Source organism: Nyctibius grandis, chromosome 3 (assembly GCF_013368605.1).
Source record: "Nyctibius grandis isolate bNycGra1 chromosome 3, bNycGra1.pri, whole genome shotgun sequence".
Taxonomy (NCBI): Eukaryota; Metazoa; Chordata; class Aves; order Nyctibiiformes; family Nyctibiidae; genus Nyctibius; species Nyctibius grandis.
The window spans coordinates 52,320,947-52,392,455 of record NC_090660.1 but is presented as its reverse complement, the minus strand read 5'-3'; the positions used below and the strand labels follow the sequence as shown (position 1 = coordinate 52,392,455).

General features: G+C 41.0%; 2 protein-coding genes across 4 annotated transcripts; one reads left to right on the top strand and one right to left on the bottom strand.

Moving 5' to 3' along the window:
* Window positions 1-13,577: 13,577 nt before the first annotated feature.
* FAM210A (family with sequence similarity 210 member A) lies at window positions 13,578-32,078 on the bottom strand. 2 transcript variants are annotated; one of them, XM_068396353.1, is made up of 5 exons: window positions 32,035-32,078; window positions 20,413-20,536; window positions 19,045-19,517; window positions 16,753-16,864; window positions 13,578-15,451 (listed from the first exon to the last, which is right to left on the bottom strand). In XM_068396353.1, the coding sequence occupies exons 3-5, from the start codon at window positions 19,491-19,493 to the stop codon at window positions 15,185-15,187; spliced, it is 828 nt and encodes a 275-aa protein (XP_068252454.1). In that variant the 5' UTR covers window positions 19,494-19,517; window positions 20,413-20,536; window positions 32,035-32,078; the 3' UTR covers window positions 13,578-15,184. The 2 variants fall into 2 exon arrangements, with proteins under 2 accessions (XP_068252454.1, XP_068252453.1); XM_068396352.1 differs by lacking the exon at window positions 32,035-32,078 and adding an exon at window positions 31,878-32,024.
* RNMT (RNA guanine-7 methyltransferase) lies at window positions 31,539-52,152 on the top strand. Of its 2 annotated transcripts, none has more exons than XM_068396351.1 (11): window positions 31,539-31,627; window positions 33,890-34,166; window positions 36,429-36,561; window positions 38,072-38,194; window positions 39,550-39,665; window positions 41,289-41,470; window positions 42,071-42,235; window positions 43,388-43,505; window positions 45,854-45,955; window positions 48,395-48,428; window positions 50,318-52,152. In XM_068396351.1, the coding sequence occupies exons 2-11, from the start codon at window positions 33,906-33,908 to the stop codon at window positions 50,353-50,355; spliced, it is 1,272 nt and encodes a 423-aa protein (XP_068252452.1). In that variant the 5' UTR covers window positions 31,539-31,627; window positions 33,890-33,905; the 3' UTR covers window positions 50,356-52,152. The 2 variants fall into 2 exon arrangements, with proteins under 2 accessions (XP_068252452.1, XP_068252451.1); XM_068396350.1 differs by lacking the exon at window positions 31,539-31,627 and adding an exon at window positions 32,215-32,260.
* Window positions 52,153-71,509: the final 19,357 nt, after the last annotated feature.

The following is a 71,509-nucleotide window of genomic DNA, read 5'->3' as shown; positions in this document are numbered from 1 at the left end:
ATGAAGTGCTTTGCCACGCTAGTAGGTACCACAGACACACAGTGGAGGAGTCTACTGGTGTTCCCTTGAAATCACAACTATTTGCATTAAATATATTTCAGGGTTGCTAATGCCGTTTTTGTAACCACTCATGACGTTTCTTCTGCTTTTGAAAGGGAAAGCCAAGTGTGACTTCGTATTGAGAAGTGTTGCAAACTCTCCTGGCTCTTCTGCCTTGCTTTCGTCTCTTCTGTTTTGAGACTGAACACAACCCCTGTATTGCTAGCATCACTTTCCTGCTATAAAAGTGCTTTTTAACCAACCTTTTTATGTTGGTTAACAATAAAGAAATGAATTTGTAACCTAGATATTTCCCCCGTCCCTCCAACAGCCGTGTGATTTACTGCCAGAGATGACTCTCTCATTTCTTTGCTATGTTGCTGCTGCTGTTTTAAATGGTTTGGTGTGTGAGCTTTCTGAAACAACGTGGTGTGTGTAGGATCTCGTGGGTGACGAAGCTGCCTCTTTTCTTCTTCCTTTCTCTCCTTGGTTTGTGCTTGTCTGTCCGCCATGGTAGGTTTATTAATAAAATTATATATGTCTGTACTAGATGTAATTTTGAGGAGGTTTGCATGTTGGTAGTTTGTAAGCAACTAAGGTGCCTCATGTTCAGGTCTGAGCAGATAGGAATCCCCTTGCACTCGAGAGGGCCTGATCCAAAGCCCCGTGAAGTTGGTAGGAAGACTATTGCCGACTTCAGGGGGCTTTGCATCAGGCCTTACGCTCCCACCTTTGTTGTGCCTCACTTAAAATGGTGCTTTTTCGGTTGTCTTTTTTCTTTTTTTTTTCTTTGTATGGTGCTGTGTATAACTTGAATATATTATGCACATATCCTACCCAATGGGTAGAACAAACAAACATACAAAAACAAATAGATGTTGTTAATACTGTAAGATAATGTATAGATGATACCAATTTTAACACAAAAAAAAATGGCATAGACTTTGTGAATGCCAACTTCTGTGCTTGGTCCTTTTTTGTAAGAAAATTTGCAAATGAATGCATACAAATGACAAAAAGTCTATGTATTTTATTTTCCTATTAAATATCAATATAATATCGTAAGGGAAAAAGTTTGAACAAATCCTTTTTGACTCGCCTGTGTATAGCGATTGGTTGGTTGATGCATCTTTGCTGTGAAGATATGTTCTTTTTTTTTTTTTAAATGTGTCACTTTAAGAAAAAGGAAAAACACAAGCAACAAAACCTCCGCAGCTTTAACCTTGCAACTAGATGCTTCTCGTATTGGTTGTTGCCTTGCTATTGCTGAGTTGGACCAGTATAGTTAATACTTCTCCAGCAGATGCATTATTTATTATTATCCTTGATTATTTTTTTTTAACTTAGAAATGGCCTAAACCTTTTGAATCTTTTTGTCTACAACCTAGATTTGAAGTGAAGCTCAGACAAGTGGGAACTGACCCAAACCATCCCTGCAAAACCAAAACTAGGCCAATGAGAGTTTTGTAGACAACAGCCAGCCCTTGCTCTGTGCCCACTGCAGGTACGTGATGCTGCCACTGCAAACTGCCTTAGGGCTCGGTGTGTAGCTGGGACTTGCTGTTATGGCCTGTGTAGCTGCAGGGGTGCGAGCCTTAAGGGTAGACCAGAAAAGCCGCAGCTGGTAGCGAGCTGAACGCAGGGTTTGAGCGTGAGATTTGAGTCGGCAGCACTGCTGCTGTGTTGGCCTCTGACAGCCATGGCTTAACCCAGGTTCGTATATAAGGTTATGGAGAAACACCTAAACCTGTTCAGACCCAACGTGGGAAGTGGTGTGGAAAGTAGTTCAACACTTTAACTTTCTGCCAGGCTCCCTCGGCAGTTTGGTTCTTCCCTGGCGTCCCCATGCATTTGGCTGTTCCGTCCCCATGCCCTGTGGAGCTCTTCAGTAAAGCAGATACCTCAGGAAAACTCAACATGAAGTTCTAGTGTAGAGACTTGCAGATGCTGTACTTATTTTTCTAAACTGTTTGTTCTAGCTATCCCAGAATGGTGGGTGATACAGAAGTTCTCGTCCGAGACAGACTAGTCCTCTGACAGATGGATCCCGACTAATCTTTCCTAGATACTCGTGTCTATATGTAGCTTTTTATACTTGTCAGGCTTTACCCACAGATGTAAGGTAGCAACGTGCTGGGAGACGTTTGAGATGGCGGTTTTGGTTTTTCAGATGACTAGCTACACGCTGTGCTAAAACTCAGGAGGCCTTATCTGAGGCCCAGCGAAGTCAATGGTGAGGCTTCCTCTGGTTTGAGTGGGCTTTCAGTCCGGTCCATCACGCTGAAGGATGGTGCCTTGGAGCACTGTCCTGCACGACTTCTCTGTTGACCTGAAACTTCAGCTACACGTTTGTCTGTAAATATCTTTTTAACAGCCCTCACAGGAGTCCTGTGTCTGAATGTTGATCATGGTTGTTCTGTTTGGTGTTTTTTTTGTTTTAAAGAAGTGTGTAAATTTTTTATGGCCAGTTCTGCATCATCAAGCCCTTACAGGTAGCTTGTGTCCCATCTTTTCTATATATTGAGCTGTTTGTCTGTAAGCACGTACCATAGGGAAAGTACGCGTATTTCATGACTGTAATTTCTTAACTCATTTATTGTTTGTCAGGGCATAGAGTAATTGTTTTGGAAGTATGCCTTGCCTGGCCACATTCATGTTTCTGTTTGCACTGCAGTACCACTTCTGGGTATGAAGGAAGAAAAACAAACAAAAAACCCCAGGCCTCGACTAGGAAGACCCTGTACAGAGCAAACCTCCAGCTGGAGGAATCTAGGGTAGGATTTATCATAACAAAACTTGCATATTGAGTGGACCAAACACGCGGATGTGTCCTTTTAGAGGCACTAATTTGCTTTGAAGCTGCAGTGGAAAAGGCAGACTCTCTCTTGAGTGTATTCACAGCTGTGTTCATGCTTTTCCGTTTACCACAAAGCACAGCAGGCAGCCAAGATTTTAAAAGAAGTATAAGCAGAAGTTATGAGAGCCCCAGGCATCATAGACCTGGACAGCAAAAATAATAATAATAATAAAAAAATCACTTTAATATTCTTTAACAAAGCTTTTCTACTTACAATACAAAGACTACATAAGCGTCGATAGGGGGTTTATCTTTGTATAGCTATCAAACTGCCCAGTGCTGCTGTGCTCAGAGCATTTCACAATGGTGTGTAACATCAGTCAGGCTGTTAGACTTAAAATTAACCATCAATGCCTGTTTTTAGAGTGTTGGACCCTTTCTTTGTTGTTTCTTGCTAGTTATTTTACAGTGTAAAATGCTTTATTGCTGTATGGATTTTTTTGTATTTCCAACATCGTGGCTTTCAAGATCACATTTTCAACACATCTCTTATTTTTGTCCATTTTGTTTCAAGGTATTCTGAAATATGTACAGCACTATCAACAATATTTAATCTTTCTTTTAAATTTTATTGTTGTAAAAACAAAGCTATTAAAACAGTAAGTCTCTTTACAACTGTATTGGAATTTCTCAATAGCTGTTCATGTGATGCTATGACAAACCTGGCTTGCTTTAATGTTTTTTTTAAATGGTATTTTCCTTTTAACACAATTAATTTGTTGCTTATTTTCCACCGTAACTCCCAGTTATATACAGGAAAAGATTTCAACTGTTGTGTATCTGACTCTCTTAATTGAGCAAATGGTGATGTCCTAGTTTTTAGACCTAAGGTCTGTTTATTGCAATACTTTTAAAGGAAGATGTTGCTCTAAGTGCTGTTGTTAGTTTTAAATACAGATTTTATGCTTGTTCTTAATATGCTGTGGTTAAACCATGGCACAAAATTATTAAAAATCATGAAATGCATTTGTCTCCTGTTCAATTTATTTTCTCTTTGGAGTGAAAAAAACAAAACAAAAAAGGTGAAACACGAGAGTGGCCTTCTGTAAAACAAGTACTTGTCTTTTTCCCTTGCTGCTGGCAACCAGGTAGCTGATCATTAAGGATTCAGAGCATGGACTCAGTCCTTGAAGCATATGGGAGGGCCCTGGAAAATGGATGTCTGATGAGGATTGTATCAGTGAACACAACCCTCAACCCTTGGTGATTGATACCAGGATGATTTCAGGTGTTTCTGCCCTACCTCTCTGCCATAGGATGGGCCGTAGCAGGAGACAGCTGTGTCGGAGCACCTGTCTGTCACCCACCATAGTTAATTAAGCCTAGGCACTTCATCGAAGCCACTCATGATTTCAGTTCCTTCAAGGTAACAACCTCACCTCAATCCCATTTAAAGCACTGGGTGTTGGTGACTGCCTCTGGCATGTTGGTGCTGAGTGACCGGTGGGGGGATAAGCAGTGGCCTCAAATCATTGAGTTGCAAAAATTGGTTAAAAAATTAATAGATAAGATTTGGCTCGGGGGAGGGGGAAGCACAACCTGGTTTAAGAAACCTGGGGGAAGAGAGGGATGATGCAGTTAGAAACTAGACAGGAGGGTCTCATGAAAGACACTTGTCTTTGGTAATACAGGTCTTTGCAAGGTAGATCAAACTATCCATGGCTGATGCCTGTCACTTTGCTATGCTAAAGCTTAACTAGGTTTAAAACTTTCCTAGCTTAAAAACTAGGAAAAGATTTTTTTTACAGAGCAGTTAATTTCTGTTTAAGTATAAAGCGATGCTTTATTTAGCATGATTATTAGTTGAAGATCATTCTCGTGTATTGTATTTTATACCTGTGCCTGTGCTTGCTGGAGCTTGATCTCTCTGTTGTTGAGAGGTGATGCTTAGAGGGAGGCAGTAATTCAAACCTAGGGCTTTCCTCGCAGGTCTTTTCAAGAAAAAGAGGTCTGCTGTGGGAGCCACCAGTCCCAGGCCCGTTTCTGACACCCTGCTTACGGAGCAGCCTTTATATTAACCTCAATTAGGAACCAGAGGGTGTTCCCCTTGTTGCTGTTCTTTTCAAGTTGCCTGTTCTTTAAATGTTACAATATTATTTTTGGTTCAAAAGTAACCATTTTCTTTTCCCATAACCACCCTGAGTTAGCTCTCCCTCATCTACAGCATTTTTAATTCTTCTTTAGTACTTAGAAAATCACTTGTTCCTTAGTCCTTAGAAGTGCTCCAAACCTCCAAGCTTTCTGCTCCTCCTCTGCTGTCTGAACCCTGAACTCCCTGGAAACTGCATTTTTTTTTTTGGAGCCTGCTTTGATCTTTTACTTAATCTGGTTTAATTGTATTTATATTTGTTTTATAATATGCCATTCTGTTTGATTGTGCTTTAATATCTCTACCAATGGTTGCAGCTCAGAACTCTGCTATAAATGGGATGTCTCATCTCAGTAGCGTTACTTTTCCCTGTTAAAAGATTAATACAGTGGCTGCTGCAGCCCTGTGAAACCTCTAGGTCTGGCTTCCAGGCTCCCAGCAGTATTGCGTCTCATTACAAAGACCCCAAACCCTCTTCTTCCAAAGACCACTCTATAATGAGACTTCACTACTTTGACAAAAATTAATTAGGCTTCTCTCATTATCGCTGTTTTGATCAGTTGTGCTTTAAATGAGTTCTAATTAAAATGCACATTTTAAAAACCTTACTGCTGAATCCCATTCTAATAGCTCGCTTCTACTGTGGCGATGCCCTGCTTTTGTGCAGTTTGCATTGTGCCACTTTTACAGAAGTCTAGCACCGATTAGGATAAAAACTTGCACAATTTTTTTTATTTTGCTTGTTTTCTCCATTTTTTTTTTCCAGACTGACTGCCAAATGCTCCCAAGATTAGAGCTGAGGTACCAAATTCTTTTGCGTGTGGTAAAACTGAAGAGCTGAGTGTCTCGGTATGCTGTCTAGTCAGTAACATTACCTGTCCCGAGAATGTTTCGAAACATAAGGGAGAAACTATGTGCTGTACTTGCTACTATTTAACCGCCTATTTCTGCTTACCTTAGGTGTTCCAAGTTACCCTGAATATATTATTTAAGTTGGCAGGACTGCATGATCTCTCTCTGTGATGTCCATCACACACTAAGCCAAAGGCAGCTTTGTTGGGATGCCGGTGGATGTACTAACTACAGCTAGAGGGGACGACGTTGAAGGCTTGCTCTCCTTAATAAAGGCAATAATATGTAAACCAGAAGATGCTTACTGTTGAAGATTTTGTACCCTTTAATGGTTTCCACTATGAAATGCTTTGCAGAATAGTAGCAGAAAGGTGCTAGTACTATTTCAAAGACGAGAAAACGTGCATTAAGAAGGACATGGCAGGTCTCAGTGCAGTCTGTGGCAGTGCTGGGGATAACCTTCCTGTCGCCACCGTTCTCAGTCCTTCCACCTGCGAGGCGAAGTTTCTCCCCTCTAACTTCTAACATGCATGTACCGCTGTCTTGTACAGAGCTGTTTTCCTGTGTTTGGCTGATGGTTGAAGGGGTTTAAGCAAGCAGCCAGAACATAGCCATCCCTCATCCACAGAAAGGGGGCATCTTTTTCATGGAGGCCAAAATGCCATCCTTGAGCTCCAGAAGCTCCCTTCAATGCCAACACCAGATCACTCCAGATTAATTTAACATTTGCAGACATTACAGTGATTACAGACAGTCAAGTTGAGTGGAAAATTCCGGTTTAATCCCACTCTGTGTGCCACAGACATGGGCTTAGACAGCTTGACCTACATTGAACCCTGGGTAGCAAGAAACTCTTAGGGGAAAAAGCGAAAAAGTAGTTTTCATCTCAAAGCAGTGAGAATGTTCCAGCTTATTCCATGACCCTGTGTCTATGCATACAGCTGTAATTGTGTTACAATGCTGTGAATATTTCGTAAGCTGAGCCAAGTTTGCCCTAGTTGGCTTTACTTGGTGAAGAAGCCATGTAAGTCAAATACAAAAGCCCGAATGTGCTTGCATAGCCGTTCAGCAGGGTTTATGGCAACAGCAAAATGTATAGGAGGTAGTTCTTGCCTAACAATGGGGTTAGGATTGTAAGTGCTATAAAATTTGCTTACAGCTGCAAACTTTATAGCTCTCAGGGAGAAAGCTGATGAGCTGGTGACTTTCACTAATGTTTTGTCAGGAAAAGCCCAACAGGTAAGGCTTGACGGACTGACTGCAAAGTTCCTTTGGCCCGCTGTGTTCTGCAGATCAAAGGTGCTGATAGCTACTGCGACTGTATTTGTTTTGGATAGTCGCTGGTGCAGTATTAGGTGTCACAGCTTCTCAGCGAGAGGTGCACTGGCGCACGTTAAAAGCCCTATGACTGAGTGATAACTGCATTAGCTACTCAACATGCAAGGCCTCTCACCTTTTAAAATTATGCTGTCTGTTCTGCTGATATTATACCTGTAGATAAGAAAATGTACGTGCTAGCTCTAGCCATATGCTAGGGGAAACACTTTCCTGTAAAATTATGCTCTGTCAGGAAAATGGTATCAGGTGCACTAAAATCGCCATCTGACAGTAACACAGAAGAAATAAAGTGCCTGTCTGAGGTAAAAGTGTACTCGAGTAGATTGTGCAGCTGTAGTTTAAGTGCTGCTTGTGCACTGGCAGTTTTACTTTATTTTTTTTAAAGCAGCTTGGCTGTATGCAGGTATGTACTGTGCAGAGATGTGAAAATTGCTTAAACAGAGGACTACTGCACAGCAATCCAGAAATATAAAACATACTGTTAGTGACATTAGGCAGAACTTGGAGTACTCCTTGTATAAAATTATAGTGTGTTATCTTTATTTTCATGGTTTTTCTAATCTAATCCAGGATAAAAATTAAACGCAGGTATTTGGCGAACCGAAGCAGTAGCCATCAGTCAGCCAAGGCTGAGAAATTTCCCTTCTCCCACTAGAAGTGTCTCCCTCTGCATTAAACCATGGCTGCCACAACTGGGAGGTGGCTGAACGCCATAGCTGTGTGCAGACACCTGCTTTTGGGGGAAAGGTGCTCTGAATCAGCTCTCACGCAGTGCCTGGATAAAGAGCAGCGTGAATGCGCTGGTGGGAAGTGCTGGTCAGTGCTTACCGCAGAGCCTGTTCAGCGTGAAGGGCAAGTACAGCGTCACTTCTCATCTCTTAACTTCTCTTGGATCCACATCCTTATGAGCTCTCTGGCAACTCTTTTGGCATTTATGGGCAAATCCATATGAAATAATTTTAAAAAGTGTGTGGTAAACTTGCAGCTTGTGTATTTAGAGCCTAATGGTGCATCTGCATTTTGTCTCCATCTGCTCTGAGACCCCATTAGGGAAGACATCAGTAGGCACAAGGGCCAGGTAAAGGCAGAGTTCACAAGAAGCTTGTGCTGTCTCTCCATGCCTGCTTTGCTGTGCAGAGACTGCCCAGACAGCCCTCTGAAGTTACCAGCACTGGATCCGTTCCACTACCAGCCACCCAGCAGTACAGTTTTGGTTCGGATTAGGTGTAGGATCACAACTGCATTTCCGATGGATTCAACACAGCATGTCCAATGGAAATGACATCAGTTTTATGACTTTATTCTGACTGCAAGAGAACACAAGATCCTTGATTCAGCATGAGATTAAAAGGAGGAGGACGCAGGCTATTTGATTCTGTAATGAGTCAGACTGCTAATGGAGTTGACTCAAAAACTGTAGCGTATTTAAGCAACATGAGATCATATTGCATCATACATGTTAGGAAGCCATGGCACATGTAATCTGGTACTAAGTATGCTAAACCTGGATTTAGCCCATTGGTGAACCAACATTATCGAAACAGTGTTTGGCAGCAGCCTAGCCATTCAGCTACCCCAGCCGCCTAACACAGCAACACTGCCACACAGCTCAAGAGTTACTCCTAGGAGATGCTGAAGCCCAGAGGCTGCAAATGAGATCTTGCCAGCAGCACCCATTGCTCTCTCCCTGAGCTCATCCATGTGCTGCTTTCTCAGAGCACTGGGAGACAGGGAGTTGCCCGAACCTCTGTTTTCCCATATAGAACTGTTCTCTGTGGTAATGGACAAGCTTTAGAGAAATGTGGGCTTCAGAGGTGGGCACTCTCATGACCACCGTTACCTGCTGTGGCTCTTGGTCGGAGAGCAGCATTCGCTGCTGCATCTGTGAGGAGCAAGTGCTCTCAGAGCACTCACGGAGCTGCCCCATGTCACGAAGATATCTCCCCTCTGCTGCCTGCAAAGTACTGAGCAGCTTTCAGTTATATCAGTTTTGCACAGAAAAAGTAACAGATTTGCAGACTAGTGGGTTTTTTTTTTTTTTAAAGCAGTACCTTTTAAAAAAATAAAAACTTTTTAAAAACAGTGCTGGAGATTTTAACTGAGGTAGGGTCTCCTCTGGTTGCAGGTTAGTCTCTTTCTGGCCACTTGGTCAGACCCAGAAGCAGCTAGAAATCTTTAATTATGTCTCTTTATGAAACTCTTCCTCTGTTGTATTATGTCTGGATTTTTTTTTTTTTTTTTTTCATTCCTAAACAAGCCTGTGTGGCCTCCCCTGTGTTCCCTTCTCTGTGATTGTCCAATCAATTCATCAAACTCAAGCCCAAATGTAATGCTACATGTTGCCCTGTGGGCTTATGAAATCAAGATGTATTCTTTCTACTTAAGAAGATCATCTTCATCAAAATAGCCAGATAATTGCCAGGGGATAATTGCTAGTTTTTATTTAGTAATTACTATTGTTGCTGGCAGTAAGTGATGAACAATGATGATGGCAGCACGATGCTCTAAGCTGACACCCTGAAGGGGACACAATCAGAAAAATGTGTTTCAACTTTGGCTCCAGCCCCATCTTGGGCCACTCTTTTGGCTCTGGCCTGTTAATGAGTCACAGCTTTGGCTCCAGCCCTGCTTGAGAGACTCGTGTGGCTCTAGCCCCTATTTGGGCTGCACCTTCAGCTCTGGCACTAATTGCAGCCGTGACTGGCTCTGGTCCTTGTTCAGGCTGTTATTTTGACTGGCCCCATTTTCGGCCATTGCTTCGCCTTCAGCCATTGCTCAGGCCATGATTTCCAGCCTCATCTTGGCCTGTGACTTCAGCTCCAGACTGATGCCAGGCCATGACTCTGGTGCCAGCCTTGTATCAGGCTATGACTTTGGTTCTGGCCCCATCTTGGGCCATGATTTGGACTCTGGGTCCTGCTCAGGTTGTAAATTCAGCTCTGGCCCAATATTGGGCTGCAATTTTAGCTCAGCTCCATCTTGGTATGCAACTTTTGCTCCTGTCTATTTCAGGCCAGTACTTGGGCTCCAGCCCAGTGTTGGTCCCAACTTTGGCTCTGGCTGAGCATCATGCTGTGAGTCCAGCTCCAGCCCCTATCTCAGGCCACGACTTCAACTCCAGGCTGATATTGGGCTGTGACTTCAGCTCTGGCTCCCGGCTGGACTGCTGTTTTGGCTCTGGTCCCATCCCAGGCTGTGACTTCAGCTCTGACCTCTGTTCAGGCTGTGAGTAAAGATCTGGAGCCATCTTGGGCCACTGCCATGGCTCCAGCCCCATCTTTGGCAATGATTTCAGCTCCAGTCCCCATCCTGAGCCACAGCTGTGATTCTGGCCCCATCTCAGGCTGCGAATTTGTCCCCGACCTTATATTGGCCCATGACTTCAGGTCCAACTCAGGCTCTCATGTCTACTCTTCAGCTCCAGACCCATCTTGGGCCTCTTGACTCAGATCTGGCCTTATACTGGGTCACTGCTTCAGCTCTGGTGCCTGATCGGTCTGTGACTTTGGCTAGGGCTTGACAGCAGGTCACAACTTTGGCTTCAGCCCCATGTCAGTCTGTGGCTTCATCTTCAATGGCATCTCCAGTCATGATTTTGGCTCTGGCCCAATATCGGGCTGTGACTTCAGCTTCTGCCCTGTCTTGGGCTGCTACTTGCCTCCAACTCAAATTTGTCTCTGGTCCATGTTCAGGCACCTACTGCAGCTCTGGCTGCTGTTTGGACAGCAGCGTAGGCTCTGGCCCCATCTCTGGCTATGGCTTTGGTTCCAGCACATCTTGGGTTACGACTTTGGCTCTGGCACTACCTCAGGCAGTGACTGCTGCTCTGGTCTGATACTGGGCTGTGATTTTTGCTCCAGTTCCTGTTTGGGCTCTTCTTTTGACTCGCGCCCCATTGTCAGCTGTGATTTTGGCTCTGGACATTGCTCGAGCTGCAATTTTGGCTCTGGCCCCATCTTGAGCCACAACTTAGGCTCCAGCACATATTGAGTTGTGATGTTGGCTTCAGCCCTGTGTTGGCTTGCAACTTTAGCTCCAGCCCCATCTCAGGATGTGATTTTTAGATCCGGCCCCTGCTTGGATCATGATATCTACTCCAGTCCCATCTTGGGGCCCCAGTTTTGGCACTGATTGATTGATTGCCTGCTCTGATCACAGCATGTACTCTGGATTCATTTTGGGCTGCAACTTCAGCTCTGGCCTCATTTTGGGCCCTGTTTTTGGCTCCAGCCTGGTTAGGCTGGCACTTCAGTGCTGTCTCAATTTCAGGTCCAGCCTCATCTCAGGTTAAAACTTCAGCTCCCTCTCAATTTCAGGTCCAGCCTCATCTCAGGTTACGACTTCAGCTCCATCCCCATCTGGGGCTGCAACTTCAGCTCTGGTGCCATTGTGGGCTGCTATTTTGGCTGCAATCAGGTATTGGGCTGTTACTTTGGCTGCAGTCCTCTGCACAGGAGGCTACTGCAGCTCTGGCTGCATCTTTAGCCCCATCTTGGTCCACTACTTCTGCTCCAGCTAGTTTTCAGGTTGCTACTTTGGCTCTGGCTCCATCCTGGGATGTGACTCTGGCTCTAGCGCCATCTCAGACTGTAACTTTGGCTTCAGGTCCTGCTTGGGCACTACTTCAGCTTCTGCTTGGGCTGCAACTTCATTTCCAGCTTCTGCTCTGGCAGGCACTCGGTGCCTTCATATATGTATCTATACTGGAGGCAGATAAGGTGCTGCTCTGCAGTGGTGTTATGTGTGAGGCAGGGAGCAGGCAGAAGTAGGGTAAGTCACCAAAGCAGCAATTTCTCTGCTGCCTGTGTGGTGGCAGGTGCCTTAGTCCTGATCTCACCATATTTCTGAAGGTTTTGCAAAGAGATGGAGGGACCCACCTCCCTCATAGGGCCTTAAGGACAGGTAAAGGGACAGCCCTTTCCCATAAGGATGCTGAGCTGCCAGGGAAGAAGGCAGTGCCTGCTAGCACTGACTGGATGATCCTGTGGGTAATGGAAGGTGCTCCTGGCCTTCTGCCTGGGCTTTTTACCTCACCAAGGACTCTTGGCACTCTGCTGGGGAGAGCTCAGGGAGCTCTGTTTGGCACTCCCTTGCTTTGGTCACTTTTGTTGGCTGCCTCAATGCCAGCTCCAGGTGCTGTAGCCAAACTGTTTGCTTTCCCAGGCCATGGCATCTGCTCCTCTGTTCCTTCTGTGCTGCCAAAGGCACCCACTGATGCTGCTCCACCTTGAGGGACACTGCTGCCACATGGGAGCATGCCAACTGTGCTGGCTTGGGCACCAGTAAGAGGAGGCCCTGTGTTGTCCCCAGGTGTCCCCTTGCTTGATGCAAATACCCAGCCTGTGAGCACAGTCCAGGTGCATTGCCTCACCCAAGGGGGATGGATGCTGGCTTCCAGCCACAGGGACCCATCAGTAATGAGAACTGCATTGTGGCAAGAGCTATGGAAATTAAGTTGTGAGATAAAAGGATGAAAGTCAACTTCATGCTATAGTTAAAATTGCAGTGTAGCTGGGTACGTGCTGGGCACCCAGTGAACTAATGTCATTCATTCGCTGGGTGGCCCAGGAACTCCCCAGCTGGCCTCTGCACTAACGAGGCAATGCATTGATTCCAGATGAGGCCAACTTGAGACAAGGTCACTAGTACAACCAAGCATTTGACTCATTGTCACAACAACTCTCCAGGTCAGATTTTCAGTATCTTGAAGACTTCCCCTCCTGCTTTGTGTAGATCTATCCACATAATTGTGTGCTTTGTTCACTGACATGCTGGGTGGAGGAGCAGCTGTCCCAGAAACTCCTCAAGGTTGTTCGTGCTGCAAAATTGACCAAACCATAGATAGATGAGGCACTTGCCAAGTCACTATGAGCTGTTCCTGCAGATGCAGAAATGGTCACAGAGGACAGTCTACTACACCTAGTTGAGAGAAGATCTGTTGTACTTAGCATGGGTAGTGGTGGATCATGTATACGCTGGAGTGGTCACATGCCAGCTGGACATTGGGAAGGGCAAGAGGATGGGGGTGCCAAAAGGGTGCATCTCTGTAATGAACAAGTTCTAACATGCCTGGGGGCTACAGACCCATCCTAGGACACCAAGGTGCCTCTGTGCAACCCCTGCCACGTGCAAAGAAAAGATGGCTCCTGTGAGCTGCACTGAGAGGTTCCCACATCTGGCCCCAGACTGAGAGGATGACCATGCACTATTACTGGGGCAGGCTTTGGGCTTGGCAGGGTGCTGCAGGGCATGGGCAATGCTGCCTGTGCAAACGGGAAACCAGAACAAATGCCAACATCAGAAGAATGTGGGCATGGGGACAGTACGGAAAAGTACCCTAAAATAGAAAAAAGAAAAGCCTCTGTTAACCCCAATCCTACAGTAGTGCTCATCTCAGCAGCATAAGAGTAAGCAGAATTATTTTTTAATAATATTTACCAGAAACATGGGACTTTACATCTTCAGGGCACTGAATATACAATGATTATTCCTCACAACATCCCTGTGAGGTAGGCATTAGATTGCAGTTACTATTTGACATGTGGACAGAGGCAGAGGAGTATGTATGTAATCAATCCTGCACAATTAAGTTCATGAAGTTCAACTCACTTAAACATGGAGAGGCCCTCGGTGCCTTGACCGAAAACATGAGTGGGGCAGAGCTGATACTTTATCAGCTATATTTTTACTCTAGTCAATTACCATGCTCAGGGTCCAACTCTTGCTTCCCCCCATCCCCCAGCAAAAAAACACCTTAGTTAAACAAGATACACCTGCCGAGAGATGCTACAAGTGAGGATCTGTTAGAAATAGGAAAAAAAACCACTTCAGTTTAGCCTAATTTGAATAAAACCATGAGAGAAGTTTGTCTGCCCAGTCAAATAGACCAGTTTCAACTTCAGTCCTTTATGACATCTCTGAAACAGCATTTCAGCCTTCAGCTATGAATAAGTATTTGCTTGACCTAAGAAAATCTAGGGGGGAAAAAGTTTGGTAGACTGTGATACTGTCTCAGAACTTATGCATATTTTAATTAAATTGTTCTACTGAAGTCTGAGGGATTCCTGAATAGGAGGAGGAACTTTTGGGTTTAACTCTTTGCATGTATTTAAAAAGCCCCTTAGTATAACAATTTCTCAAGTAAACTTCTCTTTCAGATTTTTTTTGTTCCAAAAATGAAATAGAACAGTTTTGTAAACTTTAACATAATAAAAAAATCCTAGTTTTTAATATACAATTATTGATTAATTTAATTTAATAACTTGCTACTGTAAATCAACTTTAGGAAACAAAGTATACTTGACAGTATGGCTACTGCGATTAACTCATCTTCCTACAGGTTTCAGTTGAGATTTCTGAAGATACACTGTCCAAGAAAGATTCATAGTCTCAACCTGTAGACTATCACAGCTCAGCTGAAGTCAATGTAGGCATCATAATTCATTCAGACTGAGTAGCTAATCCATTGATTCCTTCATGTGCAGCACCAGTGACAACGGTCTGTTTCCAAGGTGAAAGATGATCACAATTGAAGAGGCCTGGGTCCACATACTCCGAAAACCAAAATACGTTGCCTTTCCCAGTAGAGAAATCCTCATTCTCATTTAATGGAATATTCAGTCTAATGGAATAATGGCCCTGGACTATGATGGAAGAAGAATAAAGTAGTGGCTTTTGAAAGAAACCATCTTCATTTTGAGTGAGGGGAAATTAAAAAAAAAAAAAAAAAAGGCAAGAGTAACTGTTAACACTATTACCAATGGACACATGAACTTCTAATTTGAGATTCACTTTTCCTTCTTTAAATCAAGATTTTGTCACAACCTCTCCCCCAGGGAACTTGGTGAATATACAGAATTTTTAAATCCACAGGGCAACTGTAGTCTCCAGACAAGGGGGAAGAAAAGAAAAAAAAAAAAAGAAAAAAACTCAGAAGTGCACTTTGTATATCCTGCCTCACAAAGGGTTAAAGTGCTAAGTTTGATATATCCAAAAATTAAGCATATCTCTTAGTCCTTTAGTTTTTTAAATGAAACTTTATCTTTGGTTTCTTGTATCTTCTCTGTAATTTTATCTTTTGTTTCCTCCATCTTCTCTGTAATTTTATCTTTTGTTTCCTCCATCTTCTCTGTAATTTTATCCTTTGTTTCCTCCATCCTATCTTGGAGATATTCCTTTACTGGTGGTGGTGTGGACATGTAGCCACGCTTACGTAGATATTTAACAGTGATGGATGTTCCTCCCAAAGTCACAGTGTATCTGGCAGGAGTTGCAATCTTAAAGAAACCAAAGAACACACTGTATCAATAAAATAGGACAATATTATCTAGCAAAAGGTATTTTTAATATTGAGAATTTATTTTGGCCAGTGTCAGATACTAAAAAGATCTTCTATTTATAAGGAAATAAGCCAATTTACAGTGCATCCCCCAAAAATGCATACATTTTACTTAAATTATCCTTTTGACAAAATCAGCACAGGCATTAGACTTCCATTTAAAAAAAAAACCCTCCCCATGCAGCTTGTGGGACGAGCATTAGGCATCTCAGAATGTAATTCAGAACAGATAGTATATGAACACTGAGCCATATCAGCAAAGAGGAAATACTGTCAACAAGATATGCTTTAAATTCTAAAATTCACAAGAGTATAGGCATCTTTCAGTCCAAAACTAGGACCAACACACAGAAAACGAGAGCTAAAAGAGACCTGAAGAGATCACGTAATCCAAGACAACAAACCAGGTTTGTTGTTCCAGATAGACTAACCTGTTCTTTCAGAACTTCAAGGATAAAGTGTGCAGAATCTTCCCTTTGCAACCTATTCTAGTGCTTCCACATCTTGAAAGTTTCTTCCAACACTGCCAGATCTCCTAACTATAATAAAATTTTTATATTTAACCACATTTATTTATTGGTCTATCTTAGGCACAGGAATAATTGGCAAGAGTAGTCCTTTTACACTGTGTTTGGGAAAATAATCCCTTTAAATAACAGATAAGAAGCACATCACATTTGGAAACAAACCAGATGAGTGGCATTCGAAGCAAATACAGTACCTTTTTTCACATGGTCTGACATGTTTCAAGTTTCCCAAACACTGATTGTGCACATACAGAACAATAAAAAGAGACCCACACCTGAATGTAAGTAATTGATTCAAATGGACAAGGAAAGTACTTGACGATGGAGAACTAAGGTAGGAAGACAAAATAGTAAATCCTCTAGGATAAAAATAACTACTTTTATGTGGAAATCATGAGGTGTTTAGACTTTACCTCTTTATCCCTGATAATTACATCGGGGATACAGAGGAATAACTTAATTGTAATTAAATCTCTGAGAGCAGACAATAGTTCCGCAGCAAACAAATAAGTTATTTTAGACTCCTTAAAGGAACACAGAACCCATATCGACTCGCATGTGACTATTTTTACTACAAAAAAAAGAATCCTCAAGTATGTGTAACTATCAAAGAGAGAAAACGGCATTAATTCTTTCTACTGTAAACAAATAAGCCCTGTTTGTTTCACCAGGCAAGATTTAGAGCTTATTTACAAACTATAATTATACTTACTTTATACAATGCATAAGCAGTTAGTGCATTTCCACTCTGGGAATTTTTCAGGATGTTTACTATGCTGTCTGGTAAGCCAATCAACTCTAGGAATGGAACAACATTCACACCTCTATAAAAGAGAAAAAAATTGGCAACCTGAATTGGAATTTGAAACCTGAACAGTGATTTACAGTACCATTTCCGTACTTTACTATACAAACTTTGTAATTTGGTAGCAAAGTATTTTTTCATCTAAGCAATATACTTACAGGATTTGTATTTCTGTACATATAGGCAAATTAATGTTCTTTTCAGCATTCCAAGAGGTGACCGATTTATATTATCCCTGTTGGGCTGAGTAGCTACTAACTTACCTGTGCCCCAGTTTATTATGTTTGGAGGTAAGTAGATATAATAGTGGTAAGACAGCTACTCAGGCTCCGGTTGTGCAGATTCAACTTCATGTTCTGTTTTGCCTAAAATTACTTTTTTTTCTTTATAAAGTTTCAGACTAATCTGCAGCATGCCTAGAAGCACAGAATCTATACTTCAGTGTCCTCCATTCACTTTTAAATATATCAAACAAATGGAGTGTGGCAAAAGAAAAGGAAGCAAGACATTATATGGACAAGACTTCAGGAGTTTTGTGCCCGGTTGTTCTACCTTGTCAATCTAAGATGGCAAGATGGGTGGAGGGAGCTCCTATCACAATTTCTTTCTATGTCAAAACCAGGGAACCTAACATCAGCACCAAAGGAAAAACACAGCCTGTCTTTACATTACAGTAGAAAGCTACATGCAGTTATAGAAGACCAGACTTTCCAATATTTAGAGATGATGTACTATTAGTATCATTATCCATTTCTACCTAATATTTTAAGCATTCTTCTCTGCATGCGATCACTTTAGCATCAGCAACAATAACAGGCAGTAATTTACTAAGTTACTAGAACATGCAATCTGAAGGCCTATCCCCAGAGCAGAAAATGGAGACCTAGTAAGATCTGAAAGACAGCATTAACTGTGTTATTTCATAAACCGCCATTGTTTAATCTCGTGTCATGAGCAGTCATTCTGAAAGTTATTTTTCCACTTCAAGAAGGTGCTGCTCCTGTGGCATGACAAACTGAAGCTTTATTATAATTAGTTTCTAGTTAAATACTTCAGTTGTTTTCATCCATCAAATACCTATTTTAGCAGCTAACTTAAGTGTTTCAAGAAGAGTAATCTTCACTCAATCTGAAATGTCTGGATGTAACCATCAACCTGAATTCAACCAAAGCAAAATATTTTTATAGCTCAAGACCTTTATTCCTCTGACACGAGCTAAATTTAGAATGACATTTGGATCTATAGCTCCTAGAAAGGGCAATTATGCCAGCTGGTTAGAGTAACTAAAACAAACACTTGTGCGGTAAGGCATTCTGATGTCAAAACCCCATCCTTGCTGCCACAAACTGTCATTTTTTCATGCTATTGTTAAATATACAACACTAGCAATCCAGAAATAAACGTTTACTCCTATTTAGCAAACAATTTGCAGATAGATAACACCTCTTTCATCTGAACTAGCAGCTCATACCTGATATAGTAGGTTTTTTTCCTAATAAAAGCCATTTTCCAGAACAGTATCTGGCATATGCTATAGCTGAAACTAAAATTAGAATACTTAATTTATCTTTATTAGCCATACAAATATTTAATGTCCAGTAAAAAAATCTGGCCTAGAGTAGCAATTTTTTCAGTGGAAGGTGGGAAAGACAAGAAACAGAAATAAAAAAGGAAAATATACACATGGCTTGCGAGGAGCTCAGAGTGAGGTCAACGACATGAAAGTCCAATGATGAGGGAGGACTGGGAATGAAGGTGGGAGGAAGTGATGAAATACCCCTGAAGTCCAACTGCAAAAAAAGAAAAGGTCTATAAAGATCTCACCTACCAATTTGTAATCAGGATTACAAATCCTGTGATTCTGTGAATGAAATCCCTATCTTTACCTTGTGAGAGGTTACTAATAATTTCAATGATGTTTACATCCATATTTTGGGTAGATGAGCATTCCTTCAAATGTTAGCAACCTAGCTGGTACACAGCAATAACTGCATGATAACAGTACGTACGTGACACTTGCATGAATCCTATATACTTTTGATATTAATCTTATGCTTCAGTTAAAAATGTAGCCTCATTTCCCTATTACATATAGAGGCACTTTTTAACACGTAGTAATAATTTATATATCCTTTCACCTGTGAAAATCAGTCCCAATTCAACAGCAGTATTGGGCACTGCAACAAAATACCAACTTACTTCATGGCTGCATAGTAAAAGGATCCAAACCATACAGTGGAAGTCAGAAGATGCACTGGAATCATGACTTTTCCATACTGTTTAAAAGTTTTCTTGAATCTCTGCATGAGACTAATTGATTTGTCTTGTAATGGATCAGGATCTGAAGAACCTGACTCTACAGGGCTCTGCTTGGGTTTATCAGTGGCTGAAGTCAAAGGATTTCTCTCTTCTGGTACTTTGTGAGGAGTGTCTGCTGGCTGTGATGAAAAAGCACTTTTCTTTGAGGCAAAGCATGCTGCACCTGCATGAAGACATCGTTTAGGAGGCTCCAGTGCCAAAATCAGTTTACATCCAACATTAGACAACACTGATTGTCCTTTTAAGCACTGAAAGATACTAGTGCGAGGAAAAACCAAACATGTCCCGTGCGCCAGCTGAGATGCAGTATGTAATAGACTCCGTTGCATTTTGATGAAGTGGGGCTGAGGTTTCTATAGAGGAAACAAGAAAAAAAAAAAGTAACCAAATTGCATTTCAATAATCTGATTTCTATTTGCTCCAATGCCACTTGAAATTCTCAAATTTTAAATTGCTTTCATTCTTAGTTTTGGTATAATTTTTCACATTCTATACTATTTTGAATTAAGAGTAAAAGTTCTTACAGTAAACCCCCCCCAATTATTATTATTATTCATAATTAATCAATAATCAATAACCTTAATAGTAACAAATCTAACCATAACAGCCTGCCAGTATACATCTGTTAGGAAGGGGGATGGTACTGTTGAATGTCATCTATTAACAGGAACAAAGCTGAACTGCAATTTCAGAAATATTAAAACGCAAAGAGTATTTCAAAACTCTGGATAAACCCAGTTAACTTTATGATTTTGCATACCTAACAGTTACTCCTGAAAGTTCGAAAGAACCATTGAAAGATTCCCCACAAAAGAAAGGAATTTTGTTTGGCATGTATAGCATGTATAGACATCAAGAAGTAATTCCCCCCCCCCCCCCAAATGCATGTTTTGAACTAGTGAATGAAATACTAACTCTCTCCTTTCCTTTATACAATGACTGTAAGTTACAGAACTAATTTTCCTTCCCTCCAAAAAGTGCCACTAATTCCTTTTATGTAACAAATGCCAATTAAGTCAGTTATATTACAACTTTTGAATCTTTCTGGTACTTTTACATTTTTAATTATCATAACAATTCTTGATCCAAACTAGAAATCATTCAAGTCTTCATGTCTGCTTCCCCTTTACCTATAGCCTTAGATATATTTCAATCAGGTATTTCCACAGTGAATTTGTCCAGGCTGCTGAAAATGATCAATACTTCATAACGTAGGTAGAAGTTTAAAAAAAATGAAGCCATACATACCCTTTATGACTTTCCAGATATGCAACAAGAAAAGTATGGTAAGGTTTGTATTTTCAAAAAGTTGCAACTCTTCCACTAGCTCCCCACCTTTCAAATATATGTCTTGAACATATTGATGTCTCTGCTAAAGTAGAAAAAAGGTGCATTTAGAGAAATAGCAACAACAGCAAACTAATATTATGAAGATTTTTGGTCAGCCTGAAACCTTGCTTACTGAAGAAGTTATTGGTATAAATTTCCCTTTAGATACTGACACACTAATGGGAGATTTTTTTCTGCGTAACTTAGAAGTTCCTCAACTGTGAATTACTGTTTCCTTCCAAGAGAGAAAAGTTTCGTAACCCTAATGCATCTGTTGGAACATTCCTGCCTATATGTTTTCTAGGTATTTCTATGTTATTGTTGTGCTTGAATTAATTGCAAATACTAGAATTACAATGTTTGATGTGGGGAAAAGATTGGAGGAATGGTTTCAAACTCCCTGGGAACCTCTACTTTGCATGTGAAGCACAGACACCCACTTTTGTTGAACTCATACTAACAGGAGGTATCGCATCAACAGCGGAAAAGGGAACTCTTGTCTCTATGTAAGCTAGCAGTTACTCACTCCTGTTCAGTTATGAACTCAGTGGGAGCCAAGAAGTACTGCTGCTTATAGAGCAGCAAGTCATCTCCAGGTACGGCCTCTCAACGAGTCAGTCTTCTGTAAGAATTCACTGGAAGTAGCAACTGCTTGTGGTATCTCTGGTTGAGAGAAGTGGAGATACTTGCTGACTTCTTACATCCAAATGCAATTGCTTCTCAAAACAACAAGTAGTTAAAACACTCAGCAAAACTCAAGTGTTAAGATGGCACTCTGTCACAGACCAACCACCTTACTGATTTACAGAAATTATAACAATAAACTAGAAGACAACAACTACATTGCTTGCCTATTGCCACTTATACTCCTTTCCAGAAGGATAACACTCTCCACAGAGGACTGTTTTCCCCTCTCACTAATAGAACACAACACTGAGCATCTGCCCTAAGTAGATTTTCACAATATCCAGCCAGCAGACTCAGCAAAGGATATCTATCCATCTTTGGGAATTCGTGAGCTCTTGAGTCAGACCTCTGCTGTTCATCTGGTTTTAGTGGATGGTACCCTATTGAAAAACACCTGTTCCAAACAAGCTTTGAAAACTGCCACCATACAGCACGGGGGAAACCATGCTCAGCACTCTGATTTTTGTTCATTAATGTTATTAACAGGACTCTGCATTCCAACAGCCTTGGAAGGAGATCATTTTTCTGTACAGAAGCAAGAAGAAACTTAACAAGTATTTCTGAATTTTCCCATTCAATATAGTAGTATTTCTCAGAACACCACTTCTAGGTTTTGCTGTCCAGCACCTACTGGCAGCACAGAAGTAACGTCGTACCACACTTCTGATTCATTGCAATGGATGCAGAACATTGGGGTATGAAATGGCTTCCAGGGGATGAGAATTCTCCTTAATGTTGAAGCAGCAATCGGTCACCACTCTGTGTTCAACACTCATCAGTCAGTAGCTTAGTTGTGATTAGTAAATGAGTTTCAAGGCCTCTGCTCACAGAGTTAGGTGCACTGTATAAGACTTAAAAATAGAATGTCACTGATGGCTTTAAAGCAGGGGAACTACCAGGGCCATTGACAAGACTTGCCACACCACTTTTTTTGTTCCTATATCCTCATATGGACTTGGAACTCCTTCACTCAAGGGTTTTTCTCCATCACGCAAGACCTGGCTGGTCAAAGGGAAGGTTCTCTAACCATCTAGGGTAGATCCTGAAAAGGTCCTGAACATTGTAAGCACAGATGATAGCATGGTTCTAGCTAATATTCTGTGAAACAGCTTACTTTTTGCTTCTCCACTTTAAAAAAGCTTTTTGCTAAATGCTTGATATATAACAAAAGGCTTAGATATGATAGTGATTATATTTGAGACAATAAAAGAAAACAGGTTTCTCAAAACAAGGCTGGAATTTTCCTTATGATCCTACTGTCTTTTATAGGTACGTGCTTTATTTTACTAAATGAGGGGAGTATTATAATGGTTACAGCAGGATGTAGGGAAGACAAATGAATAAAATAACAGATTGATATAGCATACTCTTCATAAATTGATTTTAAAGAAATTAATATTATTAAAGGGGTGATGGGTACAGCTGCTGAATTGTAATATTTTAATTACTTGGCTCAACGTTGCAAACACATCTTAAACAGGACAGACAGCTCAAAGTGCACAATAAATGTGGTTGGGGGTCCAAAGAAATACGAAACTGTAATTGTTTCATCCTTCTAAAACACGAGATGAATAGAGAGAAATCTGTCCTTTAAGTTGCAATTAGTGAAAAGAAGTTCCTAGTACCCTGTGCACTCAACAGGCAGTGGGAGAAAGTGCATCAGCCTACGGATTTGAGACACAGTTTTATTCTCCGAGTATAATACTTTTCTTAAGGAAACTACTGGAGCTATATAAGCTATACAATTGCCCCTGTAGCTTTAGGTTGTTAAAACCACTCAGATTCTAAAGAAGTCAGGACAGTAACCTAAACGTTATCCACAACTGCACCTAATGACTTTTCAAAAATTGTTTCTTCATTTTATTGTATTTCATTTTTTTTCACGCTGTTGCACATTTTTTTTTTGTGCTGTTTCTGCAAAGGCAACAGAAAAGAACAGATGTTAGAAGCTTCAGGTACCAAGGTGGAAAAGCAGCTGGTCCGTGGCATGAGAATTTTGTGGGAAGAGGGGGAGCAGAAGGTGTTTTAAAGCATCTTAGATTTCTACATTAGCTTTCTTGTAAAAATGCCACAAGAAAAAAAAATAAATATGGAGATGTCTCAGGACAAATGCAGCTGTTCTCTGGTGTAAGAATCCCACATGTTCAGTGACTGAATAGATGCTAGTAGGGCAAACTACGAAATGACATACAAACACTTCTGGGATAAGGTCTCCTCTTCAGTGCTGTCATATTCTGGCTATTTAGTAGTATCTCCAGCTGGCTGTAAAGTGAGCTGAAGAGATCTTGGCTGTTTGGACATCCATTTAGTTCCTGAAGGCACGTCTATCTCATGGCAAGCTATTAACAAGCCCTCTGACATAAAGTGAGTGCTCTAGTGGCCTCTTGAGGAAAAGTATAGATCAGCTTATCATTACAGTGTTAGAGGTTTTGTTTAGCGAACTTTTGTAGTTCTGTTATAATTCAGATCAGCTTTGACATAAACCTGATGTACTGCAGGAGTGCCCTATCTCTCGCATTTGCTCTGCTAAATCTTTGCCTTCCAGTGACTACTAGGAAGTAGAGATTAGACGTTTTGTTCCTGAGGACAACAAATGTTCAAGATCTTTTAATGTCACACAGTTGGTCTATGTGATTACCACAAATTCATGGGTTTGGATGTGTGCTAACATTTTATGCAAAAAAGAAACGGGACCACTGGAAAACACAGAAGTAACAAGCCAGGCCAATACAGGTACAGCAAAAGCTGCTGTGGATATCTGCTGTTGGAAAGAGAAATCATGCCAGAGATGCTGTCAGATGAAACTTTCACCAGGATGATTTGGATAAAAACAGTTACCCTGTTACAATTAACTGTTTTTGAGCTACCAGAGAAATTAAAATACAAGAATGGGGTGGATATAGGATGGCAAAACTTTAGTGTAAGTTCTTTTGTAAAAGAGGTCAGAAAGCATCCGAGGGAAGTGTGGGTATAGTATACATAGACTGCGCTGGTTTATTTTCTCAGTTCTACCAGAAACAATCTGGACACAATATGTAAATATGGATGAATTTAAAGCATTTTTACTTGTTCTGTTACTGTTCAAAAAAAAGAACATTAATTATACCACAGGAGAGTTCCCAATGAATTTCCATGAGCTTTTTCCACTCCCAAGGCACCTTTCTATAAAACCAGACAATTAATTTACATTCTCGTCATTTTTAGTGTAAAATCAAGCAAACTTTGAGGGTTGTGTGTTGTATATACAGAAGAATTTTGAAGGACACAAACCAAGTTTTCAGAAATCCTTTCCAGCTCACCTTTCAGATTGCATAAAAAGCAAATGTACAGAGATGTCATCCAAACAGCTCAGTTTTTATTAAACTCCACTGTATTGCTTACATTTTTACTAAATATAACTTAAAAAAACCAACTTGCTTTCAGATTTAAATTGTTCTTTTCAAGAACTTATTGAAAGTATATTTTAAAAAAAGCATCTTGCCAAACTAATAAACCAAAATAAGAAAAACACAACTGAACAGAAAACATATATGGGCTGCCTAAAAAGCCAGGAACACATTTTAAAATCATTGTAGTAATAGTGCAATGCATGCAAAGCATCATTGTCTTTCCTAAACTCAATGTAAAATATAACTATAAACCTCTTAGTAACTGCAATGGTTCAGCATATCATGCAGTCACTATCCATGGATGGGAAAATGGCAGTGTATAGGGACTTTTAATTCTTTGTATTAGTACTTTTAGAGTGTATGAATGGCATTTAGAATTTGTATTTTGACCTTTACTACTTTTGAAGTGTCCCTGATACAATCTGTTATTCATTCTAAACTAAGAAACTTGGTTATAATTTGAAGTTTGGGCATCACTAGCTGTCTAATTTTGTCTACCATTTAGGGCTGTCTAAAAAATATAACACCAAATTTTAGGTTAAAGGGACTAAAGCAAAATAAGTCATGGTGAAATTTATTAAAATCTTGGTAAAAAATAATTGCATTAAAACAAATGAAAAAGTAAACTCTTGTAGACAAATTACCCTAAAACATTAGCCCTATCCCAGGTCCACCACATCTAATCTCTAATATCCTCTCTTAGTAAATACTATGCTATAATTTTTAAATTGATCATATTACTACAGTTCAAAACTGATATAACTGGAGACAAGCCAACAAGTTTTTTACCCTTATTTTATCTGAACTACTCTTGTTCTTGCTAAACCAAACTTAGTGAAGTCAAGAAAGTAGAATACACCCTCACAGGGTCCTTACACACACAGCAATCTTCACTACTACAATCTTCTGATACTTAAGTATTAGAAAGCACAACAAAAAGTAGCTTTAGGAAGAATAACAGTTCTTGTAGACATTCGTGAAGTCTGAACATCGGACTTAGAAGGCAAATAAAGCAGGAGAACCTAATGCAATGCCTGTGTGTTGAGTTATAGATCTGGAATGCTAAACAGGAGGCTTAACAGCTGATCTGCATCCAGTCACTGTGACAGTGGTATCCTCATTTTCCTCTGTGTTGGAAGGCATTAGATCTTAAGCTTGCACACAGCTAAGCATTATATAAAAGTGTGAATGTTCTCTCTCGAATTCTTCTAAAAGAAAGTATCACAATCATTTGTAGTGCTTTCTGCTCTTCAGAACTACGTTTTTAATAACTGGTGCTGTTCCATCTTTTAGCTCCATTTTCCTGCTTTGCAGCACTGAACAGCTACGCTGGGTTCCTTCCTTCAGAAGTTTCATTCCGCCCTCTACTGAAGTTTTACAGAAGTACACCTCTTCTACTAATCATACAATAGGTCTCTACTCTCCACGATTCCTTCCAACAGGTGTAAATTTGCTGGATTACCTTCTATGTTGGTTCCAGAGCCCCCCAAAACAACAGGCACATGTCTAAGGAAGGGCAAAAACCTGCCTTTTAAAGTGCTATCTGATTTGATTTTTTGTCCATTTGTCACTCTATAGACACGTCTGCAATAAGCAAGTTAGAGATGTTATGCTTTTAGACATTAACTAAGCTTAAAAATAGCCACATCTATGCTAAAAAGGTTAAATAAGTATTTTGTTAGTTCAAAGCAGAGATTGTACTCATCTGCTTATTATTTTGCCCTTCTGCACATTACCTTTCACTTTAAGCTAATGATCAAAATAAGATCTAATTCCCTCTCCTTTCTATTCCACTCGTATGTAATAACTTTCCCAAGCAACCCCTAACAGCCTCTTTCATCCTTGTATCTCCCCATGTATCATTAGTTCATTCTCCTCAAAACACTTGTGTTTTTCTGTCAGAGGGTTTTCAGCCAGAGGGCCGTTAACATGGAGGTGTGGGGGTGCCTGTGTGGTGGTGCGGTTTACAAAGCTATGGGAAGTTTCTACTAAACAACTAAAAGGGGCTGCAAAAGGTAATTCACATAAGCAAGCCTCATGTCAGCAGTTTCCTGCATATGGCTTTGAACTCCCTCAGAAAAAAAAAACACAAATGAACCGGTGAGAGGTTAGATGCTAAAACACAAACAAATAAATACACAGATCAGTTTTCTACACCTCAACGAAAGACTGTTTGAGAATCTCTTAGGATCTCCGCTCTCAATAGTTCATGAACTTTTAATTGGCAGATTCCTCGCCCCTTTCAACTTTCACTGAGCATCTCAAGAGTTCTGACTCTACATTTTAACACATGCTGGAAAGCATTAGAAACATGACTATTAGTTCTACGTTCAGGGTTCAGATATTTTATGAAGTTCTGCTACCTCTCTTTAGAATTCAGAGCTGCTGTTCACATCTCTTTTCACTAACAGAGCCATCAATAACAGTCAAAAGGTTGTGAACTCCAGCTTGCTCGAGACTTCTTGATACTCATAATTTGCATTCTAGTAGCCAAGCTCATTTTTTAATTCATAATCTTTCTGGCCACTCAGGACTTCACTGACATACAAAATTTAGATTATGATATTTAATTTAAACAGCTCTTGGAGTCATAATCAAATATTTATTACTGAAAAGTCTAATGGAACAACTGAAGACACACTGCCGATACCATGACTTTCACTAAAACAAATGGTGCTAACCCAAATAAGGTTCAGCCTTTTTGACCACACCATAGAATAAGAGCTTAGGTATTCAAATACTTTCTCTTGACTAATTATAAAAGGCATTTATTAGGAATACACTTAAACTTAGATCTTAGCATCAACTTCGTACAGCCTTCTGCCTCATCTTGCATTGTGACTACCAAAACTGTTTCTTTTCTAGCCTTGATAAATGCCATTTTTGCCACCTTGCACCTTCACAAGTCGTCTCATTATTCTGTGTCTCTTCCCTCTGTAACCCAACCGTAATCAACAGTATTGGCTGTAATAATATTTCAAATGCAAATTGCACGATGTAACAATTTTACAAAACACTTAAACAACCACCCCCATCAAGTAATAAGTCTTTTAGACATCAAATTCACCCAAAGTGCTTCTAAGACTTTCAAAAAACATGCTCAAGGAAAAACCCTGAAGCCTTACAAGTAGAAACAAAGTAGGAATAAATGTAAACTAGCCCCAAACTGGGGGGGGGGGGGGGGCGGGGGGAAACAAACAACAAACCACAGCTTTAATAAGAACGGAATTCACAGTGGAAGTATTAGGTTCAAGATTTTTTTTCTTTTATTCTCTCACAACATTCATTTCACATTTTCAAACACTGAAAAGCTGTCATTTTTCCCAGTAAAAAATAAAGAACGTTCATCTTGCAGCAGAATTACTGTTGGCAGACATTCACTTCCAGTATAAATCTTTCTTAAATATTCAAAGTAAGTGTTGAATTCTCTGTTGTGAATTCAAATCTGTCCATATGGGGAAATATGTGTAGTATCAATCAGGGTATCTTGATAAATTATGTGTGAAGAGGCTGATCATAACATTTACAGAACACATACGCGCTCAAAACCACCCTCTTAATCTAATTTTTAGTAAATGCTATTCCCATCTCTACAAATGAATGTGAACTGTTCTTGTGAAAGAATTATTATTTTCATTAAGGTCTTGATAGCCGAGTGGATAAACTTTCTTGCCCACTATTCAATTTAATGGCTTACACCGCATCTTTTGGATGGTGTATCATAGAGGACATGATAGCTATGTTGCCAGCCATGCAAACAACAAAAGGACACCATCTACAAGTGTCCGAAAGAGCATCAGACTCACAGAGCTGTGTCTTTACACCAGAAGGAACCCGATGGGACTTTAGAAATAGGACCCTAATTAATGCTTCCACTCACAGTCTGAAGTAGTAGATTTACTACATTGCTGTATTCAGATTGAAAAAGGAATCCTGTGACTGCAACACTGCAACCTTTGAAAGCACACTGCATTCTATGAGATGTGATCAACAAAGCCCAAGGCTTGTGTTTCAACATAGAAACATCCCTCTGTCAGAAAGTACTATCCTATGGCCTGAGACAGCAGGAAGCAAAAGATGCCATCTAATTTTAACATCAGCAAAATCAGCTTTTAAATCCACAAAATATTAAGAGCAAATACTTAACTGACTGGCACATGTTGGGGCTAAGCACTACCATTACAGTTAAAAGGTAAGTGCCCTCATGTTTTCCTCAACTCTTCCACCAGCCACTTTTGGAAGAGACTGACAGAACTGCTGTAAAGCCACTCACATTTTTATTTAGAACCAAAAAAATCCACCCATTTGAAAAAACTACTGCTGTATTTTATAATTTGTTCATGAGCACCTGACCGTGTTAACCCCCATTCCCTTCCCTCAACCCACTCTGCAAGGACAGACTACTACACAAGTTCTAGAGAGCTGCAGGGAATCATCTGCTACAATGTTCTACAAAGCCACAATCACAGCCACGCAACTTCTTGTTTTGTTTATGTAAGAACTGTTACACATGGTCAAGGTCAGTTTTTGGACAAGATCAAATAGTAGAACCATGGAATTAAAATTTACAGCCCAGCTAAGTGGCACTTTCATTTTCTGATGTGCACAAACACCTAGTTTTACTATTCAGATGTCTTTGCTTAGAGGGAGCAGTGTCGTGCCTGGAAACATAACAATAAATGTTCATTTTTTGGCGAATCATACAATGGGTAGCTAGTTTGAAGATGATGCAGGGGTAGCTAGTTTGAAGATGATGCAGGGGTAGCTAGTTTGAAGATGATGCAGGGAGAACTGAGTGATGGAAGGCACTGGGGTAGAAAGGATTGGAGCTGTTTAGAGGAAACACAAAGTTAATGAGAACACAGACAATTACTATTTGCATTGCAGAAGTCTAGACATCAACCAGGATAAAGCTCGATTGTATAATCCCAGTGCCTTAAAGGAGAAATGACTTCTGTCCTTATCTGCTTACTTAACTAAAAGAGACCAAACATGGGAGGACTGACATAACTAGGCACACCAATCTGGCCTACTAACACCTGGTTAAACCATAGTTTTCCTGACAGTTTGAAGCGATACATTCTTGACTTAACATGAACAAAGTATACTGGACTTAGCACACCTGTACTGGTACCTTCAAGACCAACTGAATTTAGGAAGCTATCATCACAATAGATCATAAGGATTTTTTAACTGAACAGTAACTTTCTAGTCTTACCGTAATTTTATTATAATGACAGGGACATGAAGAATAATCTGTTTTTTAGAGGAATCATGATCCAAGACTTAAAAATTAAGGAAAAGTCCTGTAATTTGAGCAATATTCTTTTTTTTTGTTATTGTTGTTATTGCCATACTAGACAATCCATTTGTCTCAAGTCAAAGAATCTACTAGAGGTACACACACAGAGTCATTAAGAATCCCTGATTATGAGATAGATCCTTGATCTAAAGTGATGGAAATAGGTAGTTATCTATCAGACTATCAAGGTAAAATCCTTATGATCTATTGTGATGATACCTTACTGCCCAGGAAGACTTCAATCATGTTTTGGGCCCAGGCCTCAGTTCTTCTAATGGTTTTACGCCATTCTTAATACTGAAATGTTGCTGAATGATGTTGAATTTGCTTCAGCATCTAATTGTCAAAATAAGTTCAGCTTCAACTATCTGGGTTCACAGTGTATCAACACCAACGAGAACTATGTTGTATCTTCTTCTCAATCTGCAAAACTGATTGCAAGGAATGTTATGGATTCAGCTAACAGTTTTACATCTTAAAAATCAGTACTCTTTCTGCTCTTGTAATTGAATTTGTTGTGGCCTTATCTTCAAGGCCAGTCAGAACTAGCTAAAGATGCAGAAATGTGACCATGCAAACTGAGGGCTGTTATCTGAGATAAGGGGGCCAGTCATACCCCTTTTACCTCAAACAGTCCTTGAACAGAAAAGGACATAAACACGTGCTGTCAGCCCCATAGCAGGAGATGGATGATGAGGACACATTATCCTCTGTGCATGCATTTCCCACACAGAAGCAGCTGCAAGTCATATAAGCTAACTGCCCAGGCGACAAGACACATTCCAAATTAGGAACCTGTTCCCTACGTCTCTCTAAAGTAGCAAAACTTTAGCAAATCATTTTATGTTTATACTTGTAACAGCAATAACATGGTGGGCTTTAGGTAAATTGAGGAACACTTTTGGTGTTCCTCCACCTTTGGAGCCTGCTTAAGAATTAGTTTTGGTAAGGAATTCTAGGATGCTTCATGTATTACTGTCCAAATTAATGTTTCCTCTTTTGGGTCAGCTTGTAGAAGCAATTTCAGAAAGGGATGTAAACGAGGCTGAACACATAGTTTGTAATATCTGACATAAATCCACGTTTGACTCAAAAGTATAAAATGACTTACGTGATCTAACAGCCTTATCAAAAACTCTTAGGACTTCTCACAGTCTGACTCCCTGGATAACTCCCATAGTTAATTACCAGAAGCAGATTACTAACAAGAACCGTAACTACACAACTTTGCCAATAGGGTTGTGTCTTGTTCAGCCAGCCGCTGCCTCCTATGGATTCAGAGGCCTCCAAAGCTAGTCCTTACAAAACGTAAGAGAAAAAGGTGCTGAAAACTCAAGATAAGCAAGAAAACACAATTCTACCAGTGAACAGGTAAGAGAAGCAAAAATCAGATTCCTCTGTTTTGAGATTCTCCCACTGAGGGAAGATAGCCCTTTGCTCTTATTTGTCACGTGCCACAAGTGAGCCACCAAAACCCGTGCAAAACAGTTATTAAACAGGAAAATATTTGCACAGCCACTTTAAGTAGTCTAAGAAGTCCAGACACGCACAGAATCAGTTGTCTCGGGGGAGAAACATCCTCAGGACCATAACCTGACTACGGCCCCCTTAACGGTACAACCGTCAGAGACTCGCGGCCGACATTTTTCACGCCAGACGGAACGGCCGCGGAGTTCGCAAAAGCAGCCCCGCGGAAGGCAGGGAGCTCCGAGCAGGCATTCGGCCCCGCCGCCTCCGAGCAGACCGGCGGCCGCAGGTCTGTCAGCCCAATCCCCCGGGACTGCGACAGTAAAAGCAGCCGGGGCTGAGGACACCCGTGCGCGGCGGGGGAACCTGCCCCACGGCCGCAGGTCCTGCCGCTCCCCACCAGCCACCGCCCCCTGCGCGCCAGCGGCCACGCTCCCTCCCCCCGCCGCCCGTCTAGGGGGGCTCCGGGAGGCGCCCGCACCCTCCTCCGCCCGCTCCCGGGGGGCAGCCCCTCCCCGCCGGCCACACCAAGCGGGTACCTTGTGGCCGAGCCACCGCTCCTTCTCACGGGCCCCGAGCCATGGAGACGCACCGGGCAGCGTTTGACCAACAGCCGCTGCCGCGCGCACCGCTCCCGCCCGCCCCCCCCGCGCGCGCGGCAGGGCAACGTGCAGCAACGCCCGTCCCCACCATCACCTTGAGGCCTGGGGGGGGGGGGGGCCCGACTGCGCAGGCGCCTACCCCGCCGCGCGGCCTCCTGGGGGCCGTGGTCCTCTCCCCTGGCCCGGGCGCGGAGCCCCGTCACGTTTTACGCGTGCGCAGCGCGGCGTTGCCCTCCTCCCCCGGACGTGACGCCAGCACTCTTGCCGCAGCGCTGCAGTAGCGTCACTTCCGCAAACAGGATGGCGGAGCGCTGGGCTCGGTGAGTGAGTGCTGCGCGCCCTCCCGGGCGGACCGGCGGCGGGTGCGCGAGGCGCGGGGCGGGGCGGGGCCGGGCCGGGCCGGGCGGCCGGCGCGGGGCGCACGAGGCGGTGGCAGCGGCGCGGGGCCCTCCCCGCCGCGTGTGGGAGGCGGGGCCCGGGGCCCTCGGCCTCGCGGGTCGGGGGGGAGGGGGGAGCGGCGCGCGCGGGAGGCTGCGCTGCGCCACCGGCCGTCGCCAATCGGCTGCGGCCGCGCCGGGACTCCTGGGTTGCGCCGCGCGCTTCGTCCGGGCCTCGGCGGGCCCTCGGAAACCGCCTCGGGCGGCGGAGGCAGAGGCAGCAGCGCCTGCCCGCGGGAGGGTCCGTGCCTGCCGCCGTCGGGACGCGCTCTCTCCCTCCCTCCGCGTAGCCCCCATGACGCAGCTGAAAGCCTTCAGGGCCCAGGCCGTGAACGGGGGGGCTGGGGGGTGGCGATGCAGTGTCTGTCGCCGCTTTGCGCTTGCTGTGGGCCGCGGGCGCAGTCCCGTCCCGTCCCCGGGCGCTTTGCGTTCTCCAGCTTTCCTTCCGAAGGAGCCGCCCCCTGGGCACTTGGTTGCCATCCCTGGCTCTGAAATTTTGATCGTTTCTGAATTTTGGCCTTAAAAGCATCTGGTAGGCTGCTTGGGGTGAAGATAAGAAGGGGTGCGCTTCTTCGGAAGCGTGAGTTAGATGCGGCACCGTAGTGGAAATATTATTTCCATAAGTCGTACTCTGAGGCCGTCTGTTTTGAGGAAACCTGTTCTGGGCTCTCTGTACAGTGGTCTGCTCAATGAATATGTTTTGGCCCTCATTAGGAGACTTAAGCCTGGATACAGTGGCATGTTATGTGTTTTGTTAGGCTGAAATAGGTCACTGTTTTAGAACAGGAGTTGCCAAATTATCCTGTCCTGTGCCTTATTAAAAAGTAGGTGCCCTGCTTCCTGATGATGGTGTAGAGAAGGCTGGGATGTGCTGGAGACTGAGCTTTATAGCAGTGATTTGCTGTCCTACAGAATCTATAGGTATTTGTGAAGTGGAGACACAGAAATGCAGTTACAGGCGGAGAACCCTAGTATTAGTGAAGCTTGAGGCATAGTGGATATCCTTGGCAGACTTGAAAAATCCACAACTGATAGGAAAATTTGCGCTTAAAAACCACCTTGTATTTTTGTTTGAGGGCATCCATGTGAAAACATACCAGACCAAATAATGAATTTACTAATTTGAGGGACTCTGCCAGCTTGTGGTTGTAAACATAAAGTGATTTGTAGGTTACTTTTAATGGGGAGGGAAAAAGGGAGATTACAGGCTCAAAAACAGTGATACTTTGCAGTTGAATGAATAGAGAGCTAAGAAAGACTCAGACATGAAGAGTGAAGCTTTATCTTAATTTTGTCTTATTATAATGAGAGTACTTTAAAATTCCACATATTTTACTGTGCTATCTTTATTAAATAACTAGTCAAATTTGAAGTCTATATGTTGTCTAGGGTGAAGGCATGTTATTTTTTTTTATGATGCCAGTATTATGATTGAAAGCCATGACCATAACCATGAGTAAGTGAAATTCAACACTGAAAATAGTTGGTGGGTTGTTTTTTTCCCCTCTATAGATTTCCATTCTGATCAATGGACAAGAAGACTAACCTGTCAAAAATGGCTGATTTAACCAAGACAGAAGAACAGGAAGTAGAGAAGAGTTTGGATGAAGAAGTGGAGAAAACACCTTGTACTTCAGAGGTAGATTCAAGTATTGGTTGGGAAGATGATAGTTCAACTTCAGGTACGGTGCACTCCACTGAAAATGAAAAAGAAGTTGATAGTGGTAATCAGGACGGCAGAGCAAAAAGGACGAATTTAGATCCTGAAGATGAACCTCCTAAGAAAGTAGTGAGTATCATTTATTTTGAGCTATGTTCAAATACTTGTTTCAAAGCTCAAGAAAAGATTGAAAATATTTATGGTAAACATATACGAACCAGCATGAAACACCAAACATCAAAGTGTGTGGGTAGCTTCCTAGCAAAATAACAGGTGCAGAAGTTACGTTGGGTGTAGTGGAAGAGAAAGAGGGCTAGTAATTAGAATGTTAAGGAAACTGATCTCAGCACATGCTTAGTCTAATTCTAAGATTACTGTTCCATCACCTATGTGGTAGCAGTCTGGTAGCATAGTGCAGGATTTACTGGCCTTAGTCCAAGTCATGTATTTTTGAGTTGGTGTGTTTTGTATGTTGTTATCCTGTGTGTTAGCGTAGTTATCCATGCACGGGAGGTTCTTCCGTAAGATAATTTTGTCCTTTCATTTCCTCAATAAAGTATTGTAAAATTTAGAAAACTTTACAAACTGCATCCTCTGTGATATAATTTCAGTATGATTTGTTAGCAAAGTGAAGTGCTGAAAGGTTTACAGATGCTTTTGTTTTTTTAAAGACTGCAAGAGCAGCAGAAAATATTCGTCCTTTTAACTGGGAAGGTGAAAAGGGTAATGCTTTATATGACGCTGTCCTTTATTATGTATGAGCATGTAGAAACTGATGCTGTAGCATCCAGTCTAATTTTGATCTTTTGGGATACTTAAGTATAGCTTGAAAATGTCTTTGACGCAATATTTTGTTTCTCTGTTCAGAATTTTTCCAGGATGTTAATTTATGGCTAAGCAATCTGGTAAAATAAAGGAGGCCCTTTGTTGTGGTAAAAACATTATTAACCCTTTCATCTTTTTAATAAGGTAGTTCTAGGATAAGGTTTAGATGAACAAGAAATACGTTGTTTTTGGGTAGCTTAAGGGTGTAGAGAGGTGATTGCATTGAACACAGCTGCCAGGATCTAGATGTTATTGCTGATAGCTCTTTGCAACTGTGCTCGCAGTAGCTGAGATGCGTTAATAGAGTGTATGAATTTGTCCCGCACTCTTGTCAAAGTCAGCCGCTCTAGCTTAAGTAACCTTCAGTGCCCATTCAGGGATCTGTTTGTGCTTACCCTAAAAAAGACTAGAAATGATCAAAATATTTGTTAGTATCAGTCAGCCAAGTGTGGTAGTAAACAGGTGATGGGGTCATAGCGATTCCAGACAAGTATGTTTGTGTTCATTCTGCAGGTTACCAAAATTATATGAAACACTGAAGAATTCATGTCATATATTAAAGTCAGTCAAACCTTCTTTTCCCTTGAGGAATTACTGTTTGCATAAGATATCGGGATGTTGACTTTTGTAGTCAACTGTTGGGAGTGCTTTTAATTGCTGTGTGAACTCCTACTGGCTGGGGCTTTGTTTCTCCCATGTTTGTGGGTTTTAACTGAGAATCCTCTGTTCTAGTTTGTACTGTTATTTCAAACACTTTTGTGCCTCACAGAATTTGTGTTGGTTCTCCATGTTCTGTTACTTCGTATTTTATTTATAATTTATTTGAACTTCATGTATATAATTGAAGATTATTTTCAAGGTGAAGAAATGTTAGGAGCATAATATCTGCATGTAGACTGCTTCTCTGTGTCAGAAATCTCTTGGACTATTTACAGTTAAGGCTAAACCAGAGACATTTCTACAGCTTACTGTTAAGCGTTAAATGGGATACTGTTGTCAAGTCATTACTCTCTTTCCCTTACCATGGTCTGTTTAAAGCTCTGGCAGTGTGATTACCCACTTAGGGCTTTATGTGACATCAGCTAGTTGTCATTTTCGTTAAATTGGCAGTTTATACACTTCTGTTAGCTGTAAACACTGAATTTCTGAAACAGGATGTTTGAAGAAGCTTAAAGCTGAAATAATACTCCTTGAGAAGGAATATCCTCTTGTCAATCCCAGGCTTAAGGGGAATGAAACTGACTCTTAGAGAGTGGTGAGTATTGGAGAACTGAAGGTTAAGTATTTATGTGAAGGAAAGGTGCTGGGCATCATCCATCAGAAATTACTTGGACCAACTGAAAACAGGATTAAATTTTGAAAGGAGTTGTCTCTCTGATAATTGAAGTACTGATGTAAGTACCAGGACATGTAGGAAACGTTTTTCTATATATTATAATGGTGCTTTTCATAGTATTACTTGTTTACTTTCTTAAATCCTTAGAGTGAACACATGTCCTTTGATTAAATGAAAAAGTAATAAAAAGAATTCACTGCTTGAGTCTCTTCCTTCCCTCATTTCTACAGCGTGAGGCAGGTCATGGGCAAGCTGTAGCTGCACATTATAATGAACTTCAAGAAGTTGGACTGGAAAAACGTAGCCAATCTCGTATATTCTACCTCCGAAACTTTAATAATTGGACAAAGAGTGTCCTCATTGGTAAGGTTCCTTAATTGATTGCTTAGACTTTAATGAAATGTAACCAATTTTTGTATCAAAATGTAAATTTTTTTCTGCTTTATGGTGTTGATTGTGGCACTTTGTCTCTTAATACATAGTAAGATTTTCAAGTGCAATAAAATATCTATATTTATTTTTATTTTAAATCTTTGTGATAGTGTTTTATATTATTGGAGTGCCAAATATATGCTAAAGTTTTAAAGATCAACTGACCTGAAAAATAGAAAAAGTTCAGACTGGAAACTGTTCTTCCTCATGACATTTTTCAAGAGAAAGGTACAACTTTAAATCATAAAGAATCTATCTGTTCTTTGTAGATTGAGCTGTTCTTGTTACTTAAATCTATCTCAAATAATTCCATAGCCATTTTCCCAAAGCAGTCTGTCCTTAGATCTAGATTAAGCAATTCTGTAGGAAACTTGAACACATAAATATTTTCTGTATTACCCATAGTCAATGGTTTAAAAAGATGAAAAACTAGAGGATGTAGTTCTTTAAGAATCAGCAGCTTTTTATAAAAGGCAAAGTCTGCTGTCCCACAAATTAATTCCAAAGTGAGGAAACAAAACCATCAGATATCTGTAAATGAAGAAAAGAATTACCGATACAGCATCACAGATTAATGAAGAGGGATCTATGCCAGAAGATGTTGGCACCATTTGTCTTAGCATGCTGCTTTTTGTTGTGTTGTATCAGAGCAGCTAGAAGCAATTTTTCGGTTTATATGAAGCCATTCTTGGAGCCTGTGTTGAAGCCTTTCAGTCATGATGAATTTCAGTAGTATGGCATTATAACAGTTGCATCCAAACATATTTCAGGTCTCTTACTGTGAAGAAAAGTTGTTATCATGCTGGTATGTTTTGCATAATATGCCAGCATCAGTCAGAGCAGAGATAATCTAGACAGAGTGGTGATAGAAGAGAAAATGAAATTGGTATATGTAGGATAAAAAGACAGCGAACGAGTAGCTAGTGTTGTTGCAGGGCCTAGGAGAGACTGAGCGGAGAACATTATGCACATTTGTAATGTGATCGCAAGGAAAGGTTGTGGCTGATGCATTTAATTGACTTTTACTCTTTTGCAAAAGGCTTTCCTATACTCTCAAATAACATCTGCCTTCATTATAATGGTAATGAAAGGGTACCCTGTTTCCCCACTTACACACAGGGTGGTTGTTTAGTGATGTGCAGTTTTGCCTTTGTCTGCCAGGGAAACAGTTCAGAGCTCCAGTCACATTACATGCAAAACACATTAAGCACAGGAAAATATTCATTATCTTCTCCATAGTTTTACAAGTTTGTGGTTCCTTTCATCATTAGTGGTTTCCAGAAAGAGAGATTTAAGTCTGTAATGTTAAGAAGACTTACAGGCAAAGTAAGTTCTGAGATGTTTTAAAATTCCCAAATCTTTTTGGTCCTTTAGGGATCTCTGTACAATATAAGTGAATGACAGAGACCTCTGTATGCATTCTCTCTTTGTATTTTTCTAGGTGAATTTATAGACCGGGTACGACGGAAAAAGAATGATGTAACTGTTTTGGATCTAGGATGTGGCAAAGGTGGAGACTTACTGAAATGGAAGAAAGGAAGAATTAAAAAACTTGTCTGTACTGGTAAGAAGACACAATAACTTTCCAGGGAAAATACACCAGTGTTTTATGGGAAAAACAAGTGCATTTCCAGTCTTTTATTATTTCTTTTTTTAGTAAGCCCAAGAATGTAATGATATACCTTTTGTCAAAAAGTCTTCTCTCATCTTTTAACCTGAAGACATCAACTTGATTGCCAGGATAAATAAAAGAACCATTGATACTCTGTGTAATGAGCTTTCAGTTCAACTCATAACTAAGAACTACTATCCTTAAAGAAACACACAGTACCACAGATTGTCTTAGGCAAAGTGTAACACTGGGGAAAAGACTGACATTTTTTATTTGATGTATTTTCTCCCATGTCTAATCTCTTGTAGTGTTTTTAACTGTTTTGAAAATACACACATAAGAGTTGCATTTAAAAAATCAAACAAACCCCGCAGTGGTTTGACAAAAAAGGGTCTTGGATGTTACAGTCAGCCAAAGATTTTCAGACTCAGAAAGTGGAAGGGCTGAAAGCTGATTAAATAGTTTTTCATTTAAATAGTTTGCTTAGATGTTGGGAAGGAGATGCCATCTTCCATTCTCCCAAAAAGCACACCAAGGATAATCAGAGGAAGCATTACTTAACTTCAGATTTAACAGATACTAAAATTTCATAAAATTGCTTTAGTGGGAATTATTCTGGGTATCCTACATTTTACAGTTCTGTCTTGCCTTTCTTTTTCAATTGGCAGTCTTCAAATACAGTTAATGAATTTACTTACAAAGTTCTTATGTAGATTTATTGCATATTGTTAGTTTTAGTATTATTCAGTGAAACTCTATGCCTGAGAGAGGAACAGTCTTAAAAAGAAAATAAAAAAAATTCCCGTGATGCAATATATCAGCATATATCACAAATAATTGCATTTCAACATCTTGTGTATTTGTAAGAAGATGAAGAGCTTTCAGTACTGTTGGAGAAACTCTGGGAGCTGAACTGTTTTAGCTGATGCATACTGGACCCTTAATGCTAACAGCACTTAGTACCAATCACCTAGTATCCATCACTTGAAATTTTGGAGGCTTGCTTTGCACTTTTGAGGATGGGAGCTTTCTAAAATTTTCAGATTACAGCTTTTTTCTGAAGTAAAGCCTGAAAATGACAGAGTTATAATCCCAAACACCTGCAAATTAAATTCTTTCTGTGCAAATTGGGAATAAAAGTGTTTGTTCCCATCAAAGTGTAACTACTTAACTTTTATCCCTGCCGTAGTGGATCTGCTATGTTCCAGTAATCATTCCAGTTTTCTTGTCTGGGGAGCAGTTTACACACTTTTTTTTTGTTGTTGTTTTGTTTTTGTTTAAATTTCTCTCTCTGTGTATATATATAGATATTGCTGACATTTCTGTGCAACAGTGCAAGCAGCGATATGAAGACATGAAAGCCCGATGTCGTTACAATGAACATATTTTTGATGCAGAATTTATACAAGCAGATAGTACCAAGGTATAGTTCCTATGCTTTATAATGTTTTGGAGATTTAACGTTCTCGTGTTAAGCAAGTATAGGAAGTAATGCTAGTGCTATAATATTTAGGACATGTATATTTCTAATATCAGATTGTTGTAGTATCAGGAGAATCAACCATACAGGTTACTGAGACATAGTTAAATGTGTTTCGTTACTGTTTCACAGTGTAACATTGTTGAAGCTTAGGAGACTGTCTTGTAACCAGCACTGCTTTTGCTTCCTGGAAATGCAGGCTGAGAGTGCCCTGCTGATGCAGGCTGAGAGACAGAGCCTACCTGGTCTCAGCCTATCCGTGGAAAGGCTGAAACTGTTCTTCCCAGCCTTGCAGGAAGGGTTGTTGACTTGAGTTCTTGGTTGCCTCCCCTTCTGAGGATTACAGTCTGTTGGAGGTTCCAGGTCATCTCTTGGCTCAAAATTACAGTCAGGGTAGAGAAGAGACAGCCTTGGCCAGGGAAGTTTTCACATTGCTATTACAGCTCAGTCTTGTATGCACATGTATTTTCTGTTGCACACTCTCTTCTGTCTGTCCATGCACACAAAAGTTCATCTCCCTGTCGTCTCTCATTCATCTCTGTCATCTATGTTGTATATAATGCAAAATCTCCTCACAGTTTATCCAGTTCCGCTCACCTCTTGTTTGTCAGTTTCCTGTATATCTCTTTGTCAATATATGGAGGGGGGAGTAAATGAACAGAGAAAATTGCTATGGTATGTGAAGTGTGCATTTTTGTCTTGCCACAACAGAATGTTGACGGCATGCGGCATGAACTGGTAGAGACTGTGAGTGAGTGGGTGGATGGGAAGTCTGGGAGAACTGTTAAATATGAAATATTTTAAGTACGGAATGCATGTCGTGGGCCTTGGGGAGAACTTGTGTGCTCCTCTGTTGTTTGTGATGGCTACTAGTATTGATTGTATAAAAGGAGCCCGATGAAGAAGAGTTAGAGAACTGATGAGTACAGGGTCAAACCATGGCAAGCTTTAACCTGACAAATTCCAAGGGCTCCAAGTTCTTCAGAGTTACTGGTTACTTGGTCTGGGGTGGGGAGGAGTATGTTGGTACACATGTACGTGCGTGTGTGAGATTACAGACAAATGCAGCTTGGTGGACAGGCAAATTGCCATGTTTAAAACAACCCCTCCTCCTATGAATTATACGTTCGATGGGTCAGTTCTCATTAGTAAACTGAAAATTCATTTTATTATAATAATTGTTTCCAGCTAAATAGTGGCCGGTTATAAACCCTCAGCAGTAAAACATCTCTGGAAACTATTAGGTAACTAACCGTGGGTTTTGGCCTTTCAGATGTAGTGGTGTTACTTGACAACACGAAAAGAATTTGAGGACATGGTGACTTTGAAATGTGTATGTGTAGTTTTGTTGTTCCCAAATGTTGCGTATGATTTTCTGTGTAGCAGAGGACTTTTTCTTACTCTTACCTTTTTCATCTTGTTCTTGCTGAACTTGTGAAGGATAGGGGGCCAAAAGGAAAAACTTCAAAGAATTATGGGAGTAGCGTATATGTTGGAACATTTAAGTGAATCATGCTTGTTTCTGTAGCTTTTGTTTCAAATATTTTTCTTTTTAATCTATTTCAGGATCTCTTGTCTTCCAAGTACAGTGATCCAGATATGTGCTTTGACATTTGCAGCTGTCAATTTGTTTACCATTACTCATTTGAGACATATGAGCAGGCTGACATGATGCTTAAAAACGCTTGTGGGAACCTCTCTCCTGGAGGGTATTTCGTTGGCACAACTCCAGATAGCTTTGAACTTGTGTAAGTACTTTTATATTCTATTATTCTTTCAAAAGTCTGTGAAGCATTGTTAAGTGGTAGTTGTTCTTACAGTGCTCTGCTATGTTTGTGCGAACAAAAGCAAGTTTTTTGCAACAATTTTGGATTCTAGTCAGGAAAATCTCACTTAAGAACTTGACTCAAACAGGTAAATCTGCACTAATCCTTGTCTGTTGCACCCATGGCTCTTCTGGTACGCAGTATAGGTCTTCATACATAAACACTTTGTAGAGACTTAAATAGTGGCGAGATAGCCACAGCCTGGGAAGTAACTGTCGGGGTTTTGCTGTGGTTGTTCTGAGAAGCCTGACTTGTCCATGTAGACTGGACTAAAGGTTAATTTTCTAGGTCCGTTTAGTCCATGGTATATTGTGTAAGAATGATAAATGTTAAAACCTAGTATGCTGCTTCTCTTCGTTTCACTGTTTCATTGCCTTATTAGATAAGGGAGGTGGGAAACTACAGAGATCGTTGAATGCTGTAGTACTGGGAGAAACAGTTTCAGACCTCTTACGCATAGTTTTCTCTGCCTGTTAAATTAAAAACTGATCAATTAATGTTTGTTTATATCTCATTTTATAGAAAGCGCCTTGAAGCTTCAGAAACAAATTCATTTGGTAATGAGGTGTACAGTGTAAAATTTGAAAAGAAGGGAGAATATCCCTTGTTTGGCTGCAAGTATGATTTCCACTTGGAAGAAGTGGTTGATGTCCCTGAGTTCTTGGTTTACTTTCCATTGCTGGAAGAGTAAGTTAAGTTTTGAATTCATTGTACAATGAAAGCTGTGAAACATAATAAGCATTTGTTTAGCTTGTATGTCATTGCATAATACTTGCATAAAATTATATTTTGGCTTTCTTACTGTATTTTTCAGTTCTTCATTTTTTATTGTTGCTCCAAATGAAGAGGTTTCTTGCATTTCCATCCGCAATTGTAATCTGTCCATTGCACTTAGTTGAAGGTGCACTGGTCAGAAGCTGTGAAGACTTAAACTAGGTCTCACACGAGAATATCTGTATCTGATATGTTGTTGGATGTGTCATCAAACCTGTAGTGCTGTCAACTTTTTCTTTTTTAATCTTAACTTTTTGGGGGGTTTCATTCTACCTTTAGTCCTTCAGCAAGCCATCTTGTGTATCCACTTCATCGTGGTGTCTCTTTCTTGTCTTCTCCAACTCTCTTTGGATGTTGTAGGATTTTTCCTATGACTTATTTTTAATTCCTATGAATTTTCTTCATCTGTGAGCATACATTTTGTTGTTACCTCTGTGTGAATACAGATTTGCCTTTCCCAGCCTGTCTCCTGAGGTACAGACAAATGTTTCCATGTTGGGGTTTTTCCTGCCATTCAAGCTCAGCATGGCTGTTAAACAATATTAAGCTTTCCATTCAAACCTGTGTATTTTCACACACTTCATCTATAGTTCCCTCTGAAAAATATCAGCACCTGTCACTGACACCTGTAACTTCAGTTCTGTATGACCACAGTGTCTACGTATAATTAAGGTGTAAGGCACTAAGTCTAGTAGAAAGAGGTTCTCTAAATATATCCACAACAGCTCACATGGCAGGGTGTTGATACTGCAGGGAACGTAGTGTAGTCTATCTGGAAGTTCAAATGGAACTTACTAACTTCTGTGTGTTGGGAGAAGAGACGTTTTTCTATTGAAATGTTTGTGATGACTTCTGTGTAGAGTTTTGTTGTCCTAATTCAAAAAAGCACAGTTTGTGGTGGTAGTGCAGTTTGTTTAATCTAAATGTCTTTACTAAAAAAAAAAATGAATTCTTGAAAGTGTAATCCTAGTGAATACCATAAGATGTCACTGTGGCTTAAAATGGTTCGTTTGAAAATAAAATACAATAATTTTGCAGCTTCCCTAATTAAGCTTATTTTTACAGAATGGCAAAGAAGCATGGTATGAAACTAGTCTACAAAAAGACATTTCGGGAATTCTATGAAGAAAAAATCAAGAATGAGGAGCATAAAATGCTGTTAAGGAGAATGCAGGCATTGGAGGTAAATATGGAGTTAACTTGTTTCATTTGAATAGTATTTTACATCTTGTTAGCTATTTGTGCAATAACCGAAATTCCTGTTTTGAACATTGTGCAATGAATTAAGGGCTACCAATAGAAGAACTAAACTCCTGTGGCTGAAAGTGTGACTGTGGTGAGTTAACCTTCACTGGCTGCCAGACACCCCCAACCTGCTCTCTGACTTCCTCTTCCCAACAGGATAGGGGAAGAAAATAAGGAAAAAGCTTGTGGGTCAAGATAAAGACAGAGAGATTGCTTAGCAATTACCGTCATGGGCAGAACAGGCTAAACTTGGAGAAGGTTAATTTAATTTAGTACAAAAAAAAAAAAAAAAAGAGTAGAATAGTGACAAACAAAGACAAAACTAAACACACCTCTGTCCCACCCACTCCTTGTTCCCAGCCTCAACTTCACTCCTTCACTCCTGACCATTCCACCTCCTCTCCCTGCCTCACAACGCAGAGGGATGGGGAATGGGGGTTGTGGTCAGTCCATGACACTTTGTCTCTGCCGCTCCTTCCTCCTCACACTTTTCCCCTGCTCCAGCTTGGGTCCCTCCCATGGAATACAGTTATTCACAAATTGTTCCAGTGTGCATCTTCTCCATGGGATACAGTCCTTCAGGAACAGACTGCTCCAGTGTGGGTTCGTTCCTCACAGGATTGCAGTTCCTGCCAGAAAACCTGCTTCTGGTTGGGCTTCTCTCCATGGGCCATGGCTCCTGCCAGGAGCCTGTTCCCTTGTGGGCTCTCCACAGGCTGCAGCTTCCTTCAGGGTATGTCTACCTGCTGCAGCGTGGGGTCCTCCATGGGCTGCAGTGTGGATATCTCTCCACTGTGGTCCTCCATGGGCTGCAGGGGGACAACCTGCGTCACCATGGTCTTCTCCAAGGGCTGCAGGGGAGTCTCCACTCCGGTGCCTGGAGCACATGCTCCCCCTCCTTCTCTGGCCATGGTGTCTGCATGGTAGTTTCACATTTTTCCTCACTCCTCTCTCACAGTTGTTGTGTGGGTTTTTTTTCACTTTCTTAAATATGCTTTCCCAGAGGCACCCCACTTGTGGCTGAGGGGCTCAGCTGTGCCCTGCGGTGGCTGTGTTGAAGCTGGTGGAACTGGTGGTGTCCGGCATGGGACAGCCCTGGCCTTTCCTCACAGAGGTCACCTCTGTAGACCCCTGCTGCCATCACCTGGGCACCAGGACGCAATAGAGCGATTCAGTTTTGTAATAAAATTTCAATTTTCAGGCAAGTTTTCATTTTATTAAGTAGTAAGCAGAAGCACAAGAATCCTGCCTGGTGCCAGATAGTGGTAACTGTAATACATTTCTTCCTCAGCAGAGAGAGACAGAAAGCTGGATCTTTGTGCAAGGAATATCGATTGAAAAGACAAAGTAATCTTTGTAGGAAGAAAAGGACAGGCTGTGTTTGTAGCAAAAATGGTACTTACATGCAACCAAGCTTATGTTTTTGCCCAATGATTCTGCTTTTTTATCCTCAAGCTCTTATCCTGGATGACTTTAGCATCTTCAGAGAAGCTTTTCAGTGCTGTCTCTTGAGGCTTTGGTTTTACTCACAGTTCTCTGTGCTTCCCTCCTCCCTCAAACAGTAGAATTTTTCAGCATAAAACTATCAAGTGAAGTATCTGGTGACTTATTAAACTGAGTCACATGGGCTGCAAGTGGACTTGACTGTCCTTGTTGACTCTGAAAGGGACAGCACTTTGTATGGGCTCATATTGCCAGTAGTAAGGTGACACAGCCTTTGACATATCAGCTTCATTCTTAGAAAAGTGAGAGTTGTCTTAAGGTAGTGGCTACGCAATTGAGGACTGCATTGTTAAGTATAGGCCGTTATGCAGTAACTGGGATCCTTAATAAGTGTATATGAGTTTTGAAGAATCAATTGTATACTCCTGTTACAGCTCCTGTGTGTTACTGAAGCATTTTAAGCATTCTTCTTGAAATCTTACAGTTGCTCATTGTACTTCTGCTTAAGAGATGCTGGTTTGTTCAATTGCTGTTCTAAAAGAGAGTCTATCTAGGTAATACTTATAATGAGCTGTACATGGAGAATCATTTTTATAGTTATTCTGTTTTGGAGACATAAGGATAAAAGTTAATTTGTAAATCCTGGGTGTTGGATTTTCTGTGAAGTAGTGAATATCAGACCTGATATTGTAGGTGCTATAAAGGAGAGAACTAAATTTAAGATCCTCTTAATAATTACTGACCTCCATTCTGGGCTATGTTGTGACAAACCTTGAATGATGTGATTAATGTATCTTACTACACAATTAATATTTGTTTCGTATTTTTTTCTATGTTCTCCAGCCATATTCTACATTTGGTGAGTCCAGGCTTGTTTCTGATAAACCTGATGATTATGAGCACGCGAAAGAGTTCATCAAAGATGGCAAGGCAAAGTTACCATTGGTAAGTTCCTTCTTGCTTCACTACAGCAAATGGTGTCTCAAATTGAGGTCCCGATCTTTCAGACATGTGGTGCCTTCTTCATTTCCACTGCAATGAAATTGGTATGAATGTCTCTGTGCATGTGAAAAAATCATAGAGCCACAGGGCTGAGGAGTTCATCTAATCTATACCCCATACTTGAAGAATCAAATTCACTTAATCTGGTAGCAATTAAGAAATTTGTAACAATGCGAAAGGGAAAGGATATTTTGCCATCTTCCTTGGCAGCTGTTCTAACATAACGCTTCTTAAGTTGAAGAATTTTCTTGCGGTTCTGGATCTTCACACTGCTGATTTAAAGCTTAAATTTTCTTCTTTTAATCTTCTGACAGGAGAGTTGAAAACTTTTTTCAAAATACTGTATGTATTTGAAATCTTAAACATTGTTTTTCTGTTGTGGTTTTGAGTGAAGAAGATCCAGCTCCCTTCTCAGCTGATTTTATCGAAGTTCTGTAAATGCTGTTTTTTTAAATCTGGTGTGCCTTTTTTTTTTTTTTTTACAGAGCTCCTAGAATTAGACTAGTTCTATGTGCATAAAACTTAATTCATATATTTCCACGTACCTTGTACAAAACTTAGTTTGCTATCCTGTCATATGTTTTTCTGCATTTCTCCTGTTTTGGCAGCTTGATTTATGACTTCAGAAGTAAAAGAATACTGAACCATCTTTAATGGAGGTCATACTATAATTTAGATCAGTGGTCCAATTAAATATGTTTTTTTCTGCTTCTAATCCTATCTTCTAATGCTGCCTTTCTGAGCTTGCTGTCTTTTTTATGTTTTTATAAAGGGTTTTTCTTTCTTCCATTATCCTATCAGTACATGACAATGTTGGAATTGTCTGCAGCTGGTCCCCTCCCAGCCTTTCATTCTTCTGTATTGGTCTCAGAGTTGGGTGCATGATGGACAGGAGCCCGTACAGCTGCTGTTCTTGGAAAGCAAGCAGGAGGACAGGCAATGTCTGCTGTCATTTTTCCCCAGGAACTGCTGCCATTTGGCCATTGCCTCTCCATTTGCAGCCAGGCTAGCTGTTCAGGGTAGTGTATAGCTGTATGTTTGCTTCTGTCTGTGCATTTGGGGAGTCAGGCTGGATGGAAACCTTGCAAAAGCTTGGTTTAACCTAACTATTTATGCTAAATGGTTCCTGATAAGCCATGTTGGCTCTTTCAGTCTGAACTTTAGGTCTGTTTTATGTGTTGAGGCTCTTTGACGAGAGAGAACCACAATTGGAGACTAGTTTGAGTAAAGATTGTTGTTTTAGGAAAATCATATGCAGTTAGTGATAGATGGCATCCTATTTCATTGTCATAAATATAGCATGAGGCTGGTCAGGTTGAAGTTTTTCAGCTTGGATTTTTCTGTTTTTAATCAATGGTTTGTCCACTGTTCATGTTCTGAATTCTTGACAATGTTTTCCTTTTACTGTATATATAAAAATCCTACCTCAAGAGGGAAAAGAAACCTGCTGTCTGTACTTGCAATCTAAAAATTTTAAAAAGAAAAATGCTTCTCTTAAGAAATAAGCTTAAGAACATGAGAATGGTCAAATCAGACCAAAGACTTCTTTTGCCCGGTGCTGTGTCACCTGGCAAAGAAGAAATCTGCTTGAACAAGCCTTTTTTTACTAGTGTTTTAAAAGATGAATCATTTGGTCAGGATTGGTCAGTGGGTAGCATGTGGACTAAATCATGCCCCCAGTGAGGACTCCCTGGAAGGGGATGGAGTGGGCAGAGCGTAAAACCAGCTTGTTGTTATTACCTCATGCTTCTAATCGGTAGGGTAAAGGGCAGCAGCTTTTTACTTGTGCCCTTGCCCTGCTTTCATCCTAAAGGCTGAGAGCTAGGAGAAGGTTTTCTAGTGTGCAAGGCAGGCTGCTTTTTCACAATGTGTGAGCTGGGTTGAGAGTTAGTCTTCTGCAAATAGAGTTTTTGTGGGCTGCAGGGAGATGTTAGGTGGAGGCAAGCAGTATTCCTGGTGAAGGTGGCAGCACAGTGATATAGGACCTCTTCTTGACTTCTGCACAAGTGTTGGGCACCTTGGGCTGGAGAGCAGCTTGAGCCAGGTCAGGTCACACTGATGTGCGGTAATGTACCCAGCATGCTCTGCATTGCAGAGGCATCCAGCCCAACAGACTGTTGGCCCCTTCTCCTATACCTGTGTAATTTAAGTGTGTTCCGTTATCTGGGGTGTTCCAATTAGCTCCTCTCCTAGTTATTGGAGTTATAAGTATCTGTGGTCTACAGTAATGCTCTTCTCATTCCTAAATAGCCAGCCAGTGTGGGTGGTTAGAAGCTGGTCTGTGAGAGATGGATAATCCTGAGTTAAATCAGTGTTTTACTGTTTCCTTATTTTTTGTTGAAACTGGTTTACTTTTTTTTTTTTTTTTTGTCCCCCTTCTAGGGAACCTTGAGTAAATCTGAATGGGAAGCAACAAGTAAGTATTGTTTTGAGAACTCAGTATTGACTGAATGACTGCTATGGAAAGTGTGTAAAATAGTCTGTTGGTTATGGAAGAGAATACAAATTTTAAATATAATGAGATTTTATTATTTGTGTTATTCAGATGCATGTGTATAGATTGTGTAGTGCACACAAGAAATTGGGAGGGAAATGCATAAAATGGGTTGATATTTTGCTTTATTTAGGTAGCTTCTAGCACATAAAACTTTGGGCTCAAGTAGTTTGGGGAAACCTTACTTAGGATGTATGAAAAGAGGATGCCAGTGTTAAAGGATTGTTTTGCTAGTGTTAGAGGGTTAAATACTATACTTCTGTTTGGTACACTTGGATATTATATTGTTACCAGTCAACTAGAAAACAAACTCCAGTTGGGACATACATTCATCAAAAAGAATACAACTGCTTTGGGAAGGCAGGGACTGAAGCTTTACTCTTTGCCTGTAGTGATAATATGTTTCAGGAAGAAGCAATTAAAGCATGGATGGTGAAGGGGCATCTGAATGTTTTGTAAAGGAAGGAGAAACAAGTCAGTGCCTCAGACACCAAAAAGGATGCACTGTTGTTAAATATGTTTTGAAACATGTGCCATAGAAAACATTTGACATTGTTTTTTTCCAATGTTGAGTTTAATAAAACTCAGATATAAGGGACTGAGAATTCTAAGGAAAAAAATTGACTCCCAGGGGGGATTATTACTAACTTTTGTATAACTGCAGCCAGCCAACATTCACATTTTTTCAGACCATTATACTGGTTGTGTTAGTGGTTCAAAAACAAACAAAAAAATGATGTTCAATTCATGAATGAAAAAAATCTTTACTTAAGGTCTTTGCTTTCTTAAATTGTTATCTATTTTTTAAAGGTGTGAATCATAAGGTAGACATTAATTCCAGGAACGTATAAGTATTATGTAAACTGTTACTCTAATTGAGAGGGGCTTTTATACCTGTAAACGTTCAGTGATGACTGTATTTTCAAAGTAGTCTCTTTTTTCAAAGAGATTTGGAGTACAGAGCTTCTGTAGTTAGGGTATAAGCACAGCTTGCTTGTTACATGGAACTTCACTTTGCTTTATCGCTGAGGCTTGTCTGGCAAGATTTTCAGTGTAGCTGTGGTGCCACATCCATTAAAACAAAAGCTGAGTTCAAGTGCAAATCCATAAATGTTTAATTAGAGTCACAGTTTCAAAAAACTGGTTCAACTTATCTGTCTGGTATGAAGCATAAGAATTTCTGACATAGCTGGCATTGATTATATGCCAAATAAGTATTTCCCAAGGGTGCTGGTGTGGACTGTATGAGTATGCGTTTCTAGAATCATACTGTTCTGGAGTTGAGAAAATGCCATCTGTTGTTTGTAAATATTTCTTCCTTGTCTGTGATATTTTAAAAGAGCAAAATTAATAATTTTGTACCATGAGTTTATTCACTTTTTAATTAAAAATGAAGTTGATCATTTCACCCCTAATTGTCCATTACTGCGTGTATGAACGTGTCTTTCAAATTACTTACATATGACTTTTTATGCACCACTGAATGTTAATTATGTGTAGAATGACATAGTAATTTGAGTTACATTCACATTTCAGTAATATCATTAACTGACGTTAGTGTTGCATTAACCATATCAACAGTATTTAAAATATTTTGCTTTTGTGCATTCTTAGCTCTGTTGTGAAAACATGTCTAAAACCATGCTGGAATTGAATGCTAGAGTTACTCATTGGGAAACCAGAGCAGTTTTTATAATTTCAGTAAGCTGCTAAGAGGTTGTTTGGGCAGAGTATCAACCTGTTTAAATTTTGAAAACTTAATCAAGTGGCAGAGGAACCTGAAACTTTAAATACTTCATTTTCTTTTTTAGGTATTTACTTGGTATTTGCATTTGAGAAGCAACTGTGAAACTTCATGTAGTGGATGCACCAAGAAGAGATCATATCCATGTGCAAGTTGGAATAGTCAGAAATCCATTGTGGCAACTATTTTTTTATTTTTTAATTCTCAGAAGTGTGCAGGACACTACCGAAAACTAGAGCAAGCTCATGATTCTGAGTTACAGTGCCTGTCTGTGACAGATGGACTTGTGTGTGTATATATAAGAAAGATTCTGAACCAGTGTTTTTAAGCATTTGTAAGCAATGTGCATGCTCTCAAAACTCACGTTTGAACTTGACACAACTTTATGTTAGAAACAAATGTTTTGTTAGTAGAAGTAAGTCTGTGATTACAAGCCTGACCCTGCACTTCTAAAGTTGATGGAAAGATGACTGTAGACTTTGGTAGTGCAGAATGAGGGCCTAAATACTGTACTGCAGAGCTAAGTTAATTAATAATGATATATATTCAGAAATATAGGGTATGTCTACATTGCATGCAGAGCTAAGTGGCAACTAATACCTGAGTCAGTTTGAGTACCTCTGTGCTGTGCTCAAGCCTGCAATGTAAATCTACCTTAGTGGTGTTCAAGGTGTAGTTTACATGGGAAAGTCCCATGATGTTCTTGTTTTTTGTGCTTGCTGATATGTAGTGTCACTTCATGGTGCTTTAAAGATTAAATGAATTTGTTCTGTACAAAACTGTTCTGAAAGAACTGAATTTCTAAAGTTTTAAATCTTTACGTCGTTTTTCCAAACACGACTATGTGGTAATCAATAACAGCTACTGAACTTAGATTACTGAACATTTTCTACTGTATTAAAGACTCTCCTGACTTTTTGGTAGTTTTAATGTCTCCTGAAACTTAGACAGATCTTAGGATGTGTTTCTTAGTTGTTTCATAGAACTCCAAACAGACTCAGCAGAAGGATGAGCTATTGGTGGTGATGGGGACCTCATTGCAGTCCTTAAGGCATTAGGAACATGGTCACATACTAGATCATGATCTAAAAGGGGAGCCTGTATAACATTTGGGGATACCAGAAGTTCACTGTGGTAGGGAGGGGCTGTGTATGTCTGTTACTCACCCTGGTACATGTGGATAACAATCCCCAAATTAGAGCCAAATATTTTGTTTGGGAGTGTAATCTAATGATATCAATAGGCAGAACAGTTCCTAAATACAGTCTTAACTGCCCATCAGTCTCTTAGAGCTGGCTTAGGGATTTCTGACGTGGTGTTTGCTCTGCTTTCCGCATGCTTGTAGCCACCACACTACTGAGAGGGCATGAGTACTTCATGTTTTTTCTCTCCCTTCTTGGGCTAACAGTAGCTGTTTGCTGCTGTTGGCTAGTACGGTTTATGTAGAATTGAAGTGATAAAATGTTGATGGTACATGAATATTTTGAGAAGTTATAATAAACCTAGGAGAGAACATTTCTGTTACAGAGTTAAGCGTTCAAATTATTTGAGTTTGTAGTTGTATTACCTTCCCCCTGTAATTAGGTCATACTTTTTCCTCTATGACTCCTGATTTTTTTTTTTAATTGTATAGAACACCTCTAACCTTCAACAAAGCAGTAGAATCACAGTCAGTTCTGCTGCTGAAATTAAGAAAACAAGACACTCTCTTGTCTGCTAGAATTAGTACTCATGAAACTAGCTGAAAAATGCGGACACTTTAGAAGTACTGAAATGTTTCACTGAAATTTGTGTGCACGTTAAAGCTAGTTTTGTTAGATTTCTTGTATCAAATGTCATTTGAAAGTACATTGTTATGCTATTTTTGGAAGAAATCGGAATAATAAAAAGAGGGGAAATACAGTGGAGTGTCTTTCCTTTTTTAAGCAGATTTCAACATATCACAGAATCCCAGAATGGTTGAAGTTGGAAGGGACATCTGGTGGTCATCACTTGGGTCAGGAAGTTGTCATCGATGTTCCTCAGGAACCTTCTGAATTGCTTATGTCATGCTGTGTTGTCCCTCCAGTAGATACTGAGGACCAGGGCCTGTGAACATGAAACTGCTTCTAGCTGTAGAGGGCCTCATCTGCTTCTTCTTTCTGGTAAGGTGGCCTATAGCTGACACCCACTATAATGTCACCCGTACCTGTCAGCTCTTTAGTCCTTACCCATAAGCTCCCAGTTGGCTCATTGTCCATCCCAAGGCAGACCTCCATGCATTCCAGCTGTGTTCTCACGCAAATGGCAACTCCACCACTTCACCTTGTCTTCCTGGACTGTCTTTCCTAAAGAGAAATCCTAATCCCTTCATTGCAGCACTCCAGTCATGCGAGTCATCCCAGCATGTCTCCGTGATCCCAGAAAGATCACAGCCCTGCAACAGCAACTGGATAGCTCTGCAACGTTTCCTGATACAATATGTATCTTCTCAGTAGAACTGGATGGCTTTGGAGAAGCAATTAAAGGAGTGCAGAGTATCGAGGCCCTCAGGATTGCTGATGAAAAAGTGAAGACAGGCGAGTGCCAAGGTCATCTGAACTGGATGATTTTTTGCAATACTAGGAGTTTTGGCAATCCCTTGAATTAAGAAAGGATGGAGGAGTGGTACATGAAGGGTGCTACACCAATTAAGTGGTTCAATTTTCAAGTTCACTTAACACAATCCAGGTATTCAGATTAGAAATGGCAACATAACTTTGTAGTTCAGTTTATCCTCTCTCACCGAAGTGTAGAGACATATGAGTTGGGAACAGGAGCTAGAAGAGGTGCAACCTTTTCCTCTAGTTCCTTCTGTGATGGCAGACAGTTGACAACTGTGGTAGAACCCAGCTGCTCAGCATGTAGTGCTGTGGAGAGCCAGCTCAGCTGAAGAACCTGTTTTGCATTTATGCTGGATAGATTCCTTGCCTCAGGAAACACCTCAGTTTGCCATGAAAATGCATGTACGAAACTCCTGTTTTAACTAATTGGTTAGTATGTTCAAGAGTACAGTGCTTTATATGTATAATTTTGTGTTGATAAAGGGTCAAGTCAAACACCGACCCTTTCTATTTAAGATGGATTCAGTGCTCGTGAAAGATGCTTTGGCCGAGGTAAGGATGGAAGACTTGTTCAAAACAAAGGCACTTGGCTGCAAGTGCCAATTTGTCCTAACATTTTTTCTCCTTTCATCGCTTTTGAAAGAAGCAGCTATGTATTTTGTTTCCGTGTCCTGTAGCTGAGGTTACGAGGCAATAAAGTTGCCCAAGCACTGTTAGTATAGGTAGTTGTTCCTTGTGGGGTTTAGGATATTCTGCAGCCTTACAGCAAAAATAACGAAATGAAATATTGTATTTGTGCAGGAAATGTGTCATGCTTCTGTAAGTTACTGTCATATCAGTGCTATATTGTATGAGTTTGCTTTTGTGAATTAAACACCCGTGTGGTAGAAATTGCTGCAAAGCACTTAAGCATGTGCTGTGTTTTGTGCTTAAGTTTTAAGCAAGTACTAAGGAGGTGTGTTGCCTCACAGAATGTGTTTGATTGACTTTAGAAGCTAGACTTGCTGCAAATCTTACACATACTCCTGTCACAACATTTGAATAGTTTAATTTACATAATGAACATCTCAGTCCTTTGACTAAAAGTGTTTTCCTTTTGACTCATAGTCTAATAAAGCACTCTCTTCTATCTATTTTTATTAAAAAGAGTAATTATATGCTCTTTTCTAATTGAACTGTGTAAAGACTTTGAAAACAGTTAATTTAGGGAACACTAAACTGGGCAGCAATAAATTTAAAACATCTGCAGAGTAATCAAGGGGCTGGTAATAAATCCACTTTTGTGGTCCAGTTATAGCCAAAGTAATAATGCTTCTGGGGGGAGAAATGGCTTGTCTAATATTAAGCGGGATTAACGTAGTCTTGTAATCTCAGTCCCCAGTGTTCTCTGTGTGCTACAAATGAGAGCCTCTGTCTGTGCAGAAGTGAGGGGATGGGCATCTGTATAGCTACTTATGAATGCAAATGAGCGTCCTGATTTTTCAAAAGTGTGAAGCACAAAAATCAGGTCATATAAGTGCCAAAAAACATGGAGATAAGTGTGTGTTTTTTTAACAAGAAACTTCATTTGAGATTTAAAGAAGTCTTACATCTGAATCCTTGTGCTGATGACATTATGAATACTTTGTACTGCAGTAAAAACTTAATATATTTAAGGTTTTTGCAGCTTCAGTGTGTAGCATTTTACATGGGTGTGCTAGTGCTGGTGAAATGGCTTTCCCTTAACCTCCCTTATAGCATACCCCCCCCTTTAATACATCACCATCATAGATTTATGTACTGCCTTGAATGTTTCTGTTATTTATAGAACAGATGTAAGACTGAACAAAGCTAACTTGCTAAATTAGGTTTTGATAAGTTAAAGGTTTTCTGATGGTGCATAAATGCCATTTTGATGGAAGCTGTCATAATTTCTTCATTTTATTAAAGCTGGTTCTCAACATTGTCATCTTTTTATTCACTTTAATGTGTCTCCCAGCAACTGAAATTCACTTTCAGGGTAAGGTATTTGAACATTTAAGGTCTGACTGATCTGTGGTGTTAGTTAATCGTTAAAGCCCAAGACTAAAGGATAGTCTTTTAGTTCATAGGCCATATTGTTTCAATAGACAGCTTCATAAGAGTTGCGCTCTCTCTCTGAGTCTTACAGTCTTGCCTGAATTCATACAATGTTTCTGAAACAGTCTGATAGAAGGATGTGCTTTTGCTCACCCTTAATTCATCACTAATTGCAAGTAAACTGGAAATTTACTGCACTAAGTGGTGGAGTGTATATCACCATGGAGTTCAGTGTAACTATATTTACATTTTCTGGAGTCATACTTTCTCACTCCCGTCTAGGTGCTTGGCTCTTTGTCTTAACTTCTCAGGCTTTTTCGTAGTCTTGGAATAAGTCTATTCAGCTGATGACTTACTAGCTCCCAACCAGTAACAGCTTCCTTCTCAGTTTGTACTCACTTCTTCTAACTTGACAGTGATGGAATTGTTCTGACTTTAGGCACAAAAATAGTCTTTGTTTGTTGGTTTAAAACTACAAAAAACTATATGAAATAATAAACTCAAAGACAGCCTTTATGTATAAAATACAGCTTTTAAATCTCTAATTTTTATAGTCCAAGGAAACTGCTCTGTGGAGTAGTGATTTTCTGGTAGCAGAATTATTCTGAGTTCTTTGATCCAGGTAGTCCTTTTCTTTCTTCAGTTCCCTTGCTTTTGAGACCTGCCAGTGTGCATCTGTGCAACAGACAGCGAGAGCTGAAGCCTGCTTCTTTATAAAAGAGCTGTGAGTGAGCTGAACAAATAACAATAATTACAGAGTTGGAAATTGTTGGCTTCCTTGCATAATTCATAGAAGATTCAGTTAAATATTTCTTCAGCTAGAAGCAAATAACCACTTCCCCTTAACAACAGCCTCAAGGAAAAATTGGGCTGCCTTAAGAGTGTGTAGGGCCCCCTGCACCTCGAGTATAATGGTATGGACTGTTGGACGTCTTAAAAACTGAGGCATCTGGGCTGATTACTGTGAGTCTGGGCCCATAGGACGCTTTTGAGCAAAAACATGGAACCTCAAATGTGATGATAACCAAGGGGCTTATTACCTAGTGTACAGTTTGTCTAATGCCTGTTTAAGGTGAAGATTATATAAGATGTGACACAATCTGAAAGGAAGATGTAGTCCTAAGGCTGTCCAAAAGACATACCTGTCAGTGATTAGGTTAAATTTGTCCTTTTGCTTGTGGGTTGTATCACTTCCTTGTGGTGTGATAGCACTTCCATGCTAGGTGCTGTCCAGACAGGAGAAAGAACAGTTTATCCTCTGAAGAACAGTCTTTAAATCAGAAGATAATGTTTTTCTAAGTTGCCGTACCTTCAATAGTACTATGGTTTGGTGCCTGAATAGAGATGAATTGATGTTTTGTTGTAATTTTGTAAGAATATTTTGGCAATTTCCTAGAATTAGAATGGTTTGTGTTGGAAGGGACCTTTAAAGATCATCTAGTTCCAACCCCCCTGCTGTGGGCAGGGACACCTTCCACTAGACCAGGTTGCTCAAAGCCCCATCCAACCTGGCCTTGAACACTGCCAGGGAGGGGGCATCCACAACTTCTCTGGGCAACCTGTTCCAGTGTCTCATCACCCTCACAGTAAAGAATTTCTTCCTTCTTTTCGTTTAAAACCTTTACACCTTGTGCTATCACTACAGACCCTGGTAAAAAGTCTCTCTCCATCTTTCTTGTAAGCCCCCTTTAAGTATTGACAGGCCACAATAAGGTGTCCCCGGAGCCTTCTCTTCTCCAGGCTAAAGAATTTCGAGCAAAGCAGTAATATTTTACAGTATGTTGGTATTTAAGAACATCCAAAATTACTGTTCCAAAACCTGGCACTTTATCATAGCTCTTGCCATGACATGACTGCATCATTGCCCAACAATAAATAAATATGTGCATTAGCCCTTGAGACCAGGATTTTAAATGCCCGTACAGCAGCTGGAGAGGAGGCTGCACAGAAGGCAAAGAGACTCTACCAAATGGTTTAAGACTACCGAGGACACTTAATGGATGCAATAACCCATTCATTTCTGGAATATGATTTTTTAATATGCAGTGCTATCTGCTTTGACATCTTTGAAATATTTTTCTTGTTCTTGCCATGCTTTGATCCCTGCCAGAATACAAATTATAAAATCACTGCCGTTTTATAAAATTAATCTGCTGATGGAGATGGGTTTACTGTTTTACTAATCACTAGCAAAATATTAGGAAAAAAGAGGCAAAAAAGTGACTTCTATGTTTTTCCTTTTCAGAGTTTTCTGTTGACTCCTGAGGTAAGTGAAAATTAAATGTGCAATTTGGCTGCTGCCTTCAGTGTTTTCATATGCCAAGCAAAATTGTGCCCCTCTCTCCTGAGGAGAGAGGGAAGGATGTCCTGCTGGTAGAAGTCCATTAATTCTGCAGCACTGTAACTTGTCATTGTCATGGCATTATTTAGGAATCTCAAGATGAAACAATGGAGTTTTATAGAGAAACCACTTTTAAAAGACTGGCTAAAATGTTCTTTTGTTAGCTGACTTTCACCTACAGTGGGCCTGACAGAAGTCGTCAGTGTATTAAACTACTTTCTTCTATTCTGACATTAATTTTGTAGTACAATTTTTAATTTTAGTCCTCATTCCTGTTGGCAGTTTGTGCTGACTCCACAGATGACTTAGGTGCATTAACCAAGAGCATTTGCAGTGCCTGTGCATCTGCACACGAGTCACAGCTGGACCCTGCTGTAGAATTTTTTGGCTCAGCAACTAATTTCATTGAGTTTTGCTTTAAAAATGGTTTGTACAGAGTAGGGCAGCACACCTTACAATAACCAAAAGAGCAGATAAAAGGATTTTTTTAAAATTTCCTGTATTTCCTTTTCCCCATTGTTCTCTATTCTGCTATCAAATGCTATGCTGAAAGGATATTTTTCATGTTTCCTGTGGGAGTTGATAAGTTCAATTATTGTAACCGCGTCTTTTATAGTGAGACTATTTTGGGGAGCATAATGCTTACTAATAAAATGCATTATTCAGCTTTGCAAGAGTTTCTTCAAACTGTAGTGTAGAATAATCACTGCTCATTTATTTGTTTTACTTGAAATGTATCTCGGTAAGTGATGGTCACTGCCTTAAATAATTGGTTCCTATTAGCTGTATGAAACACTTCCATTTCATGTGTGAAAATACCGTGGGTCCTCCAGCACAAATAAGATTTTGATGGAAATATGCATTACAAAGCAATGTAGACATTCTGGGTCTAGCAGGCGAGGAGTTTTCCATAAGTTGTCCACAGTGGGGAAAACATAACATTCTGCTTGCAGATTCAAGGCCAGAAGTGGTTCATGGAACAGAGAACATGCCCTCCTTGTGCTTTGCTTAGCAATTTCTACATTAAATTAACGGCTTAAATCAGGTGAATATTATCTTTCATCCTTTCTTGAAGGTGTGGTTGTCTCCAGACGGTATCTGTGGTTTACTTATGGTTTTCTCCTCTCACAGCTGCCCCTTCTAGCAGCAATCTAGCAGTTACACACTGAAGCATGTCTTACAAAAAGAAAAAAGAATCTTTCACAAATGAGGCACCTTTCAGTCATTTAGGGTACTGAACCTCCTATGTGGGCATGAAACTAAATCCTGATTGATTTAGGGTATTAACATTGCCCACTTCGCCTAGTGTAAAGATGACTATATTCAGTGTGGTGGAGAAAAAATAATTCATAGTGAGGATTTCTGTATTCAACATTCTTTTATGTAGAGAGCAATGACAGGGTTCCTTGTAGATCATTCACTAAGACCACTAAGACTTTATGCAACTCATCCTTGTGCTGTGAGGCAAAACTTTTTCTGTTTTCTGGCTTGCTTGTCTGGGTTTCTACAAAGGGCTAGTAATACAAAAGGTCTCAGATCTCTAAAACTGGACTGGGGAGGAGTTTTAAGATTTGAAATTATGATTCCCCCCCACCTGCTTACCAGATTCCAAACTCCTGTAGAAACCTTTTCCTCTTTTCCCACTCCCCTTTTTCTTGCTTTTGGTTTGCTCAGACTATGTTGAGCAGAGTAAATATTGCCTAGAAGAGTCTTTTTTTTTCAACTGGACTTCATTGACATCACTTTCTGCAAAGAGAAGGGTCAGCAAGAGAGCCAGGTTGGAGGGGCCAATATGGAGGCAGAGCATGTTTGTATTTGTGCTACAAAACTTACATAACTCCATCTGAAATGTAATTTTTCTTTTAGTCACTGGAATTAGCAAGTAGAAACTAAGAGGGAGAATAGCTCAAATTAGCATGAACATTTACTAACAAGTCAAATAAGCAATAAAAGGATTTCCCAGACTCTTGTTTACCTATGCTTAATAAAGTGGAAGATAATGAATTAGGATAGATTGCTTATTAACAGGCAACAGCTTAATCAAGGGGATGTGTTGTCATGAACTACCAGAATGAAGTATAGATGTCTATAAAAATGTCAGGTCCAAGCTGAAGCCAAAGCTTAGAGATTAGTTTATAATCCCTTTTGTAATATACAGTGAATAGTTTTTAAAAGTAAATGACATGCCATTCAGTCCTGCTGTAATTAAAGAATGCTAATGAGACATGCTAGGCAGTACTCTGCTGAGCAATTATACCAATTCATATAATGACATAAGATAGGCAGCAGAATGAATGCAGCGTAGACCTGCAGGCTACCAGCAAAAGCTCAGAAGACTGGGAAATGCTGAGCTAATGCAACTACATGAATAAGTAATTGAATTCTGATATCTATTGATATGCTGACAGACACAGAAAAATGCTAAGTGACTCAGCAAAGGCTCTGGGCAATATTGCACACAAAAATATTTCTGGTCTCCTGGCTATTTGACTGGTTTGGCCAGAAACTGGTTTGTAGAAAGCAACAGGGGTACTCTGTAGTGTTTTAGCACTATCAGAGAATCACTTAAAAGCCATTTGGTTCACTTTCAGCTGCTGGTTGTCTGCTTCTACATATATAACATAACATTTTTTCTGCCTGTACGAAACATCGGTAGTTGGTAGATCCAGGTTGTTTCTCATCTTTCTGTCCTGTTCCTGTGCATTCAGTTGCATTCATATACGGTACTGATGTGATAGTGTGTCTGTAAAATTTCATGTTAGTCTTTGCTAGAACGAGTTTCTCTCAGATCCAGTTCTCCATGGAATATAATTATGTCATGCCTTTGTCCTTGTTTTCCCAAGGCCGTAGGTTTCTGACTTAGTTCTTTGGACAATGCCTATCCAGAGAGTCAGGCCGAGAAAGCCCTTATTCAGCCCAAGTGTTGTGGCCTTTGACCAGAGCCTTCCTTGCTCAAATTTGCACTAAAAAGAGCTGGCAAACCATGTTCTGTATAGGTAGTCAGAAACAGGAGCAGGGCAAGGAAGGGAAAAATGAAGTCATCAAAAATTTAATTCATACTTTCACTATTTTTTATTCCAATCCTCCTTCTTTGTTTCCAGAGGCCAGAAAAGTCAAGAGGAGATGATCAGTAATTTTTAATGACATTTTATTATGAATTATGAATAATGAATCAATTTAGTTGATGAACATTTTTATAAATGAAAGACATAAAGTATTTATAGTTGTTACTCTACTTGGGAAAAATTAAATCTAGGGCAGATGCTTCAGGGAGCACAAGATACTCCAGGTGGAACTCAGTCTTATACGCAGATTTCCAGCTTGTTGCTGAAAAGTGGAGTAACTGTGACAACAATCTTCTCTGGCTGCAGGCTTGCTGATGCTCTGAAAGGCAACCCCTTATTTAGGCAAGACATCCTCATATGGCAGAAGTGAAGGCAGCAGGATCATCTTTTCAGGCCTACAGGAAAGCAGGAGAGGAGCTTTTTACAAGGGCAAGTAGTGACAGAACAAGGGGGAATGGTTTTAAACTGAAAGAGGGTAGATTTAGATTAGATATTAGGAAGACATTCTTTAGTGTGAGGGTGGTGAGACACTGGAACAGGTTGTCCAGAGAAGCTGTGGATGCCCCCTCCCTGGCAGTGTCTAAGGCCAGGTTGGATGGGGCTTTGAGCAACCTGGTCTAGTGGAAAGGTGTCCTTGCCCATGGCAGGGGGGTTGGAACTAGATGATCTTTAAGGTCCCTTCCAACCCAAACCATTCTATGATTCTATGATCTTGAAATAAGGGGAGAGGGTATTTCCTTGGTATTTGGTATGTGATTTCTCTGTAGTCTCACATTTGGAGGCAGCATTTCACATGCCAGGTAGGGACAGTCATGTGAACTGTGTAGAGCAGAAATAAAAATAAGCCCAGTGTCACAGTTGTGCCTGGTACTTGACACCGTAGAAAAATACAGTCAAGCTACAGTTTTCTTGAGGGAAGGGGGGTAAGCCTGTAGGCATTTTTGCAGTAGATCTATACCAAAATAGGAGTCCATTTACTTTCAATCCTAAAAGTCTTATGAACAAGTCTTATGAGGAGCGACTGAGGGAACTGGGGTTGTTTAGCCTGGAGAAAAGGAGGCTCAGGGGAGATCTTATTGCTGCATACAAGTAACTGAAAGGAGGTTGTAACGAGGAGGGTGTCAGTCTCTTCTCCCAGTTAACAAGCGATAGAATGAGAGGAAACGGCCTCAAGTTACACTAGGGGAGGTTTAGATTGGATATTACGAAAAATTTCTTCACGGAAAGGGATATTGAGCATTGGAACAGGCTGCCCAGGGAAGTGGTGGAGTTGCCATCCTTGGAGGTATTTAAAGGATGAGTAGATGTAGTGCTTAGGGATATTGTTTAAGGATATTTTTTAGTGGTTGACTTGGTAGTGTTAGGTTAATGGTTGGACTCGATGATCTCAAAGGTCTTTTCCAACCAAGATGATTCTGTGATTCTATGAAAAGTGCGACAACTTTGTAAGTCTGTCTGTGCTTGAGCCCCTTCACACTTGCTGAAAACCTTTGTCTAGTATGTGCTATTGGGATGAAAAGCTGTGTGAAACTAAGATCAAGCTTCAGTCTGACTTCCACTGCAGTCATATGGAGTTTTCCCATGGTCTTCTATAACTTGCCCCTATTTTGCTGAGGATGTCCCACGGCTATGCAGGAGAATCTGTATATATCCAAACCAGGTGCACTGTACCTGAATCCAAACTGAAAACATACACTTTGAAAGGTTCATTTTATGTTGTTAGCCATCTTCTTTTAAAAGTCAGTTGGTCCCTTGCCTTGCTGATTTCAGCACCAGCTTTCCTTTCAGTTGCTAGAAACCAAATGATACCTCAACACTTGGAAACCGGTTCCCTAACTCATGCGGGAACTTCAGGCACATTCAGAAGCAGAATTTGCCAGGAGCTGTAATTCAGAGGCAATCCCATTACTGACACACATAATTACAGCCTGACAGAGGAAAAGAAGTTAAGCGTAAGATAACTGAGATTTTTCCTTAATCACATGAGAGCATTGACATAACTGTAAGGATACAATAACAACATGGTAGTAGGTTTTATTAGTAGATGACATGTTTGGCCATTGCAGTCTCTAAAATCCCTTCCAATGTATCTTTAAATTCTGCTTTTTGCATTAACCATTTGTGTTGGATGATACAATTATTCTCAGCCATCCTTATTACTTGAAAACTTATTAACGTTTTTCCAGCATAAATCATCAGAGCTATCCAGGTATCACATGGTGTCTGTTCTGGAGGATATTTCATTTACAGGGCTGCAGGTAATTGTATTTGGATCTGCTTTCCCTTGCACAGGAACAGCAACACTGTGCACACTGTATGTGTGTGTTTACCCTGTTGTATTGCGAGTACCGTAGTTTTTAACATAATAATGTAAAGACTCTTCAAGGCAAGAATCCTCTATCTTCTTTAACATCTCTCTTAAGCTCCCGAAATAGCAGGGGCTGGGAATTTCCAAGTAGGCTACAGAGAGCTGGGATCTGGTTCAAAAGAAATTATGATTTTTTGTCCCTAGCCTTTGTAAGCTTCTTTTAAAATTTTAACTTCTGACTGTTTTCAGTAAGGGCCAGGGTGGAAAATACTGTGAAAAGAGTACAGTTTTGTTACAGACTTCTGGGAATCAGGAATATATGGCAATTGGGACTCATTCGTATGCTAAGTTTAGAAGTGTCATTGTCCTTTCCAGTTTCTGGTGCTACCAAAGAAACGCATGTGAAATACTGACGCAATCAAGGCTTCTTGTGCTGTAGGTGGCCTATTTTTGCTACCCTAAGTGTGTATGGCTTGTTAATAGAACCACTATACCTTCTTTCTGGAGGGAGGTTGGCAATCCAAGGAAGTGATTCGTAGTTGTCATCTTTTTTTCATCAACCTGCACCATTATTCCTTCAAGCTAGTTCACAGTTCAACTTGTTCCTCGGTGTTGATTTTGCACAGACGGTCTGTAATCAGAATGCAGGCTCATCATATGGTTGTATTAATTCTGAGCAGGCTGATGGTTACGCAGATATGAATGTCAAACACGCTATTTGTTCTTTTTTGGCACTTGCCTTTGTCCCTTTGCTGAGTGGTATCACATGTCCAAAAGATGTTTTTTAACTTTCTTAACTGAGGAAAAAAGGGTGATGCTTAACCTGGGAGCGCCATGAGGTACTGTGTTCTTTTTTATCCAGCCTCCTCTTTGTCAGCCAAAGACCAAGGTCTGGTTTCCTCATAGCAGATTTGCATCAAAGATTTGCACTGCCCGAGTCCAAGACAGTGGCTGCATTCTCCTAAGGGCAACTTTTTCTTGTCTCCAGGATTACTCTGACAAGAAACTCTGAGCAACCCAGAGCACTAGCAGGGGCAGCATACTTTTCAAAGAGTCAAGATTGCCCATTAAGTGAGGGGGGGAAAGTGCTTGCAAACCAGTGTATAGCCTTGCAAGGTGGTAATGCCCATCCTAGCAAAAGTTAGGCACTCTACTATCATTCACACAATTTAATGGTTTTCTTTCTTTGCCTTTTTTTTCCCACTACGTATCCACATTCAGAATTTTAAACATTTATCAGCAGTTCCCCTCTTAAACCTGAATTAATGCTAAGGACTAGCTACAAGACTATAGTTGTCCCTTGATATCAGAAAGAGGAAAGGTGGTGGAGAAAGGATATGCACATAAGGAGCAGCACCTTGTTTACCTGCCCACTTTCCCTTTGGCATGACCCACCAATGGTGCAGAAGCATTGCTGAGTCTTTTGTTCTATGCTGGTACAAAAGATGGTGGTCAAAAGGTAAGAGTGAGGTGTGAAAACAGTAAATACTGGCAGGAAAAGTAGAAACTGGCTTTCCCGTACAGGGTGTTTCTGCCAGGGTGCTGTGTTTTTGCAGAGATGGAGGTAATTTTCTGACTGCCCTGCATCACAGTGAACACCAGTGCTCTGGCTGAGTATGTCTGAATAAATGTAGGAAAAGGGACAGTGTCCATATTGCTCATCATAGCCGTATATTTTCTTCTGCTTTACTGTGAATCTCGAACTTCTCTTCACGAATTTCTTTGCCTGAATCTGATTTTAAAGAGCTGCAATAGAAAGCAGATTAACTTCAGAGTAAGCATGACCTATCTATTAACAAGAATATGCAGCAGATCAGCCGTACCAGAACAAGTTGGGATGTATATTCTTCTAATGTGGTAGTGTCATAATATTTAGCAGTTGCTTTGCTTTGCCCTGCCTATGACTGCGGCTGCTTATTGCCACATGGCTTTTTTTGGTGAGATAAGCCATCTCATCCTTCCTGGGTGGCTTTCCTTGGGAGAGCTGGTTGTAGCTGATAAGTCATCCTGTGAGAAACCTCAGTCATCACAAATAAAAAGCAACACTTTCCTTAGAGGAGAAGGAGCAGGAGACACTAGTGCAGAAATCTGAGATGGTTTTCTGAGTTGACAGAGCTCCTTTTCTCCCTCTCATGCACCACAGCAGGGAGCAGAGCATGTGTGAAAGTTCCTGCTTTTTCATTTGTTTGTCAGGACTTTGCACTATAAACTGATAAATATTTATTGTGAAAAAGCTCAGTCATTTTTTTCTTCCTAAGAAAAGCAATAGTAAAAAGTAAAGTGAGATAGGCAAGAGTTATGATCAACTGTTCACTTGTGGAACAAGGAGGCATGTTAGGTGGTTTTGGCACTGGTCTTTTGTCCAACAACTAATCCCAGTCTAGAAATGAAAATATTTCGTGGATCTGAACACTATGAGACTTTCAGTGGTGCAAACAATGCCACTTTTAAAACTTTATATGTTGATGGAAACTTTAAAAATCATATTGTTGCAGTGTACACTGAGGTTTTAATCTGATATTTTCTGTAGTTCTGTCAAGATCGGACCTAGCATAGGACAGCTACTGAAGGGAGTAATGAGTGACTGAGATTGGCTTCTGTAGCATTTTGGTCCATTAAACCCTCTCTACTACTCATTACTGCCCAGGAAATATCTTCTGCTTCAATTAATATGGTGTAATTATACCAACTGTGGTGACTGTTTTTCTGCAGCAAGCAGTGGCCCTGCAACATATATTGCAGCCCTTGGAACCCTGTCAGATATAATCAGAATAAAGAAACAGTACTACCTGCACAAGCCAAAGGCAAATTGCTCTTATTCCGTTGCTGAAGAAAGGCAAAAAGTAGATCATAATTACAGACAAATTTTACAATTTTTATCACAGCAGGTGAGCATGTAGGCTGTTATGCTAGTGAGAGGGTGAAGTAAGGGGTACTATTCAGTGTGCCTGAAGATTTGTCAAACTAAACCTCTGTTAGGTAAGGGTATAGTACTAAAGCCACCCACCGCTTTGAGTGTTTTTTTTGTATAAAAAGTCCTCATACGCCTCACAGAGGTTGGAATGATTTACCAGGAAATACAAGTGGAGGGTAGAGGGCGGCATCCAGCTGCACAAGAATGTGAAGAGGTGAAATGTAAAGATGGTACCTATGGAAAATGTGCAGAGTTTACTCTTGCCCCTCCACTTCGAAAGAAGCATCGTGGAGGGTGCAGAGGGGTTGCAATTTTTTGTGTGTTCATTACTTCCATGTTAAGACTGCTTCATTCACACATGGTAAGTTGGATAACTCAGTTGCCAGCCTTCCAATGCCAGCGATGAAAGCCACATGAAGGTATTTTCCAAGTACAATGCTGTCATGCTATAAGTATTCTAAATTCTTTTACTATAATCTCTCTTCTATATAGGCTGAACTCTGAGGGCATTAGCTTACTGTTCGTTATAGAAAAGTTAGCTTAATTGCCCAGTGGGCTTGCAATCAGCACATATGCCAAAAATGATAGATGGAATAGCACTAATAGTACCTAGACAAACCAGAACTGTCAAAATCTACAGGAATATGTGAGAAATCAAATGTGGGAAGTACTTGTACAGGGCCTGGCTGGGATGGAGTTCTTATCAGCCCATATGATGCTGTACTTTGCATCTGTGGCTAAAACAGTGCTGGTAACACACCAGTGTTTTGGCTGCTGCTGAGCAGTGCTCACACAGCGTCAAGGCTGTCTCTGCAAACCGCTTCTCCAAAGGACACAGCTGGGACAGCTGACCCCAACAGACCAAAGGGATATCCCATACCATATGATGGCATGCTCAGCAGTAAAAGCTGGGGGAAAACAGGAGGAAGGGGGGACATTCTTGGTTATGGCATTTGTCTTCCCAAGTAACCATCACACATGCTGAGGCACTGCTTTTCTGGAAAAGACTAAACATCTGCCTGCTGTTGGGAAGCAGTGAATAAATTCTCTTTGCTTTGCCTGTGTGCACAGCTTTTGCTTTCCTTATTAAACTGCCATTAACTTGATCCACGAGTCTTTTCACCTTCCTTCTATTTTCTCCTGATCCCATGGCAGGGGGAAACAAGTGAGCAGCAGAGTGGATGTTTGGTTGTTGGCCGGGGTCAACCACCACACTACAATGAAGCTGAATTTTAAAAGTTACTGATTTTAGAAATTATGTTTTAAGGCACCTTACTGAAAATAATATAAAAAGGATCTGATTTTTTTAAAGATGACTAGTTCAGCAGTCCTTGAAAAGCAGGTCCCTCGCAGCTCAGCATGCAAAATCTTTCTTAAAACATCCTGCATGTAATAATGAGTCTACAGAGCCACTCTCATTAGCTGCTAAAATGATTTGTGTGCACTGATATTTGAATGTCAATATGTACCATATAACAGAGGTAATATGGTAGTAATGCGAGCAAGTTTAGGGGTCTACAATCTTCTTCCTCCTGATGGCAAAATAATAAGTTACAGGGCTACAGGAAAGATTATTACTGGAGGCTACCTTTGTATTATGTATTTGTACTCCATCTATTGAGTAGCAATACAATGTGATCTTTCACAATTTCTGCAGTCTTGTAACCTCTCAAGTACATATAATCATTACAGTGGTCTGCTGCATCACAAACAGACAGCATAATTTTCTGCCTCCTTGAGACCCAATTAAACACTTGTGTTGAATATTAAAGATTCTGTTTATCACTGCATTGTTTTAAGTTTCAAAATTTGGTGGCTGCACAATTAGTGTAACCAAGTGACAGAGCTGCAGTGCAGCATGATTATGACTCTTGTTTTTGTGCAGGAAATTAAGAGTGGATGGAGAAGGTGCTAATTACTATGTCTAGTTGCAATGCACTACCTTGTTGCTTGCCTTTGCTAAGTTCGATCAGTCCACGGGGTCTTTAGAGAAGAACTTAGGTGTTTTTTGGCAATTTGGCAATGTGAATGCAGTGCTAGCTTCAGTGGAGTACGCACTTTTGTAGCAAATTTGTCCTCGATACCATTCTACTTATTGCTCTTCCAACTTCAGCAATAGAAGTGCAATATTTAGTATCCTTTATTCACTGCTGACTTCGTAAGAAGCAGTTTTTTGTCCAGGCTGGGTTCACTTTTTATTTAATTTTGTATTTATTACATGTCCAAGAAGAAGGAAAAGCAACTAAGAGAAAAAGAAACAGCCATTATTTTTTCTTTCAAGTTTATATATTCATTAGAAAATACTGTGCAGAAAATCATTGAATTGTATAATCTAAACAGGAGTTAAGGAGAAAATCTGTATTACCTCTGCAACATCAGTAAAACAATCTACCATCACAGAATCACACAGAATCACAGAATGTTAGGGATTGGAAGGGACCTCGAAAGATCATCTAGTCCAATCCCCCTGCCGGGGCAGGATTGCCTAGACCATATCACACAGGAACGCGTCCAGGCGGGTTTTGAATGTCTCCAGAGAAGGAGACTCCACAACCTCTCTGGGCAGCCTGTTCCATTGTTCAGTCACCCTCACCGTAAAGAAGTTTTTCCTCATATTTCTGTGGAACCTCCTATGTTCCAGCTTGCACCCATTGCCCCTTGTCTTGTCAAGGGATGTCACTGAGAAGAGCCTGGCTCCATCCTCTTGACACTTGCCCTTTACATATTTATAAACATTAATGAGGTCACCCCTCAGTCTCCTCTTCTCTAAGCTAAAGAGACCCAGCTCCCTCAGCCTCTCCTCATAAGGGAGATGTTCCACTCCCTTAATCATCTTCATGGCTCTGCGCTGGACTCTCTCTAGCAGTTCCCTGTCCTTCTTGAACTGAGGGGCCCAGAACTGGACACAATACTCCAGATGCGGCCTCACCAGGGCAGAGTAGAGGGGGAGGAGAACCTCTCTCGACCTGCTGACCACACCCCTTCTAATACACCCCAGGATGCCATTGGCCTTCTTGGCCACAAGGGCACACTGCTGGCTCAAGGTCATCCTGTTGTCCACTAGGACCCCCAGGTCCCTTTCCCCTACGCTGGTCTCCAACAGCTCTGTCCCCAACTTGTACTGGTACATGGGGTTGTTCTTGCCCAGATGCAGGACTCTACACTTGCCCTTGTTATATTTCATTAAATTTCTCCCCGCCCAACTCTCCAGCCTGTCCAGGTCTCTCTGAATGGCTGCGCAGCCTTCCGTTGTGTCAGTCACTCCTCCCAGTTTTGTGTCATCAGCGAACTTGCTGACAGCGCACTCTAATCCCTCATCCAAGTCATTAATGAATATATTGAATAGAACTGGTCCCAGAACCGACCCTTGCGGAACTCCGCTAGACACAGACCTCCAACTGGACTCTGTCCCGCTGACCACTACTCTCTGGCTTCTTTCCTTCAGCCAGTTCACAATCCACCTCACTACCCGATCATCCAGACCACTCTTCCCCAGTTTAGCTGCGAGGATGCTGTGGGAGACCGTGTCAAACGCTTTACTGAAATCGAGATAGACCACATCCACAGCTTTACCATCATCTATCCACCGGGTAACATCCTCATAAAAGGCTATCAAGTTGGTTGAGCAAGACTTCCCGTTGGTGAAGCCATGCTGAGTGCCCCTAATGATCCCCCTATCCTTGATGTGCCTAGAGACAGCACCAAGAACAAGTTGCTCCATCACCTTTCCGGGGATGGAGGTGAGGCTGACCGGTCTATAGTTCCCCGGGTCCTCCTTCTTGCCCTTTTTGAAGACTGGAGTGACATTCGCTTTCCTCCAGTCCTCAGGCACCTCTCCCGTTGCCCACGACTTAGCAAAGATGATGGAGAGTGGCCTAGCAATGACTTCCGCCAGCTCCCTCAGCACCCGCAGGTGCATCCCATCAGGGCCCATGGATTTATGGACGTCCAGGTTGCTTAATTGGTCCCTGACCCAGCCCTCATCAACCAAGAGAGATTCCTCCTCTATCCTGACTTCTTCTGGGGCCGCAGGGGTCCCGGGCTCCTCAGGACAGCCTCCAGCAGTATAGACAGAGGCAAAGGAGGCATTCAGTAACTCCGCCTTCTTTTTTTCCTCTGTCTCCAGGACCCCCACCTCATTCATCAGTGGGCCTACATTGCCTCTAGTGTTGGCTTTACCTGCAATGTATTTGAAGAAGCCCTTTCTGTTGTCCTTGACCTCTCTTGCAAGGTTTAATTCCAAGGAGGCCTTAGCTTTCCTAGTTGCCTCCCTACATCCTCTGACAACAGACTTCTATTCCTCCCAAGTGGCCAGCCCCTCCTTCCACGATCTGTACACCCTCTTCTTCGACTTGAGTTTGCCTAGCAGTTCCCTGTTTAACCATGCAGGTCTCCTGGTACCCTTCCTTGGCTTCCTACCTGCTGGGATGCTCTGATCTTGAGCTCGGAAGAAGCAGTCCTTGAATGCTAACCAACTATCTTGGGCCCCCTTACCTTCTAGTACCCTGTCCCATGGGATTTCCCCTAGCAATTGCTTGAAAAGGCCAAAGTTGGCCCTCCTGAAGTTCAGGGTTGTGATTCTGCTAGCTATTCTGTTCTTGCCACATGAGATCCTGAACTCTACCATCTCATGGTCACTACAACCAAGGCTGCCCTCAACCTTCCCCTCTTCAACCAGACCCTCCTTGTTAGTGAGGATAAGATCCAGCAGCACTCCTCTCCTAGTTGGCTCATCCACCATTTGCATCAGAAAGTTATCATCAATGCACTGGAGGAACCTCCTGGACTGAGGATGGCTGGCTGAGTAGGCCTCCCAGCAAATATCAGGGTAGTTGAAATCCCCCACAACAACCAGGCCCTGTAATTGCGAGACTGCTCTCAGCTGCCTGTAGAAGGCCTCATCACCCTCCTCATCCTGATCCGGTGGCCTGTAATAGACACCCACAACAGTATCACCCCTGCCAGCCTGCCCCTTAATTCGCACCCACAAACTCTCAACTCGCTCCTGATCCGCCTCTGGACAGAACTCAATACATTCTAGCTGCTCACTCACATAAAGAGCAACTCCACCACCTCTCCTTAGTGGCCTGTCTTTCCTGAACAGGACATAGCCATCCATTACCACATTCCAGTCATGCGAGGCGTCCCACCAAGTCTCTGTAATTGCCACTAAATCATAGCCCCCCGACCGAACACGGATTTCTAACTCCTCCTGTTTCTTCCCCATGCTGCGTGCATTGGTGTACAGGCATTTCAGGGAGCGAGCTGAGCACACCGATTTCATCCCAGATTCACCCCCTGACTTCACCCCAGGGGGATGGGAGGCCTCCTGGTCTACCTCAACACTAGAGCGTTGCCCCAGTGGTGCAAGCCCAGCTACCACCCCATCCCCCTTCGAATCTAGTTTAAAGGTCTCCGAATGAGCCCTGCTAATTCCTGTCCCAGAACCCTTTTGCCCCTACGACATAAACCTTTCCCATGTATCACTGTCACGCCTGGTGTCTTATAAAACCAGCCATTATCAAAGAACCCAAAGCCCTGCCTGTAGCACCAGTCTCGTAGCCAGGCGTTAATAGAGAGAATCCTACTGTTCCATCCCACGTCATCACCTGAAAATGGAAGGAGGGAGGAGAAAACAACTTGTGCTCCAGACTCTTTCACCAACCGCCCTAGGGCCTTATAGTCTTTCTTCATCCCCCTCAGACTACGGGATGCAGCTTCTTCCCCACCTGTCTGGAAGATCAGCAGGGGGTAGTAGTCTGTGGCCTTCACCAGGCTGGGGAGTTTCCTGGTGATATCCCTGATTCGGGCTCCAGGCAGGCTGCAGACCTCCCTGTGATGGGGGTCAGCTCTGCATATTGGGCCCTCAGATCCCTTTAGGAAGGAGTCTCCAACCACTAAAACTCTTCTCTTCTTCCTTGTGGAGGAGGTAGCTATACGCCTGTCAGGTTTTTCTGACTGTGGTGGGACCTCTGATATAGGTTGCCTCTC

Coding starts and splice junctions, on each gene's coding strand:
- FAM210A (XM_068396353.1), bottom strand. CDS start 19,493: ATGCAACGGAGTCTATTACATACTGCATCTCAGCTGGCGCACGGGACA. Junction 16,865..19,044: donor TTTTACTATGCAGCCATGAA/GTAAGTTGGTAT, acceptor TCTCTTTTATAG/AGGTGTGAATGTTGTTCCAT. Junction 15,452..16,752: donor CTGCTTATGCATTGTATAAA/GTAAGTATAATT, acceptor GGTTTCTTTAAG/ATTGCAACTCCTGCCAGATA.
- RNMT (XM_068396351.1), top strand. CDS start 33,906: ATGGACAAGAAGACTAACCTGTCAAAAATGGCTGATTTAACCAAGACA. Junction 34,167..36,428: donor ATGAACCTCCTAAGAAAGTA/GTGAGTATCATT, acceptor TCATTTCTACAG/CGTGAGGCAGGTCATGGGCA. Junction 48,429..50,317: donor ATCTGAATGGGAAGCAACAA/GTAAGTATTGTT, acceptor TTTCTTTTTTAG/GTATTTACTTGGTATTTGCA.